Consider the following 72,089-nt stretch of genomic DNA (forward strand, 5'->3'; position numbering starts at 1 on the left):
AAGAAGGGGATGAGTCACATTTGCTGGTTTTATTTTATCACTGGTACACTGAGAAATGAAATAGCCTCCGTTTCCTAAATATGCCAGAATACACGTTTAATTTTGTCCTCTCACCTAGGCCCACCAGGACGGTGAACTTAAATATTTTCCAGAGCATTTTGAGTCATCGTTCAATGGCCTAAACTTTTCTTGGTTTGGATGTTATTTTTAAACGTGAATCCAAATTAAGAGGCTACTGATAAGCCATCTGTCCCTAGAGGATTCTCAGCCCTGGCTACATACGGGGCTTTTAAAGAACTGATGGCTCATTCCCCTCCCTGAGCAGCAGGAATCAGACCTTTCTGATGGGCACCAAGCATGGGGGTTTAAAAACCATCTCCCAAGTGATCCTGCTGCACAGAAAGTCTACCACAACCACAGACCTAAGCCAGTGCTTCTTGCAGAAAATGGGCACACGGGTCATAGGGGGACCTGGTTCCAGGGCACATTCTGGGTCAATAAGTCAGGGTGGGGCTTGAGAGTCTGCATGTCTCCCTAGCCTCCAGGTGATGTCCCTGTGCTCCTCCAGCAAGACGCACTGAGTAGCAAGAGAGGCGTCCGCACTGATGCAGGGTCTCGTCATGCTTCCTGAGGGCACTGGCAGGCCCACATGACCTGCCCTAAGTCCTCCTCTCTCCCCATGGCCCCAGCGTCCTGCAGAGACACCAAGGTTGGGAAGGCGAGGCTCTGACATGCCACAGAGTCCCTGTTTGAGTGTGTGTATTTCAGTGACTTGGGGATCTTGTGTATAACCAGTACACACCAACTGGGAACGCTAAAAGACAGGGTTGAAAAAATATGTAATAATGTTGGTCATGACCCTGTAACATGCTGGACAAGTGAACCCCCCCCCCCCCCCGCCCCACCCCACCGCCCTGGACTTCACCAGGCTCTTCACTGGGACTCTCACACTCTGCACAAAGGACTCCCTCCGGGTAACGAGCAGCTGGATGATCAGTTGAGTACCTGATAAGAAAAATTACATCTTAGAACGCTTCAGCCAACACATAATTACAGGATATTTAACAACTCAGTGGTGCTGATAAAACCAGTAGCCGTGAAGCCAGTTAAACTCTGGTTGCAAGAGCAAGAACGGCTGGATACCATTATATAGAGGAAAACCACGTGTTTTCCAGTCTCACCCCACCCTACAAAGCTTTGCAAACTTCACCAAGTATTTGCAGAAAGCACTTAATTAGATAATCTCGAGAACTTAGCGGCAAAACGGAGGGCAAATAAGATCAGAGCCACTAGCATCTCAGCTGCGTGCTCCAGGGCGGTATGAGTGAGACAGCCCCGGCGTTTCGGCTGAAGACAGACAAGGATGGCGGTTGGAGAGGAGGGGAGGGCACATGTGCCCCGTCCTGGCCCTCCCCTGCGGGTCACACCAGCGGCAGCCATGACCCCATGCTGCTGCGTTGACCTCCGGCTGTCGTAGACATGCAGCCTTCCCATCCAGCTTAAAGGCCACAAAGGGGCTTCCTCCTGCAAGAACCCTCCTCTGATTAGCAACCAACAACCATGTGAGTTTCCAGGGAAGATAGCAATGTCAAAGACAAGGTCTTAAAAAGAGAATCAAGTACTGCAAAAGCTCATTATTTTTTCATAGAAAATGTTCACCTTTTATTTCAACGTTGTCAAGTGATGAATCGCAGCAAAATAAAACAAATAATGATATGAAAATGAAACTCTTACACGCACATCACCAGCATGGCTATCTGGGGAGTGCATCTTCTCCCCTCTGTCTTCTCAGCGAGAAGCCCTGGAGGATGGCGGGGTTGCTGGGTCTCGTCAGGCTTCCCGCAGCCCGGGGCAGGCATGTGGTCTGGGGCAGGCTGAAGCAGGACAGACAGATCTCTGCCTCCTCCTGGAGAGAAGGGAGCTTTCCCAAGGGCAATGGCACAGGAGAGTCGTGGAAGGTAATGAGGATTTCTCCAGGCATAGAGAAGAGTGAAGTCATTTCCAATTTGGAGCTGTCATCCTGAGAAAGAATCTAGAATAGTGTCAGCATAGAGTAGGTCCTCAGTCAGTGTTTAGGGAAAAAGAGAGGAGTCATTATCATCTGGAAAATAATTGGAAGTGTGTATCATGAGCTTTTGATCAAAGAAGTCTATCCAAACGGAGGGGGAATTCCTAAAAGTCAAAGTATTTGATCCATCAAGATGTGGATAAGAGTCTTATTTACGTAGCTAATATTTAAAAATAAATATTTGACAACATATAATGGAAAACACATTCAGTGAAACAGGTATGGTCTTTAATAATGTTGTTTATTGAACATTTCTTATTTTCTGTTGATAAGACTGTAAATTGTGAAAAAATATCAGGAGGGTAATTTGGCAACTGGCATCAAAGAACTTCAAATATGTTCAAAAGCATTTCACTCTTAAGAATCTATCCTAAATATGTGATCAGACAAGGACTTAAGACAATCTGGGCAAGTATGCTGACTACAGAATCATTGATAATTCCAACATTGGTAGAAACTGATGTGCGGGGTGCGTTAGAGAGAGAAGCAGCTTCATAGTGAAATGAGGGGCTCTGGATGCAGGCAGCCCTCTGACAGGTTTGAGACCTGGTTGAGGAATATAATGGCGCTGTGTTTCTTGTTCCTCTTCCATGCAATGGGGTTAATGGCAGTGCCTACTTTGCAGTATTGTTATTAGATTTAATGGGGCCATGCATGGCAAGTGCTTAACAAGTGCCTGCCTTCGGGGGTCCTTATAATAGGCTGTTCCTCATCCATAGGAGACAGACAAGGGGTTGAAATCATGCCCATTCTAAAAGAGAATGTACCTTGCAAGAGAGCCCAGCTAGATGTAGGCCGGTGAATAGCTTCTCCTCTTATTCCAAGGCAGACACCAGGCCTACACTTTGCAAATGGTACCTTGGGTAATCTTCACAAGAATTCCTTTACATAGGACTCCATTTCCAGATGAAGACTCTGAGGTCAGGAGAGGTTAAACAGCTCCCTGCATTCACACAGAAGGTGATGATCAGAGCTGGGATCTGAATCCAGGTCAGGATGCATTCATTCCACAAGTATTTACTGAAAAAATGCTTTGTACCAAAGGCTGCTATAAACCCTTGAGAAGCGTGAATGCACCCAATCCTCTAGAGTGCTTATCTCTATCAGAAGACAGATAATGAACAACAAAAACATTAAATATGCAAATTACAAATTATGTTAGAAGGTGACAAATCCTGGGTGGGGAGAAAAACAGAGCAAGAGAGAGAGGTTAAGTAGCAGCATGAAAGTAGACCTCAGCGAGAAGCTGATATTTGAAAAACACTTGATGGTGATAATGAACTGAGCCAAGAAATGCAAAGAGGAAGGTTATCCCAAGCAGAGGGATGCCCAGAGCAAAGGCCAAAGCTGGAGTGAGCCTGGTCTGTTTGAGAAAAAGCAGGAGGTCAATGTGGCCAGAGCCACGTGAGAAATGAGGACAGCGGTGCAGGGGGCAGCAGGGAAGTAATAGATCGCTGAAGGACCTTGTAGATGTTTGCAGACTTTGACTTTCACTTTGAGTAAAGTGAGTAGCTCTTGTAGGGCTTAAGGCATCTTAGTGACATGATTTGACTTTTGTTCAAAATCTTTCTGGCTCCTGTGTAGAGAATATATGACAGAGGGGCAAGCACTAGCAATTGGTGCAGTAAGAAGTGACAGCTTTGTGATACATTTTGAAGAGAGAGCAAGTATAATTTGCTGATGGGTTAGATGTGGGTGTGGGAGAAAGCAAAGGGTCAAAGATGACTGCTAGGTTTTGTTCAGAGCAAGTGGAAGGGTGATGTGGCTGGGCTGAGTTTGAGCTGTCAGACACCCGAGTAGAAATGTTAAGCTGACCCTTGGATGTATGAGTTGGAAGTAGTGTAGATGGAAGAGAGGTCTGAAGACTATGCCCTAGTGCACTCTGGTCTCAGGAGGTCAGGGACCAGAAGAAAAATCAGCAAAAGACACTGGGAGGAAGGAGCAAGGGGGGACATCCAAGCAGAAAGACAAGGTAGCATTAGCTGGGATGCAAGCCAGGAGCCTTTCTCACACTGTCGTGTCCTTTGCCCACCTCTGCTCAACCATGCTTGAGATTGCAATGCTTCTCTGTCAAACTGGGGAACTGGCTCACCCAGACCCCAAGGGGACCAGGCAAATTGGGGAGGCAGGTGGTAAGTCCTAAGTCTGCTGGAGTAATATGACACTAAGGTTTCCTGAAAAATTGTGAAGTCAGACACCTCAGTTGAGGATAATTTGAAATGTATCAAAACTTCCTTTTTTACAGGGAGAAAAAAAAAAAAGAATCTTTCAATCCCTTAGAAAAAAGTTTTGCCTGTGGCAAAGAACATTATATAAATCTTCACTCTGCCAGACATTTAAATTGTTTTAAATGTGAAATGCAATTTATCAGCTTCAGTGTTTTCGTATCCAAGACAACAACTTCCAATACAGGAGAGGAAAACATCAAGGCAACATTACCAAGAAAATGTGCTCATTAAAGAAAGCTATAAAAATGAATAAGTAAATAACTATATTAGCTACAAGTCTCTCTACCCTTATCCCCAGCATAGGAAATGCACTTAGGTATGGTAAAGAGGTTGAGTCAAAAAAGAGAAAAAATTAGTCAATGTCCATAAAACAACATGCTTGAATTTGTATTGCAATTGCATTGAATCTATAGCTCAAGTTGGAAGAACTGACATCTTGACAATATCAAGTCTTCCCCTCCACGAACACAGAATCTCTTCCATTTAGTTCTTCTTTGATTTTGTTCATCAGTTTTATAATTTTCCTCATAAAAATTTTGTACATGTTTTGTTAGATTCATACGTAAGTATTTCATTTTTTAAAGTGCCAATGTAAATGTTGTGGTTTTAATTTCAAATTTCACGTATTCATTGATGATATATAGGAAAGAAATTGACTCTCGTATGTTAACTTTGTGTCCTGAAAACATGCTATAATTACTTATTAGTTCCAGGAGGGTTTTTGTTGTTGGTGTTAATTCTTTTGGATTATGTATGTGGACGATCATGTCATCTGCAAATAAAGACAATTTTAGGTCTTCGTTCACAATCTGTATGCTTTTTTATTTCCTTTTCTTGCCTTATTGCATTAACAAGACTTCCAGTATAATGTGGAAAAGCAGTGGTGAGAGGGAGTGTTCCTGATCTTAGTGGGAGAACTCTGAGTTCCTCACCATTAAGTATGATGTTAGCTGTAGGTTGTTTTAGATTTTTTTTTTTATCAGGTTTAGAAAATTCCCCTCTATCCCCAGTTCACTGAGAGCTTTAATAATGAATCGGTGTTAGATTACATGAAATACTTTCTCTGCATTTATTGATAGGATCATGAGCTTTTTCTTTTTTTTACATGTTAATGTGATGGATTATATTTAAATGATTTTTCAGTGTTAACCCAGACCATCATACCTCTGATAAATCACACTTGGTCATGGTGTAGAGTTCTTTTTAGGCATTGTTGGATTTGATTTATTAATATTTGTTGAGGTTTTGTGTCTATGTTCATGAGAGATACTGATCTGTAATTTTCTTGTAATGTCTTTGATTTTAGCATAAGAACAGAATGAGTTAGGTAGTATTCCCTCTGTTTCTAACCTCTAAAACACATTGTAAAGAATTGGTGTAATTTCTTCCTTAGATTTTTGGTAGAATTTACTAGTGAACCAATCTGGGCCTGAAGCTTTCTGTTTTGGAAGGTAATTATTGATTCAATTTCTTTGACAGATATAGGCCCATTTAGATCATCTATTCTTCTTGTGTGAATTTTGCCAGATTGTGCCTTTCAAAAAAATTGCTTCACTTCTAGTAGGTTATCAAATTTGTGGGCTAGAATTTTTTATAATATCCCCGCACATCATTTTAATTTCCATGGGCTCTGTAGTGATGCCCTCTCTTTTATTTATTTATTTTTTTAAATTTTTTTAAAAGATTTTATTTATTTATTCATGAGAGACAGAGAGAGAGAGAGAGAGAGAGGCAGAGGGAGAAGCAGGCTCCCAAGGAGCAGGGAGCCCGATGCGGGACTCGATCCCAGGACCCTGGGATCATGACCTGAGCCGAAGGCAGATGCTTAACTATCTTGAGCCACCCAGGCGCCCTCTCTTTTATTTTTGATATTAGTGATTCATGGCCTCTCTTTTTTTCTTAGCCTGGCTAGAGGGTTATTGATTGTATTGATCTCTTCAATAAACCATGTCTGGTTCAGATGCTTGCTCTGACTCTTCAGATTGTGTTTTTGCTTTCTCCTGTGCCTTGTAATTTTTCTTGATAGCAGAGCATGACATACTGGGGGGAAAGGAACTGTTGCAAATGGGCTGTTAGTGGTGTGGTGGTGAGACCAGCGGGAGGGAAGTGTTCCATAGCACCATGATTAGGTCTTAGGCTTTAGTGAGTCTCTGCCTCTGGACGGAGACCTTCACAAGTATTTCTAATTGTTTTCTTCTGGGACAGGTTGGCTAGAGTGGGCTGGACTTGGTGATTTCCCTTCTCTGGGTCAGGAAGGCTCTGGTTAACTAGTTTCTCTTGCGAGCAGGTCTTGTGGAGAACATAGTACTCTCACATTTCAGAATGGTTCCTTTTCTCCTCCTGATGCTGGAAGCCTGAGGGGATTTTCTCTGGTATTTACTGTCAGAATATGGTGGGACTCCTGGAGGTAACTTTCACAATATGCAGGGGCCCTCCTAGGACTGGGTCCCCCCGGAGTTCTTCACTTACAGAGTTGTCTGCACTTTGCCTCCAGCAATTCATCAATTACAGTTGAGTTATTGCAGGTAATTTTAAAGTTCTTTTTCTATAATTACTACAAATTTCTTATCTACTACAACGGAAAAATGCTGCAAGCACAAATAAGGCAAAATGTGTTTCTGCCACATGTGATCAGAATATCCTCAGTGGAGGGCGTGGCAGCATGTTGTTGGGGCCCAGATTCTTTCCAGGGAACTGAAGGCCTTTGTCCAACATTTCAGACCACTCAGGACAGGAGTGGGGCCATGGCTTGGGTCTTGGGATGAAAATACCGTGAGATTTAGGCAGCATGAGCTGGGCTGGGCACAATACAATGCGGCTGCAGGAGGTGTGGCTGCAGCAGCATGTCTGGGGCTGTTTTCAGGACCAGGGGCTGGGCCAATAGCTCTGAGGATTTGGGGGAGATGAAGATGGGGGAAAGAGGGACAGTCCTCCCAGGAGGATTCCCTGAGCACGGCTCACTCCCCCTTGCACTAAAGAAGTCGTAGGCTTTGGGATTTCAAAGTACAATCCAGTTTAAAAAAAAAAAAAAAAAAAACAGTGAGGACCGACGTATTTCCAATGCTTCTGTTAAGTTTCACTGAGAGATGACACTACAAGACAGTGTGCTATTATAGAAAAAATTAGATGCACCATATATGCACAATAAAATATCTCATCACACAAGGCAATTTTATGTATTGGTTTCTTGAAATAACTTTGTCAGGATCTATTTTGGACAGTGAAGCTGGAGTAAAGCTCAAATATCTGATTTCCCTGGCATGTCTGGTCATTAATGTCAAAAACACAGCATCAGGTAGGTTTGTGGAGATGAGTAGAACATCTTTAACCTCATGAGTACTTTTTTCACACACTTTGGAACATACTGATGACCAGGAGATGCTCAGGAACCATAGCTCCCGGGCCTCGGGTAGAAAGTGTAAGGTGCGTTCTACCCCTCTGATCCCCCTGCCCCTTATGGGGCCAGGAACAAGGCCAGGCTTGATCAGCAGGTTGCACATCCAGCTAGAGACAGGAACAACGGACTGGAGAGGAGCCAATGGGACCCACACCCTCTAGACTGTCCCTCTTACTGAGTTGCTCCATGCTGGCCCTGGTCATCCTATATGGAATTGCCAAGACGTATCTGACAAGCACAACCTAGACCAGAGAAACTATGGAAACACTTTTGCCCCTCCGTTGTCAGACACCCCACCCCCAATTCATTTGGGTTTCTTTTATTGTTTTAAACATGCTGATCTTGAATGAACCAACTTTGACGCCCTTGCTGGACGTGAACCTCTGTTACCTATGTGTACATCACCGCACCCAGAAAGATGTTCTGGACATGGACATTGTTCAACAGGAATTTGCGGATTGAATCAAAGAGGTGAGGTTGTTCTTGGCAGCATCAGTCCCTGACCAAACTACCGAGAGGGACATTAACCCAGTATCCTAGCATCAGCACCCACATCTGGTGTCAGAATGTAAAGGAAGAGAAGGCAGATAATACGAAATGGTCTGTAGACCCACCCCAGGGCCATGGAAGTGGGAAACTGCTCAGAGCCCATCCATGTAATGGAAAAGCCCGAGACACCTGCCCAGACAGTAGGTGGCTGTGCCTGCATTGTCCCACGTGGTCGTCAAGACAGCGCCTCTTCCCAGAAGGGACCTCTTAAGCCATTCACTATCCATGCTAAACCCAGGCTGAGTCCCCACCACGCGTCAGAGTGAAGTTCCAGGGAGCTCTCCTGATGCTCCCCAGGCATGCCTCCCTAACTTTTGCAGCTCCCGTCAAAAACAATGAAAGAAAAAAATACTGCCTTATAAATAAATCAGTCAGAAGAATCGCAAGCTCTGTTTCATATTCAAAGAGCTTTCTGCAACTTTTAAAAATAGACTGCTCCCTGTAATAAGAGCAATGACTATTCTACAGAAGGTTAGCAAATCCAGGCCCATAAATCCAGGGACAGCTAACGGCGCCATGGCAAGTCTCCCTCTCAGCGAAAGCTTCCGTTCCCCCATTAGGCCGCTAACTAGGTCCCAAAGTCACCCATCAGCCCCCGCGCCCGCACGCTCGCTGGCTGGATCGGGAGGCCAGGAGCTCGGAATGATCGATAGCAGCCCTGCCAGGGGGCTCATCTTCTTTCCTGGGGTGAGTTCTGGGGATGATATCTGGTGAGCCTGCCTAGGCCCACAATAAATAAGCACTTAGTAATTTTCTTTGGAAAGATGGATGTTGTAGATGCCCTTAGAGTTATGGGGGGGGGGGGGCGCTTACGGTGAGCGGTGCTCCATGAATCAGTCATGCCAGGAGACAGGAACAAAGGACAGAGTGATTGTAGCTGATTCCTAATTAAATTAGAGAAGGAAAAATGCAGTTATCCTAATAGTTATTGAACACTGTTTGATGTATCTAACACAGACACACATACGCACACATGCTTCTTAGGAAGCCAGAGGACTCATGGAACCCACTGTCCCACTTTCCTGAGGATCATGTGACACAGGAAGGCTGCACAGGGAAGCTAGCATGGTGCAGGCAGGGAAGTCTCGCAGGGAAAGGTAAACCATCCGAATCCCTTCCATGCGAGCCAATACGTGGGCACCTGTGCTCGGCCAACCTAGTTCCTGCTGTCTAGAGCAGAGAGTTTGCTGATGGGTTCAGGCCAGACCTTGCTCCTGGGTAGAGCTCCTGACCCCTTCCTGACAGTCCAGCTGATGTGGGAAACAAAGGCAGAAGGAAATGGAGATAAAATTAAATGTCCTTTATAACCCGCAGCCCATCGACAAGTCCTTGAGGCAGACAGAGTATAACCTCCTTCCAGGAAGCTCCCAACCGCCTAATGTTAGCGCCTCGCGAGAGGGAAAAAACGACCTCCTCTGACAACAGCCAGGCTCGGGGGGTCCCGTGGGTCCCCTTTAGCCGATGAAAGTCCTCTCGGAGCTTCCCTTCTCTTACTTCCCCCAACCCCAAAGCATATAATCAGCTGCTCCTCACAGTCCCGGGAGCGGGCAGCAGCTCCTTCTGCCCACGGGTCCTTTCCCCTAGCTTTCATAAAACCACCTTTTTGCAATAAAGATGTCTCAAGAATTCTTTCTTGGCCGTTGGCTCCTGACCCCAACAACCTCACCTACATTCCAAAAACTATGTCACAACAAGCCCCTCAAACCCAACAAGCCTACCACAGAAGGAACCCCCCAGGGCGTGGATTCCTTCCCTTTGCCTTGCCCGTCCCCCCGTTGCCCCCATCAGTGCTGCCGGCTTCCACCGTCTCTCCTCAAAGTGCTCACACCTCCACCCACCATGTTACTCAAGACCCAACGTTGATGTGTCCTTTGGCTCCTCCCTATATCCAACAGTCCTTCAAATGGAATCAGTTGCCATGTTCTGCCAATTCTTAATCCAAACAGAGGTTCATTCCAGTCCCATCCCCAGTGCAGAATGTGGCCCTGTCTTGGGGGTCGTGGAAGTTGCCACTCCGCTAGTTCCCTCACCCACGCCCGCCGTAGCAGCCTGGGCACACTGAACTATCACCATGGTCACGTTGTCTCCCACACAGGATTCTCTTTACATACCATGAGACAAAGCAAAGCTCCGTGGGCTACAGGGCTGTGCTCACCCCAAAGGTCGACATCTTGGTCATGGTGCATCCTGTGTGGCCACACACTGATGACACTGAGATACACCATCTCATCTAATCTGCATGACCGTCTGGTGAGAGAGGTGCCGATGATGTCACTGTTTGCAGATCAGGAGCCTCAGGATCAGGGAGAGCAACACCATACTGCTCTGTCTTTATGGCCATTCTCTGAACCAGAAGGCCCCCCTGACCTGCTTCCTGTTCCAGCCTCATGGCAGACATACCTTGCCGTGACTCACCTCGTGCCCACATCACAGCCATCTCCACGGCTGGCTGTGCTCCCTCTGGCTCCTGCAGCTCTGGTCTTGAACTCTGCCCACAATGTCCCCTTGTGTGTTTGCTTGGAGGACTTGTATCTATCCATTTGCTCCCAGCTCGCCATCACCTCCTCCAGGCAGCTTTCCTGGATCCCTTGGCATGCTTCAGTAGCACTACCTGGCACTTGCTGTCATACGACGGGTCACTGCACAGCAGGATTCTTGTCTGTCTTCTGTAAATGCACAGAAAGCCCCAGCAGGCGAGGACTGTCTCATTTGTGAACGGCTATCTTGGCAGACGAGATGAATGGTACTGACAATAATTGGGTCCTCAGCTCAGTTGGTTATGAAAACTCAGATGCATGTCAGATCAGGGCTGTAGGAGGAGGGGGTGCACTGGAGAGGTGGGCAAATCCAGACACGACCCCGCATCCCATAGCATTTCATTAAAATGTGGAGGTTGCGCCAACCGTTAGGGCCTCAGGTGAGTCTCCTCAGTGGCAGGATTGGGTAGGCCTGGCCACCTGCATATGATCCCCTTCCACCTGGGGAGATGCCAAGGGGAGGGATGGGCAGATGCTGTCCTTTGCACATCAAACCTTCTGTACAGGAATTGAACAAAGGCATTTTGCCTGTGGCCCCAGGATGCTTCCAAGGCTGTTCCTCGGGCTTGGCCCTGAGGTTCTGCCCACAGCCTAAAGCCTTGTGTGGCTGAGTGTGGGGACGGCCGTGGACAGGTACACCAGCTTCTGGGAGGTGTTTAGAGAGCTCACTTATCTTAACTCCCTTTGTGCAGCTCCTGTGTTCTTTCTGGACAGTTCCATCTGACACCAAGCTTCTGCCAAGGTCTAATCTTCCTCCAAAGCCCCCTCCTCTTCTGCAGAATGAGCACCCCCACCGGACTCTCTTCTTTGAGGGCGTTCACAGGGAACGTAGCCTGGGCCCCAAAGGACCCAGTGCTGCCCTTCAGCCTGCCATTTGTACGGAAATGCATGAAGCACCTAATGATCAGGTTTTAAATATTCCTAAAGTTGGGGAGCATTTCAAACTTTCCAATGGACCTGCACAGCTGCTGGCAATGGTACTTTGTTCTATCGTGGGCCTTACAGCTCTTCTCCGTATTGTTCAGCAGATGTGAAGTCAACTCAGCACATCATGTGCCAGATGCTACACTTCTCCCCTAACATCTCACGCTCATCCATGAGGTGGGAAAGTTGAGGTGGGAGAGAAACCAAATGGTACTTGAAAAGGTTGACTCAAATTTTCCGTGTCAGTGTCTGCTGTCTCTCATCTGCCTTCACCCAAGGCTGCTGGATTGCTCAAACATTTTGGATTTTTACTGCTGTTATTCTGGGACGACCAAAGGGCTCCAAGTCCTATCTTGCTTGCCCTGCCTGACTTCATCTTCTAAGGTGGAGACGTTCAAATGGTAGGAAAACGGAGCTGATGGAAGCCCATGTCTGCAAAGCCCCAGCCCGGCACATTGCTCATGATAGAAGCTGGCTTAGTTTTATTTAAATCACATTTAAAACACCATTTTTGAATTAACTAATTTCAGAAGGAAGAGTGTGACTATGTAGACGATGATTCTAAATACTTCAGTTCTTCAGCATTTATGCAAAATGTTCTCAGACGGTTTGGAAGGTACAGAAATGCTCAAACCACCAAATGTTTTCTGCAAGCATTTTGTTTTCTTACTGTCTCTTTTTCTACCAGAGGGAAATGACAGGGGGCCCAAAACACTTCTTAGAGTGAGCTGGCAATTTTGTACAGTCAAGAAAATACACCTCAGCTATCTAAGGCATGAAGAACAACAGAATTAACAGCAATGTGCCCAGCACCTTGCTTATGGAATAGAAATTTGAGGGCAGCCCCTGACTATCCATCCTTGATCACATCCTCCCTGCCCCCCTGCCTCCCTGAATTTTGTGTTCATCATTCTGTCCATGGCCTTACTAAACACACATCTGTAAGTAAACGATTATTATTTTATAAAGATTTTTATTTTTTTTTTATTTGAGAGAGAGAGAGAGAGAGAGAGAGAGAGAGCACAAGCAGGAGCAGAGGCAGAGGGAGAAGCAGACTCCCCATTGAGCAGGGAGCCCGACATGAGGCTCGATCCCAGACCTGTGGGATCATGACCTGAGCTGAAGGCAGACACTTAACCAACTGAGACCCCTAGGCACCCCTCATAAGTAAAAGATATTGATAATTTTATGGTTTTAAGTTATAACATTGAGTAAACATATAGCTAGTTCCCTGTAATGGCTGAGAGTCAATTTCAACTTTTAAAAACTACGTAGAACCATTTGCTCAGGATCATTGAATGAAAATGGCCATCTTCAGGGCGCCTGGGTGGCTCAGTTGGTGAAGCGTCTGCCTTCGCTCAGGTCATGATCTTGGGGTCCCGGGATCCAGCTCTGCAATGGGCTCCCTGCTCGGAGGGGAGTCTGCTTCTCCCTCTGCACACAACCCCCCATCGTGTTCTCTCTCTCTCTCAAATAAATAAATAAAATCTTAAAAAGAAAAAAAAAAGGAAAATGACCATCTTGTCCCCTGTGGGCTGCAGGGTTTCCGAGGATGTGTGGGTGTGCTTCCAGCCACTTCCTCTCGGGAGCGCCGTCCCTCCGGGGATCAGCTTTTCACTGCCCATTCTCACTGTGTGATAAGACTCCTGCTGTGGGGCTGGACGCCCCATGTGCTTGGTTCTTCTTCGGAGTGCCTTAGCTATTCTTTGCTTTCCCATACGAATTTCAGATTCAGTTTGTGAAGCTCCCTGAAAAATTCCAAGATTTTGATTACAATTGTATCAAAAATTAGATCAGTTTGGGGCAATTTCTCAGTTTGCAACACTGAGTTTTATTATCCATGAACTTGTGATCTCTTCTACTTACTTATGTCTTCTTTATGGCCTTCAAAGCATAGTAGTTTTCTTTTAAATGATGGTTCCTTTCCTTGGTTACCTTAATTCAAGGCATTTTATGGATTTAGTGCTAGTGTAAATAGTATTGGTATTGGTCAGGGCAGTTAAGTTATACTGTATAGAAACAAACAACCCCCAAATCTCTGGGTGGTTGAAAAAAAAAAGGCTTAACTCTCATTCAAATGACATGTGCATAAAAGATTACCTAGGGACTCTTTTCTTTAAAAATACAAATACCCCCTTATAGTTAGTTCTTCGAAGACCTCACACCAGTCTTAACACGGAGCCTTCCGTGGCAGGGTGTCCCCTTGTTCATTCTGAATCAAAAGACCAGAGACTTCAATGTTTTTGTGGGTTTGCTAAGGTAATTCCACCTGAAGCACCAAGAAGACAACCATTGCAATGGACATTTGTTCTTTTCAAAAGGATCCTATTTGCTGAAACCAGCCCTCACCAGTGGCGTGGAAATACGCATGAGCAGGAGGCCTTCACACACTTTTTGTTTCTCTGTGACCGGTATGGACATAAGGGTCCAGAGGTGCAAAGGGAAACTGAGGCAGAGGGTAGAGAGAGTTTTGACTGAGGTCCTGACAAACCCCTTTGCTAACGATTTTTTCTGGACCCAGGGACCTGGGGTGGGCTTGCCTCGAAATGCCAGTGAATGTCGTCTAGAGAGGGCCCAGCTCCTGCCAGAGTGCTGTCAGTGTGGACCTCAGGGCCAGAAATCCCGTCTCTTCCAGAAAGCCTGTGACGACTCTGGTCTGTGTGAACATGGCCAGGACTGGCCTCCTGAGTGCTAAATGCACTTTCCCCAGAGACAAAGCACCAGAGAATTAGGACATGTACTCCTGCCACCTAGCCCGGTAGATTGTGGCGGCACCAAAAGGAGTTATTAAGGAAAAGAAATCATACAAGTTAAACACAAGGGTACACACAGCCCAGTCGCTTCGCTCCTTGGAACCTGCTGAAGAGAAATGAAAACAGATGTCCACATAAAGGCTTGTACGTGGGTGTGGACGGCAGCATTATTCATAAGAGCACTGGAAGCAATCCAAATGTCCACCAACTGGTGACAGATTATCGAAATCTTCCTAACCATGGAGCCCTACCCCCCAGCAAAAAGGAAAAAAAAGTTCTGGTAAGTGCCACACATGGATGAATTTCAAAAACACACCACGGGAAGGAAGTCACATGCCAAAGTCACATACGGGATGATGCTCTTTTTAAGGAAGGTCCAGAAAAGGCCCATTACAGACTCAGAGAGCAAAGCCTGTTGCCACGCTCGGGCAGCAGGATCTCACGGGTCGGAGCCCGGACCGTGGGGATGGCGGCATCACCCTCCACCGGCGCGGGCCGCGGCTGCGCGGTCCTCCTGCGCCGGGCGCACTTTACTGTAGGCAAACTCGACCGAAACAAAGCTGTTAAACACGCATACGTACACACAGCCCATCAGTCCACGCCTGTGTAGTTGTCCAGGAGAAATAAAAGGATAGAAAGAAACGTTTATGCAGAGACTCACTTGTGAATGCTTGTAGCAGCTTTATTCACCACAGCCCCGAACTGGGACAACCCAGAGATCCTCGGCGGGGAAACCAGTGACCTGACGGCACAGGGTCTACTCCTCCACACACGAGTGGCTCTTGCCACAGTACGATGACATCCTGAGCACGAGCCAAGTGCAAGAGCTGCCTAGTGGCCCGGTGTGTGATGCCACCAATGAGCCCTTCTGGGTGGGACCCAGCGCCCCCCCCCGAAGCCCCCAGGGAGAGACTCAGTGGGGGTGCAGACAGAGGGGGTCGGGCTGGACGGGCACCTTCTGCGTTTTGTCTGTGCCGGTGGCAGCTCACAGCTGTGTACCTTTGTCCAAACTCCTCTAACTGTGCATTTCAAAGGATGAATTTCAATGTCGATAGCGTGCCCTGAGTAGACCTGACTTTAAAAGCAGAATATGCAGTTATGTTCAAGTGCATCCAAAAGCTTGATGACTGACCCTACAGAGAAAGTTTCCACCCTTGCGGGGAGGGGGGGGGGGGGGAGGTTGTCGGTGCAGAGGCTCCCAGGGATGGTGCACAGCCTGGTGCTGCGGGGCCAGGGGCCTTGGTCCCCAGTCTGCTCCGAGTGCTGGCTGCTCCTATTCCGTCTGTGACCTGGAGGCCATGTGTTCTTGCTGGGCTGATGTTCTGTCACCAGCACCAAGGAGCCTGGCAGGACGTGCGCTGGTGGCTGTCAGTCACATGGCGGGAGCAGGGAAGCCCCTCCAACGGGAAAACTTCTTCCTAAGTCACAGCCTCTAGGAGCACTGCTGGCTCCTTCCTGCAGGTGTGGTCCGCCAAGGCACAAGCCAGAGGACCAACGAGGGGCTAGGCTCCCACCAGATGGGGGCAGATGGGGCAAGTCTTCCCGGCCTGTCTGTCCCACTGCGCGAGTCTCGGGCCCCCAGGATGGGCGTGCTGCCTCCTGGCCGGCCAGAGCACGCAGGCGGCCACACTGATCCCACTGGGCCCCAGGAGACCTGCAGCCTCTGCTCTGTCTCACCCTGCGGCGACGCCTGGCCCACGAGCAAGGCCCACGCCAAGGGAGTGCCTTCGAGGACCCCTGGCTGTCACAGTCACAAAAGCCCCATCTGCAGTCGGGCCCTGCTTGCTTCCTGGCCACAAAACCATGAGTTCTGATAAAATGCCCGGTACTTTCATCCGCTGTGCTTTGAGGGTGGCCTGTGGCCCCAGAACAGGAAGGAATCCCATGTCTTGCCAGCCTGGGGTTCATCCTTCTGCACACACACTGGCTGGTCAGAGCTGGTGCCTCTGAAGGCAGAGGAGGCTGGGCCAGGCCCCTCATGGGCAGGGGAATTGTCAGCCTGGGCAGCCTGGTTGACTCTTGTTTCCCAGTCTAACTATCGAGAGCTCCCTCTTGCACCGTCAGAAGTGCCTGGTGAGTGGTAAGTTACATGATCACCATCCTCGGGGGTCTCAGAGATGTGGGCTATGAGCTTCTGTGTACCTTCCAGATGCACGGTCCAGGGCCACTCTGGGAGGACAGCTTCAGCTGCTGTAAGCTGAGCAGTGGCTTTTCCCCCTGGCCGCACCCGGAGGCCAAGGAGGCAGCTCACCCCGCCCTGCAGCCCACTGGCCAGGCCCCTGTAGTGCTGCCCGGGGCCGCCGCAGCCAGGCTGCCCACCCCTGGGTTCCAGGCTCTGGCTCCTGGGGTACCCCCCGCCCCAGAGACCAGAGCTGGCGAGGACCCAGCCTGCCCCCTGCACTGCCCCGTGCATTTCTGGGTTGCTCCTGAGGAAGCTCAGACGCCATTTGACTGGCGACCATCTGCACAGAAGGCACATCAAATCGCAATTTAGTCAAATTTTTCGAGCAGTACCATGTGTTGGGGGGAGGGAGGCAGATGGGCAAGTTTTATGGATCCTCAGTCTGCAGCTGGACCCGTGCAAATGGCAAAAAAAAAAGGGGGGGCAGAATAAACGTCACCCTATAAAATAATCTATTGAGCCGTATGTATGCAGCTGCTCAGAAAGAGCTATTGAACTAGGGTCTCCACTCGTACTCTTTCCTCCCAGATGCCTTTGGACACAGAGCCAGCGGGATATAGACACAACTTACCCATAAAATGGGTTCTTTACATGACGGAGCCTCCATTCTGCAGCCACCCAGCCCCTGGGCGAGTGTTTTGGGAAGACCCGGGTCCTGTGTTTTATCGTTTTCTAAAATGAGACATGAGGCATATTGCCGGTTTGTATATGGGAAGATGTGCTTCCCATCTTGGACACACAGGGACAGATGGACATAATTCTGATGCACATAGTGTCACAAGATCGCTTTCAGTGTGAGGAGAGGGACCTGCCTCATGGGCCATCTATGTAGCGCTGAGCAGAGGCCGTCAGGGGCACGCGTCCACCATATTTGTCAGGGCTTCAGGGACGCACACGTCTGTGCAGATTCAACCTCAGTAAAACGTTCATCCAAAGATAAAGTGACAGTACTACATTTATATATTTCTGGATAAAATAAAACTGCACAAACAAAGCTGATGTCTTCACCACATGGTGGTAGTTTTCATCAGGGAAATAAGACATGTTTGGGGTGTTCTTGGAAAATCACACACTAAGCTGTCTCAAACAAGGAGCCAAAAGAATAATTACTTTTCATCCCAAATAAAATACATATCTAACCCTTACTGGTTCAAGTTCTGTTTAACAAACATTTATTTCACAATCACTCACTCAGTTCAAGGGACTCAGAACCTTAAGTTCTTTTTTTTTTTTTTTTTTAATTCAGAAGCTTAAGTTCTTGACATAGACATCCATACTGGTGAATTCTGCCCAACGTCCCAGGAATGAATAATTTGCATCCTGCTTAAAGTTATCCGGAATAGGAATACCATAGAATATTATCTTATCTCTTCTTATGGTTTCAAATTTTATTTATCATCTTACATGTATTTATTGGGAACCTATCATGTGCCAGATAGTCTTCTATGCAAGGGATAAAACACAGAACGAGAAGCACAAATCAATGTCCCCATGGAGACTGGTTTCCAGGGGATGGTGGGGGACAGCATCAAATATGTAAATCTGTGTGTCAAATGGTAAGAACTAGGGAGACAAATATGCCGGAAGGATAGCCATGGATGTGGGGGAGTGGGAGCTCTGACTCTGAATCGGAAGATGAAAGAAACATGGAAGTACATGAGAGTCACTGCCATGGATGACTATCAAGGTTAACACGTGTCAGTGTTCAATTTCATTAAGAAAGAAATAGACTGAGTTAAAGCTATTGCCTTCCCCAACCTCTGCCCTCATATTACTTACCTCTCTCCCCTTGGGGTTGGACACTCTGAATTCCTGTGATCTTTTAATACTCTTATTATGGAGGTAGGTATTCATGAAATATGTATAGTCTCTTGCTGAGCATTTAAAACTTTCAGTGTGTTGTTTGATTGCTAAATCATCATTGTATTTTCTATAAACATTTATTAGGATTTAATTTGCATAACATATAGTTCACTCTGAAAGTGTACACTTGGATGCCTTTGTAAAGCATATTCAAAGTTATATAACCATCAACCTCAACTACTTCTACAGTTTCATCACCCCAATGAGAAACCCAGTGCCTATCAACCATCACTCCCTAGCCTTTGACAACCATTGACCTAATTTTCATCACAATTCTGAATATTTTGCATAAATAAAATCATACAATATGTGGTCTTCTGTGACTCTTCCTTTACTTAGTATGTTTTCCAAGCTTCTTCCATGTTGCAGCACATGTCAAAACTTCATCCCTTTGCCCTGCTGAATAATATTCCATTGTCTGATGTACTGTACTTGTTTACCCATTCATCAGTTCATGGACATTTGTGCTATTTCCACCTTTGGCTTTTGTAAATCGTGCTGCTGTATATATTCATAGAGTTGACCTTGAACAACGTGGGTTTGAACTGTGTGGGTCCACTTATACCTGGATTTTTTATTGTATGCTACTGTCGGCGTATTTTGTTTTCCTTATGGTTCTCTTTTCTCTAGCTGACTTTGTTGTAAGAATATGGTAAATAATACATGCAACATACAACATATGTGTATGTTAATCACCTGTTTATGTTTTTGGTGAGGCTTCTGGTCAACAGTAGGCTGCTAGTAGTTAAGTTTTCGGGGAGTCAAATGTTTTACATGGATCTTTTACTGCCTGGGGATCTATGACCCTAACTCTTGCATTGTTCAAGGATCAACTGTATACAGATTTTTGTGTGGACATGTTTTCATTTCTCTTGGAGAGGTTGCTGGGTCATACTGTAACTCTATGTTTAACATTTTGAGGGGATGCCAGACTGTTTTCCATAGCAGGGGCAACATTTTATATTCCCACCAACAATGCACGAGGGTTCCAGTTTCTCCACACTCTCACCAGTGCTGATTATTGTTTGTCTTTCAGATGGTAGCCATCCTAGTGCCTATGTAGGGGCACCTCCCTGTGGTTTTGGTTTGGATGTTGGGCAATTTGTATGTGATTTTTGGTCATTTCTGTGTCTTATTTGGAGAGAAGTTTACTCAGATTCTGTGATCAATTGTTAATTGTGTTATTTATCTCTTGATTATTGAGTTGTATGAGTTCATTATGTGTTGTGTATATAAATCCTTATCAGAGATATGATTTACTAATTATCTCCCTTTCCATAGGCTGTCTTTTCACTTTCTTGATGATATAATTTTCAGCACACAACTCTTTAATTTTGATGAAGTCCAGTTTGTTTTACCTTCAGGTGCTTCTGGTTTGCTGGCATATTTAAGAGGGTAGGCCTTGGTCCCTTGCAACTCCACAGAAATCAGTTTTTCAATTGCTGCCAAAACATAACAAAAGAAAACAAACAAAGCAAAACAAACCCAGCTAGTATTTTGATAGATATGGTGTTGAATCTATAGTTTAATTTAGAGAATATTGCCTTCTTAACAATATTAAATCTTCCGATCCATGAACATGGGACATCTCTTCATTCATTTAGATAAACTTTAATTTATTTCAAGCATAGTTTTCAGAGTTCATCTTATGCTTAGTTTATTAAGTTAATTCCTACTAATATTTTATTCTTTTTCATACTATTATAAATGGAATTGTTTTATTAAAGTCATTTTTAATTGCCTGTTGTTAGTGACTAGAAATACAAATAGATCTTGTATATTGCTTTCGTATCCTGCAATGTTGCTAAACTTGTTTATTAGTTTTAATGAGTTTTATTATTAGACCCCTTGGAATTTTTAATATAAATTATCTTATATGAAAATAGTTAGTTTTACAACTTCATTTCCAATATGGATGGCTTTTATTTCATTTTCTTGCATGATTGTCCTGGATAGAACTTGCAATAAAATAGAATAGAACAGAACAAGAGAGGAGAAGCAAGGACAGACTCCCTTGTCTTGTTGAAGGCCTTACAGGAAAAGCATTCTGTCTTTCACCATAAAATACTATGTTAGATGTAGATTTATTATAGATGTCTTTTATCAGCTGAGGAATTTCCTTTTATTCTTATTTTATCATGTTTTTTTAATCATAGGAAGGTGTGGAATTTTGTCAAATGCTTTTTATGCAATATTGACATGATCATATAGATGTTGTCCTTCATTCTTTTGATATGGGATATCATAGTGATTGATTTTCAGATGTTAAACAAATCTCGAATTCCAGGGACAAATCCCCCTTAGTCATAGTATCTAATTCCTTTTATATGTTGCTAGATTTAGTTTGCTATTACCTTATTACAGATATTTGTATCATTAGTCATAAGGCATATTCAGTATTTTTTGTTCCTTGTCACATGTTTGTCTGGTTTTGGAATGAAGGTCATATTAGCCTTATTGAATGACTTGAGAAGGAGTCCCCTCTTTCCTATTTTTTGGAAGAGTTCATGAGGATTGATGATAATTCTTTAATTATTTGATAAAACTCATTAGTGAGGTCATCTAGGTTGAGGATTTTTCTTTGTGCAAATGTCTCAGTTGCTCATTCAATAATTTAACTGTTACAGGTCTGATCAGATTTTCTCTTCTTCAGTCTGTCTCAGTTTGTATCTTTTTTTAAGTTCCTTCTTATTTTTATTTTTATTTGTTTTAAAGATTTTATTTATTTATTTGACAGAGAGATAGAGAGCACAAATAGGCAGAGCAGTAGGCAGAGGGAGAGGGAGAAGCAGGCTCTCCGCTGAGCAGGGAGTCTGATGCAGGGCTTGATCCCAGGACCCTGGGATCATGACCTGAGCTGAAGGCAGACGCTTAACTGACTGAGCCACCCAGGCACCCCAAAGTTGCTTCTTATTTTTAAATAGAGGATATCAGCCTCCTTGATCACTTTAGGAAGTGCATTTTATGTTGAGCTTACTTTTTAAAGATTTTTTTTTCATTTTTAAGTAATCTCTACTATATCTTTATAGGAATGCATTTTATCTGAGTTATCTGACTTATTGACATGCAACTTTTCAAAGTCTTTACTTATAATCTTTGTTAGTATTGTGAGGTCACTAATGGAGTTCCTTCTTTCATTCCTGTCTTCTGGACTGCACTCACTCAAGGTAGAGCTTTAATCACACAGGAGGTGAAGTGGATGTGAGTGTGGTTCGAATGCCCTAAACTCACTGTTCACACTGAACCTAGCAGATTTCCTCAAAGAGATGTTCCTCCATTTGCTATATGTTCTTGGGAAATTTCCAGAAACTTTAAATGTTTTTTTTGTTGCTGTTTTTGTTTGGTTTGATTTTTGATTTTTAATATTTTGTAGTCAAGTGGCTGTTTCATGGAGAAGGAAGACACTGCATGTCTTCTTGCCATTCTGAAAGTCAAACTTCAGACAACATTTTATTTAGAGTTTATTCATTTTGACACATGCAGTTCATTCATTTCAATACTATATAGTATTGGAAAAATATGAAGAAATATTTTTGCCTTGCTGATAAACACTGAAATTGTGCCCCTTTTTCTCTGTATAGTAGTGCTATAAATACTCATATGAGTGTCTGGTATATGTCTGAATTTTTCTTAAATACAGACTTAAAGATGAAATTGCTGGAAGTGGAGGATTTGTGTCTTTAACTTGATTAGATATTGCCTGTTTGGTTACACCACTTTAGCCCATGACTACATTTATTGCTTTACACTTTTATTAACACTTGATAGAGCGAGACCTTAGAGTTTGACAATCTGAGGCCAGTTTTTGTTTTCTTTCTGATTGTAATTGATTGCTAGTGAGATTATGAATCATTTTATATTTTGGGTCTTTGGATTTCCTTTCACATTAATTTCGTGTACATATTATTTGCCTATTTTTCTTTTGTGTTGGTTTTCTTTAAAAAAAACTTTTGGAAGTTATTTACTTTGGATTCTGTTATCCTATATTTATATATATATTTTCTCAGTCTGTGACATGCCTCTTTGTACACCATTTCTTCCAGATTTTTAAAGATTTTAATGGAATTAAATTAATCCTTTTCAAAGTTTCTGTTCTTTGTGCCTTATTTTTAAAAATTCTTCCCTATTTTTAAATCATAATGGAATTCTACATTTTCTAGCAAAAGTTTTAGTTTCATTTTTCACATTTAGTCTTTAATTTACCTGGAATTTATTTGACCAATTGTCCCTGAATCATTAACTAAACAGTGCATTCTACTCTCACTAATTTTCAAAGTCTTCTTGGCCGAACATGAAAGAATTTGCATTTGGACCTCAGAGATGTCCATGTGATCTATTTGTCTATTTCTGTACCAATATCACATGATTTTAATTATATAAGGTCTCGGTAGCTCCTGGATGGATGTTCTAATCCTTCCTTTATTGTTTGAACTTGTTTTGGCAATTTTTCCCCTTTAAACCTGCATATGAATTTTAGCATTAGTTTGTCTAGATCTGTATCTCTGCCTATTTAAGCTGGCTTTTATATTATTTAAAGAGAGCTTTAATTTTTTTTTCACACGATCTTTTTTGTTAGATTTATTATTAGCTACTTTATTTTCTGTGTTGTTATGTGGCAAGATCATCTTTGAAACTTTTCTTTCTAATTCATGTTGCTGTATCTAGGATAACTTTAGATCTTCGTGTTTTATCTTGTATCTAGTAACCTCAGTGAACTCTCCTATTCATTTGAAAACTTTGTCTACAGAATCTCTTAAATCTACTTTACTGAGAAATGTATTTCATCCTTTATCAAAAGGATAAAAGGCCTTGAAACTTATTTTTCTTACTTCCCTTTCCTCTCTAGAAACTCCAATATAATGCTGAATAGCATTGGGTGATGACAACTATTCTTGTCTTATTCTTGGCTTAAAAAAAGAGAGTATTTTAAGTTTTTAAATGTAATATTTAGTATTTAGTAGATGCTATGTATCATGCATAGCGTCATAGGTTAGAACGATGCTAAGATGGAGTTTTGGTGAGGGATGATTATGAAAGATCATAACCTGTAAAGGGAAGAGAGTAATGACTGGGCAGAGGGAGAAACTGAACTATGATCAGACCCAACAAAGCTTTGTCAGCCTCGTGGGTGAACTCCAGCGTAGGAGATGTTTCTTGTCGGGCCCAGATGGCGAATATGTGAACTGTCCTCCCAGCTCAGTTACCCGATGAGATTTGCCCCAAATTGGTGTAATCTCAGGGAGAGACACCTCTGCTGTCAAGGCTAAATGTGAAGGGCCAGATAGTAGGAGGCTCCAATGCTGACTACTCTTGCAGCCTGGAAGGAATTCTTCCCTTGTAGGAGAGGGACAGGGACACTTCCTACATAGGCACCTCTCCTTCCACCACAATTAGGATGTGTCCTCTTAAACACTTTTCCTGCAGCTATTGAAAAATATCCCCCTGATTTCGTCGGTTGTAACAAATTACATTTCAAAAAATTCAGTGGTACATCATCTCTAAATATGTTGGATAAATTCTACTTGGTTAGGGTGCACCATTTTTTGACATGTATCTTAATGGATTGGGTTTATAATATATTACATATATTTTATAGAAATTCTGACTCCATTCTCACAAATGAAACTGGACTGAATGTTCTCTTTTTTCCTCTTTCTTTTTCTAACTTGATATCTTGGCTCTACCAACATAAAAACAAAACAAAACAAAACCAAAAAACAACAATAACAAAAACTGAGTCAAGTATGTTTCCCTATTTTATTTATTTGTTTTGTAGACTATGAGTCAATTTATATGAGATAAGGATTATTTTGTTTCTGAAGGTTGGATAGAGCGTTTAAGTAATACCACATGGACCTACCAAAGTTTTCTTTGGTGATAAAGTCATAGTGAAAAACAGAAGAGACCTTTGTTGTATGTTTGACTTAAGATTTCATTTTGTGGTTTTCATTTTGTGGTTCATTTAGTAGTTTTAGGTCTAACTAATGCATCCACCAAACCCCATTCATTCCCTGCACCCTTACCTATTATGTTTGTTGTATATAATTTATCACTGTGCTAAAATTTTATTCATTTGCCTGTTTATTCTCTGAGTTCCCCAACCAGAATATAAGTTAATTAGGGAATTTTCCCATTTGCTACTATATTTCTAAATAATAGAAAAGTCCTACCACATAATGGGCACTCAATGAAAATTTGAATGATTGCATGACACCATGTATTTAGAATATTGAGCTTCTCCTAAGAAAACTGATATCAGTTAATATCCTCCTTTATTGCATAACATTTTTATAACAATAGGAAACATAAGGTCATCTCTATAGAAAACAAAATATATTCAGGTACTAAATATTATTTTCTTAAAATGAACAAAAAATGTTATAAGGGTAGATGCTACCAAGGAATGCAGTGTTGCAAATACAGGCATGGGTATGTTTGTCTTGGATACATAAATATTCTTATAGTGTGAAATTGCTCCAATTCACAAGCTCGCAGCTAGAAGGTGAACATGACCCAATATCTTTGCTTGTGGACTTACAATTAGACACCCACAGCAACCTAAATGAAAACTTTACACTGCAGTATGGCTAGTTCTCTTAAATAAGATGGGACTTGCGGGCCAAGAAAGGTTTTCCTTATTAGGTATCTAAATTCTTAATTAAAGTGTATATCAAATAAAAAATAAAGTATACTTAAGATGATCACTTTTCTATACTGATTTCACAGAGTTATCACACATGAAGATTGAATAAAAGTATAGAGAATGCACTTCCCCTGAATTTATTTGGCTGTGTGACTCCTTTTTATGCAGAATGCCTAGAAAAAATATGTTGCAAAAATGAAGAAGAAATAAATACATTTTCAGACATACAAAAGCTGAAATAATTCAGCACCATAGACCTGAACTCTCAACATAAATCATGCATCACTTCCCTGTTTTAAAGCCATCAGTGGGTTCCCATGACACTAAAAAAAGCAATGGTAAGATAGATGATAGATAGATAGATAGATAGATAGATAGATAGATAGATAGATAGATAGGCAGATGGATTGATAGACAGACCCAAACCTTTAGCATCTGGCCATAATTTTACTGGGTATGGAATTCTAGATTGACAGGTTTTCCTCAACACTACCCCTTTACAGTCCTTTAAAGACGTTGCCCTACTGCTTTCCAGCCTACATTTTTCCAACAGGAAAGCTTCCATCATTGTTATTTTTGTGTTATTTCATTTTATTTTATTCTGGTGCACAGGATGTCTTTTCTTCCATTTCTAGAATCTTCTCTTTATGATTGAATTTGAGCAATTTGATCATGCTGCATTTTGGTGTAGTTCTTGTCACATTTATTGTGCTTGGTGTTTGTTCAGCTTCTTAGATCTATGGGTTTGTAGTTTGTGAAGTTTGGGGCCATTATTTCCTTAAGTATTATTTCTGCCTCACTCCCTCTACTCCCCTTCTGGGCATCCAATTACATGTATATTAAGTTATTGGAAGTTGTCCTATGCCTACTAATGCTCTTTTCATTTTTTTTTCTGTGTGTGCCTTATTTTTCGTTAATGCTTTCATTATGTCTTCAAGTTAACTGTTCTTTCCTTCTGCAATGTCTAATCTGCCATTAATCCCATCCAGTATATTTTGAACCTCAGACATTGCTGTTTTCATCTCTAGAAGTTTGATTGGAATTTTTTTCTATTATAATGCTTCCACTTAACATGTTCAGTCTTTCCTCTAGCTTTCCAGACATGCAGAACACAGTTACAATAGCTATTTAAAATTTTTACCTATTCAATATTCTGTATCAGTTGTGAGTTAGTTTTGGTTGATTAATTTTTTTTTGTCTATTATGAGCAGGTTGTATTTTCTCGTTTCTTTGTATGCCTTGTAATTTTTGATTGGATGTAGCTATTGCAAAACTGACTGTATTAGGTGTTGATATTTTTGAACTTGGTTCCAGGATGCAGCTAGTTTATTGGAAACGGTGTTTCTCTTGCAGGTCTTGCTCTTTGGCTTTCTTGGTTAAGGTCAGAGCTCCCTGTCATCTAAGGCTAATTATTCCCCATTCCTGAGGCATGAATCTTTTGAATATTCTACCTGTTGCCCGAGGAATTTAAAGTTTTTCCATTCTGGTTGGTTGGGACAGGAACTGAAAATAAAAATTGGGTAAATTTAATGTTCCAGAATTCAAGAGAAGAAAGTGTTTCAAGGAAGAAGAGTTCAACTAGGAAGACTATTGTTGAGATGCTGAGCAAGATGGTGAATGTTCACTGTATTTGTAACCTCCAGTTAGCTGGTGACCCCAGCACATTCACGTCACGGATAAGGCAAGTATCTGGATTACGGTCAGTTGAGAAGAGAATGTGGGAGAAAGAAGTAGAGCTTGTGGCCATCTGTGGCCCTTTCCGAAGCCTTGCTATTGTGGGGGGTCAGACAGATAGAGCAACGGCCCCCTTTGGTGTGGGTGAGAATGAGGGCCAATGTGAATCAAAGAAAAGTGGATGGAGAATATGACAGTTAACTGGGTCTCCAAGAGCAATATGGAGCTTCCTAGACAGAAAGAGCCAGGAGAGGTGACTCTTTCAGGAGGATGGGAGTATGGAGGTGTCTGCAGGATAGGGGTAAAGCAGGGCTGGGTGACGAGCCCATCTGCAGCACTGCATACAAGTCTAACAGCACAAACTCTATCAGGGACTCTACCATTTTATCCTGTCATTTTCTCTAAGCTAAGTAAAGACCCTGGAGTCTCATTGGGCTCCTTGGGGCCCCCCTTCTGAGCCTTCGTGCCCTACGCACCTGCTCCCCAAACATTTCTAAATGTTCCCCCACAGAAGATTGCCCAGTGTCCTGGAACACGTGGCCACCCCAGCTTCCCTGCTCTGCTCCTGCCTGATGAGGAACGCCCCCAACAAGGAGGCTGTGACAGAGTTCAGGTCCCTTGAGAGAAGATGCTCTGGCTGGCCCTCTCACTCACTGCAGTGCTTTTGCTCACTTCCCAAGCTACTCTCCTCTCTGCCTATCTCTCCCACTGCTGAGGTTTCCACAGGGGTACCTTTCCTGACCACCCTCCAGCCCTGCTCCCTCCCTCCTCTGGATTCTGCTGCTATCCTGAGAAAGCTTTATCCTGCTGCCATGCCTCTTTGACCACAAAACAAAGAGATAAAGACTTCTGGTTTTACTTACGGTGAGATCTCTGTTTCTAGCACAGCCCTTGGCCAATGATAGGCGTTCAGAACACCTGCCTATAAGGCCTGCATTATTGGGAAGCAGAACCCAGCTCTCACCATGCCTTTTTAGAGGTTCAGCACCCAATTATGGGGGCCATGGGATCAAGAAGAGTGGCTGGGTGTTCATCCCATGCACAGGGAGACACACCTGGGGCCTAGTGGAGGCTGAGCTCGTGGTAGTGATATTGTAAAAGGACCCACGGGCACTCTTCACTTATCCTCCTGGGAAGCCCCTCCTTCCTGCCCTGGGGACAGTGAAGGGCTGGTAAATTACAGGTGGGATGCCACCTGTGCCCTTTAGGATGTCCATGCCATGGTTGTGCTAGGGGAAGGCAAACCATTGGCCTGCTCCCAGACGGGAGCTCCATACTCATCTCTTTTCATGCCTGTTAATTCTGGAGCTTTTAATTGCATTTCAAGTGGCCGAGTCTGGCACTTGATAAATATGTCTTGAAGAATCTTAGAGAAGCCAGAGTGAATAAAACTGATGGGGCATGTGGGGCTTTGGGGTGTTTTTCCAGAGAAGCATTTATCCCGTCAACACAGAGCTCTCATCCTTCCTCCGGACTAGTTGTGTTTAGGGAGCACTGTGCAGCCCCTCTCATTAGCTTCCCACCAAGAAACCACTTGCAATTACTCTGCGTGAGCATGGGAGCCAGCCCCAGCTTCTGTTTTCTTTCATGTGCCTTGAAATCAGGATCTGCCTTCTTACTTGCATGTCAGAGTACACTGCACCATGGCATCTAGATTAAAAGTGAAGACAGCAATCACCTGACTGGTTTGATCTCTCTCTCATGAAATGATGGATTGGCTGTAAGCATTCTTAGCTGAATTATCTCATTTTAGAGAGGGTCTTCCCAGCTGTTCTGGTGTTGTGGCCTGGCAGAGTGGTGCCGGAGATGGGTTTATAATCCTGTTCCAGCCTTCATCCCCGTGACAAATGGGCTGTGTTAGCAGTCCACTGGGGGAAAAAAGGTGATCATATTTCGTCATTTATAGGATACCTGGAGAAAATATGATTCACAGTGGTATGGAATCAAGGAGGATAAAAAAATCAATTTATTATTTCAGTTGTTCCTGAACATCACTTTTTAGCTGTCTTCAGGCCTGTGATATTCTGAGAAGCAGAAGATTGCTCAATAAAAAATCTTAAGACATGCTTTTGCAAAGCGAGGCTTCTCCTCTCCCTCCCCTGGCAAATGATTAGGCCGAACAGCACAGGTGAGGTGGTGAGTGATGGTGTATGAAGCATGCCTCTAATTCAGGCCGGTCTTCCTGGGCACATGCCAGCCTTGCATGTTTATAACCAACGTGCTCCGCCCTCCATGGCGGGCCCTCATGCAGGCGGGGATGTCTGATCCAGCAGGACCCCACAAGAGTTAGGATGCCCGGCCTGGTCTGGCCACAAGCTCAGTCTTCAGAGGGCTCCTAACTGGACTGTGATCAGGAGCTGAGACCAGCCCCTGCCTCACCAGCAAGTTTGGACCAATCAATTCCTCAGAACTGCAGGGTCTCCACAAGCCCTCATGAAGGCAAAACATCACCCTCCCTCCGAGGACCGGGAGCACCAACCTCTGAGTCCAAGACAAGAAAGTCACCTGAACCTCCCAAGCCTTAGGGTAAGGAAGAATCCCAGGACTACTCCCCTGGTCTGGAAAAGCCTTTCCCATTTTGAATTAATGCCCCATCTTCTGTCCCGAAGGATCTGCTCTTTGGCATAGACTTTGCATGCCTCCTTTGTGTCCTTTATAAGTCAAGAAAGCATTTTGTGACTTTGTGGCTACTTTCATCTTCTCACAAATGAGATACAGTGCTCTACCCCAGAGCTGCTAGGGAGGGCAGGTGGTTGGAACCAGGTCTGAGAACACCTGAAAAAGACATTTATAGCAGGGAGTTGAGGGCACCCCACACAAGAGCCTCTTGGGGGGACAGTGCCAAGGTCCAAGTGTGCCTGAATGCCCGACCCGCTCCCTCTGGCCACGTTCCTCTGCCCTTCCCTGCCCTGCTGACCCCATTTTCCTTGGAAATCTGCTCTGCCACACGCTGTGCGTTCTCCCTCCTTGTTTCCTTCCCTGCTTCTCTGGCTCTCTGGACTCATGCTCACCGTGAGAGCACCGATAAGCGTTCCTTGTAAAACGCACCTGTATAATCTCGGAGTTCTCAGTGCTGCCCCCTGGGCTCTTCGGCGGCGGCAGTCAGGTCATCCCAAGAGGGCTCAGGAGCAGGTTCCCAGGAGCCTGGGTGGCTCCCGGGGCCGGGGCTGGGGCAGGGCTGGAGCCGAGCCAGCCAAGTGATGCCGATGCCTGAGCGTGGGAGGGGGCCAGAGTTAGGCCACACAGGAACGCCCACAGTGGCCACTTCTGTGGTTTTGTTCATCTATCTCTCCAGCCTTTCTTGTTTCCATGTGGAAGTCGTCTGGTTGCTATGGAAATGATGGGATCCTATGGACTCCCTTAAGGTTACCCACAAAGGGGGACCGATCTCTCTCCAGGGCGGAAGGCGCAGCCCGGCATTCGTGGTAGGAAATGCACGGGACCACCTGCTCTCTTCTGCTTCACTCTATGTGGCAGGGATGCTGGCCCCCGCGTGGCCAGGAGCTCAGACACTGCACCATGCTGCCCCCCGACTCACAGGCAAGCTTAGAATTGAGGACCCACCTGCACGGTGTTGCAGCTGCAGAGAAACTTTGGCTTTGATTTGTGTCCCCTGTTCCTTGGCCCTCCTGGTGCCCAGTGGGGTATAGCAGCTCTGCTTTGCCCGTTGATGTCACTGGGCCCTTCTTCCCACCTGTGGGCACCTCTGATCCCCTGGCTGGGGAGGCACCATCAGACTCACCTCCATGGCCTCAAACTCTGGCACACTGGGGGCCCTGCCCTTCCGGGGGCCCTCTTTCCCCGGCCCTCGGTTCCCTTGGGTGGCCTAACCCCGTGGCCCCTTGTGTCCCTGCTCTGAGTCCCCAGGCTGGCTCAGCCACCCCAGGAAAATGTCTTCTTCGGGGAAGTTTCCAAAAGGCTGGTCTGGAGCAGACTTGTCTTCGCAGACACCAGAGAACATGGAGCCACGACCGCCTGGGGCCCCTGCCACCTCTCGGGATTAGGTGAGTCAGTCAGTGTTTTGTCTCCAAAACAGGCTCCGGGGGCGGGTGAGGGAGCAGGCAGAGACCCACATCCTTCTTGGATCACCCCCCACGGATACTAGAGCAACCCTGCTTCCCCAGGGCCTGGGGCTCTTTCTGGCCCCAGCATCTGGATTCTTCGAGCCCCTTCCTGCCACATCTGGCCCTGGCCATCATGGCTCTTCTGGACTCTCCGGGCTCCTGGGCCACAGAAACGCTGGGTGGCCATCAGACACCGACCGGGGATCCTTGCTCTGGCACAAAGAGTGCTGCCTCCCTCCTGCAACCTCCCATCCCCCTCACCAGTGGGCATCCGCCACCCTCAAGATCCAGGCAGCACCCCCATGCCCATCCACTCTCCTGCCCTGGAGAGGCTGACATTTCATCCCAGGGGGTTCCTTTCCTTGAACCCTTACCGTGACACTGGATAACCACGCACAGCGGACTTCTATGACCTGGGGCCTCCAAGCAAGGTGAGCAGAGAGCACACAGAACACAGGCCAGCCTCACCCACATAGATGGGAGGGGCCTGAGCTCCGGGGACGGGGCCCCCACATCTCCCAGGGCAGCTAGAGACTCTTCCGGAAGGATGCAGACCCATCACATGCAGTCTTTTATGATGAAGTGCATAGCAAACTGCAGAGGGCTATATGGGATGACCGTGTGTGTGCACGTGTGTGCGTGCATGTGTGTGTACATGCACGTGTGCGTGTGTGTGCGCGGGTGTGTGCACGCTCATGTACACACACGCATGTGTGGAGAGAGAGAGCACATGCACCAAAATGATGATTTGGGGAAGGGCTTTCCATACTCTATAGTCCTTTTCATATATTTCCGTAACGCCTGAAGTTTATATAAGACGCATGGACTATATCTGAAGTCAGGGGAGAACAGCCAGTATACCCCACTTGCAGAAGGGTCTGAGATGGCGAGGCCTGCGTGGAGCGGAGATGCTCACCGCTGCTCTATCTTTCTCCCTCTGTGTGCACACCGTCGGTGCATTCTTGTCCACTCCCAGAAACGACCCCGGCTTGCTGCCTTCGCTGAGCCCCACAGTGTCCCCAGGGTCGCAGGTGCTGAAGGCACACGGGAGGTCCCCGGGCTCCTGGAAAGCTGCTAATGTGGGAAGGGGGGATTGCACACCCAGCCTAATCCAAGAATATGAGTTGTGCATGCTTCCCTGATGGGTTGATGGGTGTGCTCGAGCAAGATAAGGGAAGAGTGTCCAGAGACCCAGGAGCTTGCTGAGTGACTGGCAAGGGCAGGACAGACATGCTGACGAAGGCCCTCGGGGAGCTCCCCGCACAGCCCTGCCCGTGCTGCCGCTTCTCAGCTGCCCTCTGGTCACGTGAGCCCGGCGTTCTGCAAAGTTCCGGTCCTCCTCCTTCCCTTTAAAGCCAGACAGTAGAGCCAGAATTCAGTCTACCTGGGAGTACTGTTCTGTGAAATCGTTAGCTGCCTCTGAAGCCAAACAAGTGATACTTCAATCACCCACTGGCCCTGCATTCATGCAGAGAACCTACTGACCGAGTGCTGAGCAGACAGGACTAACAGGTTGGTGGACAGAGGGGTCCGTGGGCAAGGCTCCATACATGGGAAGGGTGGATTCCAGACACGGGGACCTCCTTGTCCACAGCCCTGGCCGAGCCAAGAGTCAATTCAACTTGCCAATTGGGACCCTGCCCTCAGGGGCCCTGGTGCTGCCGACGTGTCTGCCGCCTCCTTGTTCCAGAATTTCCCTTCACAGTCTGGGCTCTGGACCAGCCAAACCCAGAGCAAGCTGTTTACCAGGCAGAGAAGCTGGTAAACATCCTCCCCCGGCTCACTTAGTGATTTGGGGAGACATTTGCATGAGGTTGTGCATTTGGATGGAATCACAAGCTGCCACTTTGCCAACACGTGGGGCTGTGTTTGTGTGGTCTCGGTGGGCGGGGGAATGCTGGCCCCGAGGGGAGCTGCAGCAGAGCTCAGAGGGGCCTGCCAGCCCATAGAGAGCGGCCCCGGAGGCTCGCCTCACCTCACGGGGGCTTCCTTTCTCCCCTCCCCCGCCACACCCCCGTCACCCCCCCACCCGCAGGACAGATTTTACCAAAAATTTCCTGGCCTGTCAAGCCCTGGGGAATGCCTTTTAAAATGGCAAGCTGTTTATCCAAAGACCCGATCCCCAGCTTCTCCCAGCTTTAATTAAAAACATTTGTAAACAAGCTGATGATTGTCACCCAAGTCCCATCTATGAAACAATAAGAACGAGAACAGTCCGCTCAACATATAATTGGGATATCGTTTTCTTTTGAACTTTCCAGATGGGATTGGGACATGCAGTTTAATGGGAGACTATGGGCTGCGTTACCCACTGAATACACAAATATTTGCCTTCTGTATTCAGAAGGCGCTGTGGGGAGTCATTTTTCAATACTGTCCTACAGCAACTAGTCAGGATCCAGCGCCAACAGATATATAAGCCAATTAATTCTGGACACATTTAAAAAACAAATACCAGCTGACCCCCTGTTTTCTGGTGACAGCTTTATACCACTTCACTGGTTTATAAATAGGCCAGCAAAGCATCTCCAAGATCCTGCACAGAGCAAGGCCAGCTCATTATCCTTCTGGTCCAGCGTCGTCCCCAGGCAAGCGGCCCACACAGGGCTATCAACATAAAGCAATGGCTACCTTTTAAAGCTTTGCCAATTCGGGAGAAACTTCCAGAATGACTTGCTTTCGGTGAACAGAAAGTTTCAGGAAACAAAATCAAAATCAAAAGCTTTTTAAGGAGGGAAAAAAAAAATCCCAATACACCAAGAGCCATCCACAGTGGAAGTCATGGTGAAGTTGAAGTTCAAGTCTTTAGAAACAGCACTTGGTTCATGCGGTCCCGCTTGTGACGTTCACAAAGCAGATCTTTCTATTCAAGGTTTACCCAGAAAGGTAAAGACTTCTGTCATCTCAATACAGATGAATACTCGGAACATCAATAGCAGTTGCTACGAAGTCAATTATGTCTGCAAGAAGACAAAGGGATATTCTAGCGCAGATCAGAGTGACCCAGAATGGCTCATCAAACTCGGTCAGAAAATATCCGAGCTCGCATAAAGGGAATGATTCTGTTGATATAAACAGAGAAGAACTGAAATCCCAGGATTGTCTAGTACTTCATGGGACACCTCGGCAGAACCATAAAAGCTAAAATTACGGATATGTTAAACACTTCTCCACGCACCTGCTACGCAATATGCCTCGAGTGGAAATGAGCACACTCCCGGAGGGTCAGATCCCATGGGGCAGGTATCGATGTGTGAGTTAGAAGTGGCTCAAGCCACGTTTCGGCAGGACAATTCCTGTTCCTTATTGTATGTTTAGATGAAATACTGCACGATTGTATGTTTTCTGCCTGTGCATATGTAACTGCATACCCGTATATTTGTGCGTGGATGTTTGTATGCGCATATATGTATCTATATACAACTCTGTGTATATATATGCTAATAAATATTAATGCCGTGTATTTGATGCACAGAGAGAGGGGACGCCCTGGGAAATATCACACACATGATTCCCCTGGCCCCAGGAAAGCTGGAGAGCCTACAGCACAGTCCAGTCTGTGTCCTTCACCTTTTACGGGAACCTGTTTCCAATCCTTTATGAACGAGCAAACTGAGGGACGCGTCCAGGTTGAGCACAGCATAGGCAGGCGGGGAGAGGCGGGGCTCACCTGGGACACCTTCCCCTTGGTTAGCTGGCGGACACTGACCCAGGGGCTAACAGGCAGCCCGTGTGATCCCTTTCCTCTGATCTTAAATCGTCTTTCTTTCTAATGAACCTGATGGCATTTGGGGTGGAGGGCACAGGGTGAATTTGGAGGGTATTTTACGCTTAAACAAGATGCCGAAGACATTTTATATTTAGTACTTTTCTGGTCAAGAAACAGGCAAATAATACCTTCCCTGCCCATTGCCCCATCTCGGGGACGCTGCTCCACAGTAATGTAGCTGATGGTTTAAAAAATGATGTTTGTTCAGATGACCCGAGCCAACAGTTTTATTATTTTGTCAATTCTATTCCTAGATTTAATGGCCTTGTAAATAGGGGGCGTTCAAGTTCAGCTGCTCACCAAATTATTCTACGCCGTAAAGGGGATTCTTTCCCTTTACATACGACTGTCTGCAAGAAGCTCAAAAGGGAGAGTGGCCCACACTTTACAGAATTCCAGAAGGTGTTTCTTCATTCTAATTTCAGTTAGTATTGGGAAATACATTTTATTCCTTCTAAATGCCCATTAATCACGCTCTTAAACTTCAAGCTTGCTCTCACTTAGAGACTCATCGGATACTTCACACCAGCTCGACCAGTCTTGACGAAGTTACTGGCTCTTACACCCCCGTGGGAGAGCACTTCAAGAACTGGCATTTGCTACTGCATCTGTCATGTGTGGTAAGTGATGCTGTCACCCAAGGCCATCTTCAGATCCTATTGGCTCAAAAGAGCACCTGTGGCTCCCTGTCACCCACATCCATGAGCGATCCGATGGGGCCTCTGCTTGGTGTTGTCTCTACTTAAATACCCCGGCTGACGAAGGTCCTACCTTCCTGTTTCCCAGGTGTTGAGACAGGAAAAGGGGAAGATGGCAAATTGGCTGCTGGTCCTTAACATTGCTGCCCAGAGATGACATATGTCACTGCTGATCCACCTCATTGGCCAAAGCAAGCTTGAGGTCATGCTTCATGTCTTCAAGGCCAGCAGCCTGGAAGGTAGAGAGCTAGGGGTGTTTGCTGAACTGCGGGTAATGCTGGAGGTTAAAATAGACCCTGCAGATGTGTTTAACCAAGGCCGAGCCCTCCGAAGAGTGAGTCTTCCTCATTCTAGAAGCCAGGCTTCCCCAGATGTTCCTCATTGCCGCCGGAAGTGGACTGCATGGGAGGAAGTCCAGAGCAGGTCACAGCTCCCCCCCCAGATGTCCTCCTCCTCTGGGAGCCACCGGAAATGTCCTGCTCACCACTGTCTGCTTCCCTTGAACCCCCCAGTGCGGGCATTCTGCCAGTCATGGCCTTTGAACCCCCCATTAGACAATACTGGGATGAGTACCCTCTCTGCTGCAGGAGAGGGGCCCCAGAGGTCAGGCTATGCCCCTGATGGCAGAGTTCCTGGCGGAGCTGAGCCTAGTCTCACAAGCTGGGTGGACGCTGCGTCCGAGTCCATTCGGGCCGTGCCAGCATCTGCCGGCCTATGGTGCCCCCAGGCCCATTCTCCTTCCTGGTTCTCCAAGCAACATGGCACACGCATCACCCACTCCCAACTCCTCTCTCTCAAGGAGGACCAACTTGTGTTGGATGAACACTTTCTGGTTGTTGGGTTCTAGAAATGCGTTCCACAACATTTGTCCTGATGGGACCTACCCGGGCCCCTGAGGAAGGACTATTTCAGAGACCTCTTCCCTGAAACTCAAGGAAACGAATGACCTGGACAGCCACAGAACCAGGACTGGCGCCGAGGGCCAGGAAGCCCAGGCCGGCCATCACCCTGGGTGAGTCAGCAAAGGTGTTTGCAGGAGTCCAGTGACATGTCCATGTGGTCTAAGGTCCTCTCGGCCTTCATCCTGCCCCTCCAGCAGGGCAGCCAGCCTGAACAGCTGTGCTGGGGGAGACGACAGAGAGGGACAGCTGGGTGGGCCTGTCCGCTGGTCTTCAGTTTGCTTGAGGCGATGGGCGTCCATTGGACAAGGAAGCGGGCAGAGCATGGAATGTGCGGGCTGAGCAGGAATGAGAGCTGTGACGGACGGCCCCGTGGTGGGAGGGCAGCTGCCCAGGAGCTGTCCTAGGCAGGGCCTCGGCTGGAGCCCCTGGAGTCCCAGTCTCCTGGGGCTGCCATAACAAAGTGCTGCCCATCGGGGGCCTTGACTCCACACAGATGCATCGTCCCACAGCTCTGGAGGGCAGAAGTCTGAAACCAAGGCGTCAGCATGGTCGGTTTCTTCTGGATGCGCTGAGCAAACCCGTTCCATGTCTGTCCCCGGCTCCCCCTGGTGGCTCCGGCCATCCTTGGCGTCCCTTGGGTTGTGGACACATCCCTGTAGTCAGTGCCTCTGTCTTCACCCTCCCACCCCACCTCCCTACCTTGGCTTTCTCTCTCCTATCTCTTGTGGGGACCCCAGTCTTTGGGTTAAGGGGCTGTCCTAATGCAGGCTGATCTCATCTCGTGACCCTTAATTTCATCTGCAAAGACCCTATTTCCAAATAAAGCCACGTTCACGGGCTTGGGGGTTATGAGGCAGGCGTATCTTCTGGGGTCAATGTTCAGCCCAGTCAACACCCATGCCCTCGAACTGCAGAAGGTGGCTGGGACATGAGGGCTAAGGCCGCCCGTGGCCCCGAGCCTTCGTGAGAGAAGGCAGAAGAGAACTCGCCGAGTCTAGATCCTGGTTAGAGATGGGGAGTTTACCCCCCCGTGGCTGGAGTGAGCCCTGGGCCAGCAGAGAGTCCGCCTTGGCAGTGGGGCAGGGGGAGGGGGGGATTGGGCTGCAGGAAGGGAGGGCCCTCCTCTGAGAGCCCAAGTCAGCGCAGGCGGCTAGGGGCCAGGCGACCGGGAGAAGGGCCGCCCCTGGAAGATGCCCTGTGTGGACACAGCCTGTTGAGGACACACTCTCCCTGAATCCCTCAGTGCTCGCCGGGCTCTAGGATGCCAACAACATGCCTCCCACAAAGGGATGAGCCGCTAAATGAATGCATGAAATCAATAATTTATACTCTGCGGATTTGAGTATTCCACTCAACATCACTTTTGTTAAATTTTTAAGTGAGAACAGAACAGCAGAAACGAAACAATTTCCCTGTTCTAACCACAAATAGATGCTCCTCTGTATACCACCTGGTAGAAGGATGGAGCGCGTGTTTTACTGAGGAATCAGGCAATGCTGTTCAGGTGATCAAGCTCACAATTAAGGCACCTGGGAAGGGAAGTAACCTGGGATATGGAAAGCCGGGGGTCATTTCTAGTTAGAACTCTTCCACAGCCTGGCCAAGCGGCAGTGTGAGTCGGGGACATTTGCGGTCCCAGCCCCGAGTGGCCAGAGGGCTGCGTCAGCCACGAGTCTCACCGGGGAGACTCCAGACACAGCACTCAGGAGAGATTTAAGGTGCCCGGTGGAAAATGTCTCTAATGAGGTACCAGAGAAGAAACAGGATAAATATTGACAGAGAGCCTACTCTGTATCAGTCATTGTAATGGAGGCTGTTGTAGGCGTTTCAGCACCTAAAACCACTTTCACCTGTGTTGTCAGCCGGCCGTGGGTTGTGATTGGTCTGGTTCTCTCCTGAGCTCTGCCAATTTTCGTGGCGTGCATTTTGGAGTCCGTCACGAGGCACACGCATTTATAATTGTTAAGTCTTCCTGATGCATTAATCTTTTTATCATGAAATGTTATTTGACCTTCAGTTGTTCTTGTTCTAAGATCTAATTTGCATGATACTGATAATATAGCCCCTTCCACTTTCTTATGATTAGTGTTTGCATTATATATAATGTATAATGTACACATATATAATTTACATGTATAAATTATACATAAACACACATATATGTTTACTTTTTTATTGTGGTAAAATATATATAATATAAAATTCTCCATTTTAACCATTTTCAAGCATACAATTCTGTACTATTAATTACATTTACAAGGTTTTATAGCCATCACCACTACTTCCAAAATTTTTCATCACCCCAAACAAAAAGTGTGTACCCATTAAGCAATAACTCCCCTCCCCCTGGCCGCTGGTAGCCTCTCATCTACTTTCTGACTCTATATTTGCCTAGTTCAGATATTTCATATAAGTGAAATACTAGATATATACCTAAAAGAATTGCAAACCGATTCGAGCAGATACTTGGGCACCCAAGTTCACAGCAGCCAAAAGGTGGAAACAACCCAGGTGTCCACCAACAGGGGATGGATAAACCAAACGTGGTCTCTCCATCCAGTGCAATATGATTCGGTTACAGAAAGGAATGCGTGCTACATATTCTTCCTTCATTTGTTTTTATCCTAATGTTGCCTTTGTTTTTAACATGTATTTTTCCCCCGGGGCCATCTGGTTGGCTCTTTCTTTTAAAACTGAGTCTGACAATCTGCCTTTTAGGCCAAATGTTTATTTACACTTGATATAATGATTGATATGTTAGACTTAGGCGTGCCAACTTGCTACTTGTTTGCTAATTTTCTTATCTATTTCTGTTCCTCTACTTCTCATTTCCTGCCTGCTTTTGGATTCATGGAATATATTTCGGTATTTCATTTTGATTTCTCTGGTGACTTGGTAGCTTGATCACTATTGTGCGCTATCGTTCAGTGGCTGATCTTCAGATTATAATACGTCTTTAATTTTCCCAGTAGTTAAAATGTACTGCTTCCTAACACCCAAGAACTGCGAAACAATGGGGCTCTGTTCACCTGCCGCTATCCTCATACACGAACCTGCACCACAATGTGCTCCTGCTTTGTGTGCTGTGAGTCACGTGCATCTGTATAATCGCCGTATCCGGTGCTCTTTGTCATGGTTTCTACTCATATTCCTTTATCCTAAAGACTTTCTTTAGCAGTCTGTTGCTGACAAATTCTTAGTTTTTATTTACCTAAAGTGTCTTCGTTTTACCAGTATGTTTGAAGGGTCATTTCACCGGATATGGAATTCTGGTTTTTTACTCCTTTCAGCATCTGATTGTCCTTCTCACCTTCATTAAGTGCGGTGAGAAGTCTGCCTCCATCTGTATAATTGTTTCCCTTATTCCTGGTGTGCTGTGTTTCTTTGGAGACTTCTACCGATTTTCTCTTTATCTTTGGATTGGAGCAATTTGCTATGATGTGCCTGGGTACAGTGATTGATTGATTGATTGACTGTATTTACCCTGCTTAGCATTTATTGATCTTCATGGATCTATAAATCAGTGTTTTTCCCTAACTTTTGGGAGATTTTTGGCTATTATTTCCTCATTTTTTCTACCCCATTCTCTTTCTTCTTTTTTTAGAACTTCAATAATATATATGCTAGTATGCTTGATATTTCCATACATGCTTTTGAGAATCTTTTTTATACTTTGTTTTGTTTTGTCTTTATTTCATATTTTTATCTCTTTTGTTTTATTCTTCAGATTGGGCTGTTTCTGCCCATCTAGCTTTAAGTCTGCCCTGTTTTACTCTCCAATCTTATGCCTTCCTTGTAAATTTTTCATTTAATTTCTGTACCTCTTCAGCTCTCACTTTTCCACTTTTTAAAACACTGTCTATACGTCTGCTGAGATTCTCTGTTTATACATTGTGTATATATTTTCCTTCAAGTCTTTGAACATGTCACCATGTTCAAAGTTATTGTCTGCTAATCGCAACATGGGAGCATCTCCATGTCAATTTCTATGGGATCTTTTCTCTCTTGAGGTTGGGTCACAGTTTTTATGTAGTTATTATTATGGTTAGATGCTGGGCATTCATTATTTTGTAGGGACACTGACCTTTATAATGTTACTCTGAAGAGTCAGTCACTTTGTTTTAGTAGATAATTAAACTTACTTGGGATCAAACCACAATCTCTGTTCCCCTATGGTGGGAAAGAGCTGAAATCTCAACCCCATTATCTCAGTTCTTAATCTTTCTTTTCTGCCAATCCCTGCCCCTCCACATGCAGAGGAGTGGTTAGCTTGGTGGTAAGCCAGGGCTTTGGAGGCAGGGGTCCACACTTACCTATGACTCCTTCCCTGCCTGTATTTTCCCAGCACATGTTCTGTTCATAGTCACTGTCTTCTGGGTTTCGTGGTCCCTCTGCCACCCCAGCTGCCACGAATGGTAGCGTTTCCTCAGTCAAAAACCTACAAACTCACAAACCTCACCCATTGCAGTTCAGCATTCAATCATAGATTTCCCTCCACGTTATGCTTGCTTTACCTCTTTCCCCATTGCTTCAAAGAGTTAGATTCTTTAAAGAGTATTTTTAGTCCAAATTTTGTGATTATCATCTGTGAGTGAGTGAGTTTGGGTAATCTAAAATCTCATTAACCTCTAATAGATTTTTGCTCAAGATCTGATTAAGTAACACTGATTCTGGATTCTTAAGAAAGAAGGCTTAACATGTTATATTTTGGATCTAGGAAAAAGCTAGAAACTCAGTGTGATGGATATGATAGACTTAATCATTTCCTCTACTTGTCAGCTTAAAAATCACTTTGTGACTAAATTATGAGCTCTAAAATTGGACTATAATTATTTTACCCACAAAAGATTAAGGTTTTTGTACAGTTCCGTGGGGTTTCAATTAAACTGTGTCAGAGACCATTCAATCCATTATTTTGGTACTTGGGCTCCTTGATATAAGTTACCTAGTGAGCTAGTCAATTGCTCTTAGGGGTCCAGATACTGCCTTCATGAATCACAGGGTGATCCCAAACTGTGCGTGCCTGGGAGCTCCTTCCCAGGACAGCAGAGAACTCTGGGCAACAAGCACCCTCTGTTGGGGTGGCCAACAGCACGCAATGGCGGGAGGGGCCGCTGTCTGACTTCAGCCAGCTGAGAAGGTGAGCAAACTGCCTACCTAGCTGAGGAGGTGGGATTTCATCCTGATGCTGAGAAACCTCCACCACAGTCAGTGGTAAGGAACAATTGGTGGATGGAAAGATTTGTGTTTTTGTTTGTTTCTTTACTCTCTGTGTCTATCCTTCCAAAGATGGGAAAGATGTTACTTTATATGCTGAGCAGGATGACATGAAAGGAGCATTTAGTGATAAAGGAGGAAACATTGAGACAGGCTCAGGGAAGGGGTTTGGGAGGATGGGATTCAGAACTTGGACAGCACTGACCCCGTAAGCAGGATGAGGGCTTTGCTCCATTTCAACAGAGGTGGAAGACGGAGGGAGGGATGCAACTGGACACGCTAACAGGTGAGAAGAGGGTCCCTGCTTCGTGTGTGTTTGGCAGCAGCAGGTTCTCAACACGGGCTATTGGGAAGGTCGAGAAGATGTCTGCCCTTGGGCTTTGTGGCTAGAGGTTAGAACAGACCATGAGAAAGGTCCAGAGCAGGTCCCCAAGCTAGAATTAAGGGGTGTAGGAATGCAGTGAGATGTGGTGCAAGGTGATTCAAGGTGCAAGGTAAGTGAACTTAAAGGAAAGAGGGAGACAACCAGACTCTCACAGAACTAGGTCTCTCCCATATTCGGTGGGTGAATGGCATTGTGCCCTATTTGGGCGGGGTTGCCCAAGGTGCACAGTGGTAGTGGGTGCCTGTCTCTGACTGCCAGGGAGCTCAGACCCTGCTCGGTTTGGGCAAAGCTGCACACGGTTCCTTGGAACTGGACTGGGCTTCCAGGCAAGGAGAACTGAACTGAGACAGTAGACGGTCTGTTATGCCGCTGACCCTTTGTTCATGACTCACCTAGAATTCCTTTCCCCTCCAGCAGGCACTTCCTCCGGGCAAGGCTACGCAAGGCTCTGGGGGATTTATCTCAAACAGCTCTGTCACCATGACTCACTTGTAGGCTGTCCCAGGCTCATTCCCAACTGTGTGTGATGCGCCGGACTCTGTCCAGCTGTCCAGCTGTCCATCTGGGAGCCCTTCACCACCCTCCCTAAATCAGCCCCTCTCTCCACTCAGAGGAAAGCCTGCTGGCCTGCTAGTTCAGGTTTTCTTCCTTCTGGTTGTTCCAATGTCAGCACCAGAACCTAAGGTTATCTTTATTCACACCTGACGCGTGTTACCTTTCCCCACCACTGCTCACCCCCCTTCTCAACGGCAGTCTTCAGTCTCTCCCCTCTCTAAAACCAATGTTCCAAGTCTTTTTCCAGATTCTTTAAAGGAGCACTGTCATTGTCATAGGGACACAAATAAACATTTTCTCTTTTTCCTCTTCCTGAGAGAAGTCTTACAAGAGGTGAGATTCATTTTCAAGGAGACCATGGAAGACATTGTGAAGAGGAACAGGGCTTTGGGGCCAGACAGACAGTGGCAGCGTGATGCTGGGGAGAGTTCTAGAGAAACTGACTCTTGTGCAACGCAGTTCTGCCTTCAAGGTGGGCACTGAAGGTGCCCAGGGGCCTGTGAACGGAAACATGTTTGCCAGGGACGGGATGTGGTTTCTGAGTGAGGACCATGCCCTCTCTCTGTGCCTCGAATTCATCTTTGGTCTGGGCATGGTTGGTGGGATCCTCCCTTTGAAGAGTGGGCAGGTCTGGGCTCCCCCTTTCCCTTCCGTCTCCCTCTCCATGTCTTCTCACTGATGTATTTGAGCAGGTGAAGTCCAGCCTTGGGCCCTGGGTCTCTGGCTCTTATTCTCCCGCCTCATGTCCATGCATCATCCTTTGTTCCAATGCTCTGAGCCTTGCCAGTCTCTAGGTCTCCAGATTCCTCTGCTTTCCCCCATTTCAGATGCAGTCCTCACTGGGTCCAAACTTGTTTTCACTTCCTGCCAGGTGGACCTATGGACTCAGACTCATGTTGTGCCAAGCATCCCCACCTGGCAAGACAACCACCTGGGTGGCATTCTCTCTGGTTCAGAGCCATGGTCAGATGCATGGGCAGGCTTCCCTGGTACCCACTGTGAAAGGCGAGGTGCAGGGCAGAACAGGAGTTCTGCTGAGGTGCACCCCCCACCTGGGAACGTGCACACAGGTTTGCTGACTATCCTTTTACTCAGTAATGTTGCACCCTCCTCTCCCAGATTCCTCACCCTGTGGGAGAACCCATATGCCACGTGACTTAGTACTACCTTAAATTGTAGCGCATTGTTCCATAGGTCACTGATAACCAGAATGTCTTCCTAATGAAGCTTTGCCAAGTGTCTAGACCAGTTCAGATGTCGAAGAAGTCAAGTCTTCTGGCCAGTAGTGACATGCTCACCTACACCTTAATTAAAAAACAGAGCTGCCTGCTGGTTTTAGATTGTACATGACCATCAATTCTGACCATGTAAGAAAAATGCTAGAAGCCGTGACATGCCTGTTGCTAAAATATTGAATGCATCTTCATTAACTGGGGAATTAATAGGACCTACCTCTCTCAGCCTCCTGATCCCAAAAGCTAAGGGCTAAGCCAGTGAGACACTTGGCGTGTGTAGGGGGTCCATGTCTAGCTGGTGCATCTCCTGAGTTTCTCTTTCCCCTCACCCTCTGATCATCTCCATGTCTATGTTGACTTGGTAAGAAGTTGCAACATGCAGAAAAGAGGGGCGGGGTGATGGGTTGGGAGGGAGCCTTGTACCTGCAGATAATGTCCCCATGGAGATAAGATGATGTCCAGTGACATGCTGGATGGCTTCATTAATGGGTTCTGTAGGGCTGCATAGTCAGAGAGCCAGGAGGCAGAATGGGAGGAGATAATGCTTTTCCCCCAGGAAGATACCCCCGCCAATGAATAACTGTTGAGATGGGGATTGGGTGGAAATTGTGCACACCTCTCACCATCCAGGTGCAATCTGAAAGGGCAGCTTTAATCAGTGAACAGACGAGCAGAGAACAAAGGCAGAGTGAGCTCCTTCTTCCTCTCTGTTGACTCGAGTGCCCCTAACGGGCCCCGTGTGAGAGTGACGGGCACAAGCAGTGCTGGGTAAATGGGCAGCAGTCACCCACACAAGACAGCCCTAGACAAAAGGGAAATTACATCCTGAGAGCTTAGGCAACAATCCAGCCCTTAAAATTGTTTGACCACCTCCATTAGACACACACATGCACACGTATGCACATACACACATGTACTCACACAAGCACACACAAAATAGGGATCTTTGAAACAAAAACAGAAGGGAAAAAAACCCTGAGAGACTGCTACTAAATTGAAGAGAAGAGAAAAAAGAGCCAGAGGAAGCATCAGTTTCACACTGAGCAGCAAGATTTACACCCGTGTTGGTGGGACGAGAGCAGCTACCTTGAGAAGCATGAATCACAGTGGCGTGTGTCTGAGACTCTGCTGACAGAGAAGTCATCAGAATCACAAACAAGGGACACGTTCTCAGTGCAAAACACCAGTGTTTGCATGAAGAACTTCATGTGCAAAGCAAATGCAGGAAAGGAGAACTTGATCTAGAAATACTCTGGCTTTTGTGTGTGAGATAAAAAAGACAAAATCCACAGGTTTCTAGATGGGAGTTAAGATGTAAAATCTCAAGAAGCACACTTTGGAGCAGTCTTCAGTCTTCTACTTCTCTCTACTCTGCCTGAAGTGAATTCAGATTTTCTACCCAAGTCCATCGGGGAAAAACTCTGTGTCCCACAACCTTGATTTCTAGCTCAGACGTCCTATACACATGAAACAAAGACAGTGCTCAGAAAATAACCCACCAACATCCTTTGCTTGTAGAGTTTACTTGAAAATGTACCCTGGGCAGCTGACAGATGAATCAAGTGTGATGGGCTGATGTGGGTCCAGTTGGGCAAAAGAGCCCACAGGCTCCCCACAACGCCCCTGGCCTCAGCCTCCAGGGCTCAGCTAGATCCTGGGGGTGGACTTTGGGTTCCCTCCTGGGAGCACCTTCCCTCAGTCAGTCCTGTTTGCCTCTGTTTCTTTTTCAGATCCAGGACACCTCCTTCGTAAGGAGCATCGTAGTCCTCGCTTTTATGGGTTCAACTCTCTGCTCATTGGTTTCCCTGTGTAAGTGAGATCCTACAGTATCTGTCTTTGTCTAACATCCTTCATTCCACACAATGCCCTTGGGGTCCATCCATGTCATTGCAAATGGCAAGATTTCCTTCTTTTTTATGGCTGAATAATATTCCATTGTACATAATTACCACTTCTTCTTTATCCGTTCAACCATCGATGGACACTTGGGTTGCTTCCACGTCTTTGCTGTTGTCAGTATGCGGTAGTGAACACGGAAGTACAGATATCTCTTCCAGATACGGAATTTGTTTCCTTTGGATGTATACCCAGGTGTGAAATTACTGGATCATAGAGTAGATCAATTTTTATTTTTGGCAACTCCATGCTGTTTTGCATATGGTTCTTCCAGGAAATCGGCTTCTAGAGGCTCCTTGTCTATGCCATGACTCAGGTGGACTCCCTCATCTGGCTGGCTGGCTGCTGAAAACAAGAGCTCAGCATATGACCTCGTGTTTCTCAGTCTAGGCTACACATTGTCCCCCCTGCCCTGGGACTTTACAAAATTGTGATACCTGGGGCCCTCCAGAGTTTGCCATGCAATTGGTTTGGGGTGCAGTCTTTGGGACATGGCGCACTTTTCAAGGTCCCAGCAGATGTGACCTATTGCCATCCCCTTCTCCTGACTCTAGCTGCAGAACTTCTAGATGCACAAGTTTGATCATTAATCACCGGAGCCCTGTGCACCATCAAAAGGAATCCTGACTTCTGTTGTCCCTTGGCCTTCTGGGGTAGTTCTCATCTCCTCTGTCTTGTGCATAGCAACAAAAGGCTCCCCCTCCTAGAAACTCCTACTTCCCAAAGCATCATAGCAGGGTGTGGTGTCCTCCCCAATAAAGACATGTTTCCCTCCCCTGAAATTACTGTGGCTGGAAAGGTTTTGATGCATCAGTCAAGGCTTTGAAACCTCTCATTTCTGGCTGCCTACAGCGGCCCCTCTGCTTGAATCTTCACATCCTTCCTGGGGCTGCAGGACCCAGCAGCTCAGAACCAGCTGGAGGTGCTTGTGTGGGTGGATGGTGGGGGAGGGCGTCCCTCCCCTACCTCCCAGCCCTGCACTGCCCTGCATGGTGTTGCACAGAGCCCCCTGCGCACAACGCACCTCCATGGGACCCGCAGGGCCCGGTGTGGTGGGGAGAGCACCTCTGTACTCCTCTGAGGGCTCTGGTCCGCGTGGCCCTGGAGTAAACGCCACGCCCCACATGAAGCTTTACTCAGTATTCAGAATATAAAGCCGTATCCTCACTGGCTCTGCAAGAAAAAAAAAAAAAAGGATGATACAAGCGTTTTTGTTTTCACTTCCTGATAAACATTGGCAGGGAGTGAATTCTGGAGAAGCATTTGATGGAAGCACCTATTCCACAGGTGAAGCTATTTGAATACAAGAGATTGACAGCAGTGACTTTTTTCTCTGTCACGAAAGCCTCCAGAAACCCTTTGGGGTGGCCTGGCCACACCACGGCCATTGCCATCCTGGCTTTGCAAACTAACGCAATCTGGTGTCACAGTCAAGTTTGAAGGAAGTTCATTCAATGGAAAATCTTTTTAGTCTGAGTAGCCCAGCCAATGGTCACTTAGCTCAGGTGTCCTCATGGTAAAGTGGTGCTGTGGGTACCAGCCCGAGGAAGGGCACATCTCTGCTGCCCCCCACGCCAGGCCCTCCTCCTGGGCTATCTGGTTGTCTCCAGGCCCTATTTGCTGCTAGTTAAGACCTATTAGGAACTTAGAGAGACCCATGCGTGGTGATGGGAAGAAGCTTGAGCACAAAGTGTCAGGACACCCATCACCAAGCCCCTCTCTCTTGCCTGTTCCGTGTGGTCCCAGAAGGTTGACTTTCAGACTGTGTCACTCTGGAGGTGGCCTAAGAGAGTTTCCTAGAGCAACCATCTCGGTTCTTAAGTGGTTCTGCATCTTAGCACATCAGCTGGGCCCTGGTTTTGAGGACAATGAGGTCAAGACCAGAGACCCAGGGCTGACAGAAGCCCCTGGATCCTCTGCACTTCCTGTATCCATCATCCATCTCAGAGGATTCTCGCCTAGGGAATTTGTGGTAAAAGATCTTTTTGTTAATACCCTTCTCCTCCTGCTGGGGCCCCATTCTCTGCCAGCCTAACAGGAAATCCCATGCACACGGGCCATCTATCCCAATGAAATAAGAACCTGTTCTGAGAAAGATTGTTTTCTTTGCATTAATCAATATGTTATTTGGTTATGAAGTTAAATTACCTGTACATTGACCTTGAGGTGCTAAAATATGGATAGTTTATATATACTGGAAATCAAACACATACAGACTCACAGAGTAACACGTCTAAATCAAAAGTTTTGTGATAAATGAATAGAACAAAACTAATTCGATATTTATGGCTATTAAGGGTCTGTCTTGTGCTGTCAGTCACGAGGAGGGAAATCAGATTTATGCTCCAGAGAAAGAGCACTGAGCCCCCACCAAGGCCTCAAAGACGTCACGTTCCATTCTTACTGAATGAGGGACTTGCGCAGGTCCAGCGAACAGATATTTCCTGGGGCCCCACGCTCCACCTCCGGAGGAGGGTCTGCCCCAGACCCACAGGGCGCTGGGTGTCAGGGCAAGAGGGCAACAGCAGCTTCATCCAGCCCATGCTCACGCCACGGACCCAAACCTGGTCTTACAAAGTGCCGTGCAAAGCACTGGTTAACTGCACCCTGCACACCGTTCTGTTCCTGTTGACATCAAAGAAGGAAAGGTGTTGGGGGAGGGAGTTACCGTTCACAAAGCACATTGTCCTCCATGACCTCATCTGGTTCTCTTAGCAGCAGGAAGAGCAGAGACGACATGTAGAGAGGGGAAACCGAGGCTGGGAGGTGTTCATAGTTGTGCTCACGCTCACAGAGTGAGCAGAATCACCAGATCATGCAGATCATGCAGACACAGCCTGAGGGTTTGAGGATCTGTCTTAAATCCTGGGAACAACTTCAGAGCTTCGATGCATGGAGAGAATTTGAACTAGATTGTGATGCTGTGGGGGGCGGGGGGAACATTAGGCCTTCACACAGGGCTTAGTGCAAAATTTCATGCACTCTCCATTTTGGGGGTTGCTCAGAACCACTTTAAAAGCCCTTTTTGTTTGCACTGTTGTGCTGCCTCCCAGTGTGCCCGATGGTCATCAGGGCAGTTTTGCCTCCAGAGAGATGCAGAGAGCATGGTCCCTGCCCGCCCTCCGGGATGGGAAAGGCTCCCCAGCTGATAGACAGACAGGATGATGCTCCACACCAGGGAAATGCAATAGCAGGTGTGGAAGGAGTTGGGGCCACAGGATTTCCTGTCTTTTGCTGGCAGAGTATTAATTAGTATAATTATTTTGGAAAAAACTTTGGCATTATCTCTTAAAGTCAAACATTCATATGCTCTCCTCCGCAGACACTTTCCTCCTAGATAAATACCCATGGAGAAGTCTGCCTGTGAACACCTGGACACACACATTAGTATGCTCTCAGCAGCACTGTTGACAATCGCAAAAGCCTGCAAATGAGCCACATGCCCATCAGTGGCAAAACGATGAGTAAAGCTGCGGTACAAGCACACAGCAAGACGTTTCCGAGCAGCTGAGGGGAATATGTGCAATGGTACCACCCAGCATGGCTGGGTCTTAGCAGTGCGGTAGTTAGGGAACCATTAAGTCCCAGAAAGTTACATGCAGGAAAATACCGTTTTTATAAAGTTAAAAATAATGAAAACAAGACACATAATTTTGGGGAGAATATATAAATTGGAAAACGAAAGAGTGATGAATTTGGGATTGATGTTTACTTTGGGTGGATGAAGGAAAGGAGGGAATAAAGATGCTTTAGGTCAAACGTGGACTTTTTTGTCAAGATCTTATTTTTTTGTTTGTTTTGAATAGTGGATTTATAGGTGTTTAAAATGCTATAAAACTAAATAAAAATATAACTGAAGGAAAGGGCTATGTGTTCTAATAAAAGCTAACTGTTGTGGAGCCTTGCTTGTACTATGTAAATATGTCTAAGACATTAGTTTAGAAATAATGTATTTAATACCACAATTTTCTTAAATGGTGAAAACTCTAAATTCCAGTGAGGAAACAGGACACTGTCTGAACGCAGGCTACCCAGAACACAGAACCTAAGACACAAGGTATGTGCTCCTCCATAGTTGGAGCATCATCCCAGGACAGCAAGAGGGGGAAACTAGCAAACAAGGAAAAGCAACCGACAGAAGGTTCACCACGGCGCTGGCCTTGACGCGGGTGGGTTTTGCGAGCAGGTCCAGCTTAGCTGGTCTCTCCACGGAGAAGGCAGAAAGAACGTGGGGCGGCACTGGGGGTGGACTTAACGCAGGTGGGGAGTTCACAGAGTTAGTAAAGTGGCAGAAGCGGGACTTGAACCCAGACTGTCTATCTCAAGAGCCCACAGCTTTCCTGCTCCACCACTTTGCCTCTGGCATGAGATAGGATCTTCATCTCCTGTCAAGTCCATGACTCCATGGGGGTGGGGGGGGGAGCTGATGGTGTGGCCAGAGAGGTGTAAGGGCCTCTCTGAGGGAGAGTCGTGCCCCTTTCCCTGATTCCTTGGCATGACGGTGTGATAGAGCTCTCCTTGCCAGTGTGATCCTAGCTTTGCTTTGTTTTGCTTTGTTTTCCCAGCACTCGTACACCTTTTTAGCAATCCCAACATAGTACTACAAGGATCTGTTTTTCTGTTTTCTCCAGCAGACCAGACTCCACGGCTCCACTTTACGTGCATGGTGGTGTGTTCATGGGCGAAGAAGAAATGCATGCGAAGTGTCTGGATGAGATCCCGAATAGCAGCAGATCGCAGGGGACAGCGAAGCTTCCAGACACAAGCACTCCAGACACGAGCCACCAAGGAGGCTCGCCGTCCAGCTGCCCAAGAGGTGACGTCTCAGGCTCCTTAAGTCCACACTGAAGAGGACAGGAACACACGGGAGCGCTCACAGGTCCACACGGAATGAGGACCAGCGCGTATGGACGCATCTGGCTGCAGTGGGTAGTCTGGCGATTCTGAACACCTCTTCGATACCACTAACCATGTGGGGCAACAGATAAATCAACAGCTGTTCCCATGCACGTCGCTGGGTTGGCAAAGAAGTAAAGAAAATCCTCAGAGGCAGACACCAAAGGAAGCAGGAAATCAGAGAAACAAGTCAACTTTGAGGTGACAGCTGCCGGGCAACATCGGCCAGCCCTGGTGACCTTGAGCACAGGAGAGGACAGAACGCAGGGCCCAACCCACAGGACCAGTTGGATGGGAGCCTCCTTCAGAAAGCAGGAACTACAAAGGCTATGCACTTCGTGGAAGAATTCACTAGGAAAAAACCATTCACTCTTACAGGAAAGAATACGAGAACTCTGCAGTGGCCACATTACTTGCACATAAGTTACTGGCCTGAATTTACACTATTAGAGATGGTCCAAAAGATCTCAAGCTAAAAATCTGCTTAAAAGTAATTTCAGGTTAGTGGTGCTCCCAAGTGCCTGTCAGTAACAGACGTGAACTGTCTGGGGCAACGTGCCTTCGATCCCGGCCTCTGGGGATTCTCACTGTAGCCTCCATCAAACACGAATTTATACTAACAAAACAGAAATGATAAACTACACGAAGAAACAAGACGTCAGGAGTGGGAACTCATAAATGAAAAAGATCAGAGAAGTGCATTTGCAAAGCTTGCAGGTGTTGGAATTATCGAAAATGAGGTGAAACTTGATGTGTTTTATTTGTTTAAAATAGTAAAAATAAAGAGAGCAAGTACTGAATATACGAACAAGAAATTGTAAAAAATTAAGAATGACGAGGCAAGTTTGAAAACCAGCTAAACAGGACTTCAGGTGATTTTTTAAAATGCTAAATATTGAAAACTCAGCAAGGGAATTAAACAGTAAAAAGGAAATGACTACAGAGAAAATTTAGTAACCTGGGAAAAGGATCCAAGAAGTTATATGATTGTACATGGGAGACATGGGGCTGGAAAGTATGGAAAGAGGAGACTTGGCATGGGAATTTGGGGTCACCCGAATGCGCTCAGAGATCCAGAAAGCAGGGATTGACAGAATGTGGAAGAGCATTAGGGGAGATAATAGTAATATATCTGTACTGATTAGATAGCAGATAGCAGTTTCTTCAAAGTATTATGAAATCTGGGACTCGCGTATTTTCAAAGCAGGGTAAATGGAAAATTATACATATAGAATAGAATAAATATAATATAGTATACTATAATATAATGTAATATACTGTAATATAATGTAATGTAATGTAATGTAATATAATGTAATGTAATGTAATGTAATGTAATGTAATGTAATGTAATATATGTGTCTCCCCATCTGGTCACAGCTGAGCGAAGCCACAGCACAGTAATCAAAGAGCACATCTGAAAAGCAGTCAGAGAAATACTACAAAGGAGAAACAGTAATATTGACATTGCTATTTTCACAATAGCAAAAAATGGAATCCAGAAGACAGTGGGAAATGTCCTCAAAGTGTTGAGGAAAAAAAAAAACCCCAGTCAATTAAAAATTGTAGACACAGCGCGCCTGGGTGGCTCAGTTGGTTAAGCGACTGCCTTCGGCTCGGGTCATGATCCTGGAGTCCCGGGATCGAGTCCCGCATCGGGCTCCCCGCTCAGCAGGGAGTCTGCTTCTCCCTCTGACCCTCTTCCCTCTCGTGCTCTCTCTCATTCTCTCTCTCTAATAAATAAATAAATAAATAATCTTTAAAAAATTAAAAAAATAAAAATTGTAGACACAGCAAATTCATTGTTTTGAAAAACCACACTGAAATAACAAGTGTTTTCAGAGGAACAGGACCAGGAAACTCTGCCCCTGCGAGCGGCGCGGTAGGGAATTCTGGGAGAGGTGCTTCAAGGGTGAGGACCGCGTGGCCTCAGAAGGAGGGTCCGGGAAGGAGCAAGCCATGCTGTGCACTAGACCCGTGAATGTGGTTAGAGCTAAATCAACATGAACTGTGTAAAAATCACAGAAGTGCTTGGTTTCTGGCCTGGAGAACTGCAGCAGCATATAAATGGGGCAGTGATCAGAGTTCAAGTGTTTTAAGGACTCTGCGTGGTTCGGGCAGAAGATAAAACCATTGATTAACTCACGTCCTTGTTCAGTGTGTAAGGTGAGATTTCCTGGACAGCCATGAAGGGACAGCGGTGGAGTGTTGGTGAGGCTGGGGATCAGTGGGGTGGCCCGAGAGCGGGGACCGGGGGGCTGTGCACGCGCAGGTGCCCTGCTCTTCTGAGGACCCCTGCAGAGTGTAGCCGCCGATGGACTGAAGACCCCAGATCAGCCCGGGGTTCTGCATCTTTCAAGCTGTTGGATGAGCAGCTCCCGCACCTGCGAGTGGAGAGCAAGGAGGCCTCAGTGTGTGCCCCGGAGGAAGCCTATGCCCTGGGCACAGGAAGCACGCACCACTCCAGCCAGACACACTTTTGGCATCTCTAAAAGAATGTTTTCTTCACCTTAAGCATACAGCTGGATCTTCTTTTCTCACAGAAGGGTGACGGTGACAGGTGATTCTGTAGCACATCACCAGTCCCTAAGCTCGAAGACAAAGTGCTCCAAAGTCGCAAGTTCTGCTCTCTCACCCCCAAATATACGCAGTGCAGAGCCTCAGTTTCACTTCTGTGTTGGTCATGGACACTGCAGGGAACAGAGTAGGCTTTATATTCTCAGGGCTTGTACACGCCACGGACAGTCTGTCTGTCCTTCGAACCCTTAGCACCGTCAGCGATGAGGAAGAAGAGGGAAGAATTGACACAATGATTATCTCTCCCAGACCATCGATAGCAACGCCGAACAGGGCTTATTTCTGTGGTTGGGTTTTTATTTCTGTCATTGGGATGAGTCTTCTTCAGTGTTTTGGACCCTGAAGCGGTAGGTCAGACCCTTACGATGACGTTCTGGGGAAAGTGAACCTCTCTTTCACATCAAACAGGAGATAATCCTCTTTAATAATTGTCAAAATTAATTCCCCCCCCCAGGAATATGATTTATTTCTTCATATATCGAGCTGTCAATACAGGCGATTTGGAAACTGGAGGACTCGAGGAGTCTCAGCTTTGAGGGGAGAGAAATGGAGTATTGTGACGGTGGGGTGACTTGTGTGTGTGCGTCAGTGCGTGCATCGAGACGGCAAACAAAATGCGGACGGGTTCCTGAGAAATGCTTTCTATGGTCAGAAATGGTGTTTTTACCTTTGCCTGCTGAGATGCTATCTACAACCACTTACATGTTTGAGAGCAGACTTTTGTGGGTAACAAAAGGGGAGTGCTAGTAACACCCGAGCATGTTGTCCTCGACATGGAACAGCTCAGGTGGAAACGGTGTGGATCCTCACGGGTGAGACTTAGAATCAGTTTGTTCGGAAAATCTTCAACACAGTTATTTTCAGGATCCAAACTCAAGCCTAGTAAGTCTTTGATTTTAACCAGTCGTATGGATCAAGCCATCATTTAGTTCTGAGCAGGGCTTCCTTTGCTCTAGGAGCAAAATCCGTGTGGGTGAACCCTGCTCCTGGGGTCACAGTGGTTGAACTCGACCTGCTGGGCCCTCATGTTTGTGTCCCCTCAAAATCCCTGTGCTGAACCCCTGCCCCCAAAGTGAGGGTGTCAGGAGGTGGGGCCTCTGGGGGTGATTCAGTCATGAGTGAGCGTGGATCCCGAGCGATAGGATAGTGTCATATTTATAAGAGAGGCCCCAGAGGGCTCCCTCAGCTCTCCCTCCACGGCAGGGCTCCGCAAGGAGGGGCCAGCCAGGAATCAGGAAGGGGGTCCTCCCCCGACCATGCCGGTGCCGTGGTCTTTTGCTTCCAGCCTCTGGAACTGGGAACAGTACATTTACGTTGTGTGTAAGGCCCCCAGTCTGTGGTACTTTGCTGTAGCAGCCAGAACAGACTGAGCTCCTGCACCTGCTGAAGCTCCCGAGCCTCGTCTCTGTACTGACCCATGTCCGTCTGCTGGCCTGGCCTCCAGAGGCTCCTTCCATCTGGATGCACCACCCCTGGGCTGCCAGCACCTCTCACTTCCACGTCTTGGGACCACAGGGCCGTGCACTCACCCCGATGCTGTTAGCAGGGTGCCTGTCGGTGGCTGTCCCCAAGCAGCTCCGCTCCTGCATCTCATGTTCCTCGGGATCCAGGACAGGATGGATCCAGCGTCTCGGGCCCACACAGGGGCCCCATCAAGGGAGTGGCCGCCACTACGGGGCAGCGTGGGTCAGTGGCTGTCCTCAGCTCGTCAGCAGGAGATTAATTCAGTCCACTTTATTCTAAAAGCAAATGATACAATTCAATTTTCTTTTCATTTACGAGTTTTATGTCTTTAAACCACATAATCACTTAAATTCTATTAATTGATTCTACAGGCAATTTTATTTTATAAATGTAGCAATTACTTTATACAGAAAAGTCAGGAAGTTTTCTAAAATGATATACATTTAGGAATTACTTACATGGTAAAAGCGAGCCTTTTTAAAGTTCATACTTTACAAATGTTAAAGGGTATGGCCTGTCACGTTTTTCTTATTTTAAGGTTTTTTTTCTGCCCAAGATTTAACAAATGAGTATTTCAAAAAGGGACTCATTTGGCCGTGGTTCAAGATAATGCAGATGATGGAGAAAGCTCGACAGTGGGGTGAGCTTTTTTTGCTTGGAAGCTTTGGAAACTTCCTCTGGATCACCGAAGAGAAAAGGAAATGTGTAGAGTAGATCCCAGCGGCTCACTGCACGGGCAAAGGACTGACAAAGGCACACAGCCAATTCAGACAAACCATCAGGAACAGGTTGGGATGTAGTAAATGATTCATTCTTCCACAAATTTCAAATATAATTACAAGGTATTATGTGAAAATATGTATATTATAAAATGCGTGCTTTTGGCATAATTATGAAAATCGTTCGGAGTGATGCAATTTTCTTAGTTGTCTGATAATTTTCTTACCTTGGATTGTCATATTCTTCCGTAAATTGTCACCTGGATAATATGGCATTTTGTGAGATTAGAAGACAAATTGCAAATAATTCAACACGATGTTTAGAAGTTGGGAGATAAATTTTGTGAGGACGTCCCTAGAATGAGCACCATTCTTCTGGCATCAAACTATTCAGTTTGTTCAATTGATAGGCGTTTCCTTGGGTGTCCCACCTGCATAGGGGGAGGCAAAGTTTCAATATATTTAGATTCATTTATATGTCCATTCATCTACCTACCTGCCGGCGGTCAACCTCCCTGACTTCTGGGTGACCACCTGTGGGCACCAGACACATACTTGTCAATCCCAAAGCAAGGTGCGCCGAGCAGGTCTCAGGGGCAGAGAAACCTGGCGAACCCGACAGAAGCTGGCAGAAAGCTGGGAGTCCTCTCCTGCGCATGGGCTGGAGCCGATGGAGAGAAGACCTGGGGCCGAAGGACAAAGCATTTGGCCGCGCAGAAGGGAGAAGAGGAAGCAGAGTGTGGGCACCGCGCAACTGTGGCTTTGATGCGCGTGGAAGACAGAGGAGGCCTGTCTGGCTGGAGTCCTGTTTCTAGGTTGACCTCTGATGGGACCCAATCACTTATCTGAAGAGTCCCAGTGGCTCCAACAGGCACACCCCAAAGAGCGTGGAAACTTGCCCAGCTGAGGAGTGTCTGAAAGAGCTTTTGTTTCAGAGATTGGGGCCTAGAAGGAGGGGAAATCAAGGCAAGCACAGCCGTAGTTAGAGCCCCAGAGGCCCAGAGCCATGGTGACATGAAGGCCATGTGGTCCAGCGGCCTCCCTGCCAGAAGGAGGCATTTACGATCCCCTACGATTATTTCTGTGTGTAATCGTACATTTATGAGATTTCTCCAGTGAGAAGTCCGTGTTTACATGATGCGTTCTTTCTCAAAGGTTTCTTTTCCTTAAGTGAGTAACTGCTTCCCCTAAGAAAACATATATGAATGTCCTGACTTTCTATTTGTCGTCCGGTCACAAAACAGTTTCCCACCAGCAGGGACCGGTCAGTCCACCTTCCCCAGTGATGCTCACTGCTCTTTTCCTTCCCCAGTGTTCTTGGGGACGTTTTCTCCCGGGTCTGGTTTTAAGCAAGGGCCCGAGTGAATCTTGGCGGCTGCACCACCACGGCAGCTGCTGTGGGGTGGGAGGGACCGAGGACTGACGCGGCGGTCACGGCAAAGCGCGCCCCGTGACCCAGCGCGAACGGCTCGGCGCAGCGAGTCTACATGCAAACAGCAGACACGACACACCGGAACGAATGTCCTTTGGTAAACTAGCTACAGACAGTAATGTTTCACACTCCTCCTTCTTTTAAAACTAGAGGTCATTCATCAAACGGTGCCCGGAAATTGCTTCGAGGTGTGTGTCTGTACACAGAGGCGCATCTTCTGCAAACATGAAGACATACAGAGAGTTACAAGGTAATGGGCCCCGTCTAAGTTCAAAACGTTGAAGCTGGGAGAATTCATGGAAAGCATCTGTCCACCTGTGGCCCCGGCCGGACTGACAGCAAGCAGAGCTCCCCTCACTGCAAGCAAGGAAGCAAGCTCTCCTTTCGCTGAAGCCCCACTATTTCCGACCCTGGAGCCAATATCCCTGTTTTCACGGGATTGTGCATTGCCAATCCCATGGAAGTGCCCACAGCCCATGGGCTCGGTGGCATCCCCCTCACCATGCCCAGATGTTCTCAGGGGCAAGCCTGATGTCCAGTACAGAGCTGAGCTCAGACCACTCTGAGCAACAGGACACTTCCGAGCAGGAAATGAGGGAGCCCACAGCATCTGCCGCAGACTGGGGGAGTGGGTTTAGACCCCCGGGGTGGCCCCGAGGGCAGTCTGCAGGCCAGGAGTGGGATGCAGCGATGCTCTCCTGGCAGGAAGGGGTGGAGGAGCACCCCACCAACTGATGATAGATGACAGTTCCCTCGTCCCTATTGGCGGCGGCTTAGGCCCGCGGCGGCTCAGGGGCACAGAGTCCAGCGGCCCGAGGGAGGTGGGGGGCGGGAGGCAGCCGATGCTACGGCCCTTTTGGCTACCAGCTTTGCTGGTGGCAGAAACCGCCAAGCAGGGACACCGCCCTTCCAGCAAGATGGTTCACAGTGGAAGGGCTTCCAGAACACTGTGGGGGTGTTGTGAGAAAGGGACAACCCTCTTGGACAGCCAGAAAGGGACAATGTCCAAACTTCTCAAACTGCCACCGTGAACCTAAATGCCTTCAGGGGTTTGTAGGTGCTCATGAACACACCAGATTCTGGACTACCTCTCGAGCCAGTGTCCCCTTTCTGGAGCAGATGGTGTGGCAGGCAGACCCTAGCATGGCCCCGGGACCCTGTCTCCTGCTGCTCCCCCTTGTGTGATCCTTGCCCTGGGGCGTGGGCAGGACAGGCGACCTGCTGCTAACCACAGAGTACGGCAAAGGCAGCAGGGATGTGCGTGGGTGACTGGCTGTAGTACCCCTTCCTCCGGGCTCTCTCCCTCGCCGGCTTCAGGCAGACAAGGTGGAGCCACCTGCGGAGTGGGCCATCAGCCAGGAAAGCACTGAGGGCCCGTGGCCACATGGGGACTGAACCCTGCTGACCCACGAAGAGCTCAGAAGCATGTCCTTCCCCAGGCAAGGCGCAGATGAGACCCCAGCCCCCCTGGAGGACCCAGCTGAGCTGCCCTCAGATTCCTGGCGCACCGAAACTGGGAGACGATAGTGGGTCCGATCTTCAGCACTGAGGGCATGCAAATGGTAGTGCACGGCAGCAGATCACATACAGTTGGCCGCTCATTTTTCTGTGCTTCAAGTGGAATAACAACATCATAGAACCAGTGGGGTCTCCTGCGTCCCCTTACATTAGCCAGGACTGACTGCTCGGGGCCATCCTTGTCAGGAGGACGTGAAGGTCAGATGAAGCCAGCCGCATGGGGCCCCCACAGGACCCGCCGCGCCGTGCCGTGTGAACATCCAGTCATCCGTGAGGGTGGCTGGAAGCCAAGGGCTCTCAGGCTTAGGGCAGACCGCATGGTTACCTCACTCGTGGTGGGGTTAGCCAGCCTCCTGTTTGTCAACCCCGTCTGAAGACCAGTGTCTGTGGAAGAAACAGTTACAGACTTAATGGCAGCAAAAACACCCCAAGCACCCTCCAAATTAAGTATTTATGTGTTATCATGTGCCATAAAATCTCTTACACTTTCAGAGTTCTGCAGGATCTCTCCGGGAAGCCAGTGTGTAGTCGATAAACGGGTCATTTCCGAAATGAGGTGAAGAGTAAGAACCGGCTTTGAAATCGAAGTGACAGAGCAGGTGGGTCATCTGCGGTCCTCGGTCTGCTGCCCCCACCTCCCGGGCGAGGCCTCCTGGCCCAGGCCTGGAGCCTGGCGTGGCTTCAGGCCCAGCACGAAGGCCGTGAAGGTCACAAAGGCCACAGCTCAGAATCCTGCTTCCTGGTTTACAGTTGGTTCTTATTCTAAGTTTTTTTTCTGGGTTGTGAATTTTGGTGAGTTTGTAAGAAGATCCCAACAGTTGAAATGAACAAACAAGCAGGAGCTCACAGCTTTTGGGGATAAGAGCCCCCCAAGGTGGAGAGTGGGGTCCCAGGCCCCTGGCGGTCCTGGCCTAACTGCTGCTGTTCCTTCCACACGGTCCCTTCAGCACTGACCCGGGCCGGCGCTGCAGGCTGCAGGCGTGTCCCCCTCACCTGACTGTGGTCCCAGGCAGTTAGCGGGATGGAGAAGGCGCTCCTGGGGGAAGGGGGGCAGAATTCTCCCCTCCTTTCCCACCGAAAGCTGAACGCCGCTGCGGCGGCCGCCCACAGCCCCAACTCCGTGACGGGTCCACCCCGTGCTTGCTGCTCAGCAAAAAGGCCCCAAATTGTTGCTTTGTCACTTCTCAGACCACAATAGGTTCCTATTTATTGTCCGAGAGATAATGCACATTCCCACTGCCTCCTTTGCGAGGAGTCCCTGAGAGCCCGGGAGCCAGGGCTCAGAAGCGAATGTTTAATTTGCCTCGACAGTGACACTTAGCAAACTGGCACTTATCCTGTGTCCTGGGAGTGGGCCCATGTCTGACCTCCTCTGCCCAGCCAGGCGCTATGTCCCTTCGGTCCCCACGCACACACCGGTCTGCTGAGACTCTGAGGTGCGGCGGCCCAGCAGCCTCAGGCAGGACATTTGAAGATATGTGGTTCTGTGCAGTCAGCTGGGGCGTGGTGGCCCCGATGGGGACCCAAGACATGCAGGAGAGGCCAAGAGTGTCTGTCCCCATTCTGGAGCTGGTCCAGAGTCGGGGTGGCACACCTGGGTGGGGCGTGGGACGTGGGACGTGGGTCCTGAGGTGGTCCCTGAAGGAAAGGCAGCTCCCTGCCTCGCCTGGATTCCTATTTATGCCTGTAGGGCTTAGGTTGGAACACCCCGCACACTCAGGCCCCCGTTCCCGACCCCGAGAGGCCCAAAGGGTGTGGCGGTCCTTCAGGAAGGAGCCCCCAGAGCCGGGCTGGCCTCCGAGGGGACGCTGGGTTTATTTGGGTTACTAGAGGAGCACGTGGGGGTCTTTGGGGAAGAGCACAGAGCCCTTGCGACAGTTCACGCTGTTCAGTGATCTTGAATTGGATGATTCTGTCCTCCTGGCTGTTGTGTTACAGAAATAATGGATATATTGCACAATGGCCATTGTCCTCCCATCAGGAAACCCAAGCACCTCCCCTGCATCAGGCTTCCGCTCCCGGGCACACTGTCCACGGCCGCCGCCACGCCTCCCCACGCTGCGTGCTCCCTGTTCTCTCTGCTGTTTCTCCTGGGTCAGGGCAGCTCCTGCGCTTCTGTGGCTGCAGGAATTCGGGTCCCCCCGGGCACTGCCCCCCAGTCCTTGTCCTTGGTCTAGGACCTACGTGCCACTGTCCTGCCCTGACCGGCTCCACCGCTCAGATGCCCTGCTGCGCTGTCCCGTGAGGTCCTTCACTTTGCCTGTCACTGTTCAAGGACACACTTCAAGTCCCGGAGTGTCTTTGCTTTGCCGTCATGTAACCCTGACGTTGGTCAGCAGGTCCTTGTGTGCCTGAGAATCTCTCCAATTCAGTCTCCTCCCAGCCAAGTAACCATAGGTTTCTCCATCCCTTGTTCATCGTCAGCCCTAGGGAGACGTCTTGGACATTTCCCTGACGGAGCCCCAGAGACGTGATGACAGCACACATGTGGCGCATCTGCACGTGCTCTGGCTGTCTGTGCCACGTGGAAAGAGAGAAGACTTTTCTTCCCCTCAAGACCCTGCCGCCCCCATTGGGAAGGCAGAGTGGGACCAAAGATGGTTTTGGCAACGGGCTGTGTTGATGTGGGCAGATAGGGCTGGTGAGGCCCTGGGAGGTCGTTGGGGCCCTGAGCCCCCTCAGCACGAAGGTACCAGAGGATGTGCCAGGTGACACTGGCCAGGAGAGTGCATCACAGGGATGTGGAGGCCGTCCCCAAACTGGCCACCATGAGAACGGCGGCTCAGCAGCCTGACCCCGGACACACAGCCAGCTCCCTCCTCTCCCAGCCGGTCCTCTGTCTCCGTTGGACAGGCTGGCCTCCTGCGACTGGAGCCCCACGAGGACAATGGGGGGTGGGCAGGAGGCTCTGCTCCCCGTCATCAGCCAGTTGTGCCCTGCCAGCCCCATTCAGGCCGCCCCGACAAGACAGTCCCTTCTGGTTCCCCATCAGCCACAGTCCATTCATGCCAGTCGGTCGGGGCCACCAGGCCCGTCTGTGCAGGCTCCTGCCACCCGCTCTGGACCTGCCAGAGCCCACTCGCTGTGAACACGGCACAGGGAAGCCTCCCTAGTCCCGTCCCTGCTGCATGAGCGCCCTCACCCCCTCTGGGAGTACGCCTTCCTGCAAAGCTCAGCTCCATCTCTGAGTCTGCCTCAGGGGCCGGTTCACAGTGGACCCACTTCACCCTGGTGCTCTGGAATGTTCCTCTTACTGCCCTGCACGTGCTGGGATCTGTGCCCGTCTGGCACCCTGCTCTGTGCTCCCTGCGGTGGGCCGGGGGCTAGGGTGGCCAAACGGAGAGTGTGCACCAGCCTGAGGTGTGGGTGGTGGGATGATAGGGTGGCCCCCACGACCTGTCCCCTGGCAGAGCGCTACTTGCTGCTTTAGGAGACAAACAAGGTACAAGGGGCCCCAGGCAAGAATTACTTGAGTCTACACACAGCACAAATGGTGTGACTTTTGCTCCTCGGCAGCCCAGGGAGCTCAGGCACAGAGGCCTCGGATCTGGGACCCGACCCCGGCCAGGTGTGTCCCCCTGCATCCCACGCGTGTCTGTCATCTCCGGCTCTGGTGGCGCGAGGTGGGCACATCAGAGGTTTGTTTGCAGAGTGAGTGCTTGGTGCCAACACCGTGCAGACATGGAATTCCCCGGATTCCTCAGGAGCCATCCCATTCTCTTTCTGGACCATGAAGGCTCCATCCTTGACTCTCCGGAGCCTGCATGGGGCAGCCCGAGGGCAACACTTTCCCCTGAGCTGTCCCCTCTGTCAGAGCCAACCCTCAGGGCCTCCCTGTGCTGGAGACACTTGCTTTAGGAGGGTCCTTCTGAAACCAGCACAAACGGCTAGAGCAAAACCATCCAGTTACCAATTGCCTGGATGAGCCCATCTCCCCGCTCCCAAGGAAGAGAAGGAGAGTCTCTGCCGAGCACAGGGTGCTTGCTCGGGGGTTCACCGAGGATGAAGTTGGACATCCCCATGAGACAGAAGGAAGTAGGTGTCATGCAAATCAGTGCACGCATTCACACAGTGGCCCGTGTGGGAGGACCACCCAGGACAGCACAGCCCGGGCCCCAAGGAGCCACGTGCTTTCAGGGACCTGCAGGTGGGACCCTCGGAGCAGCTCCCCAGGGCAGCTGCAGCGGGCAGTTCTGTCCTGGAGCCCCAGCTGCCCTCCGCCCCGGAGCTGGGGAGCGATTTGCAAAGAATGAGAACGTGTTCCCCAGAAGGTAGATGTCAGTGACCAGGGACCCTGAAACACACTCCGGAGGGCCAGACTGCTGGGAGTCGCACAGGGGCACCGGATAGAGAAGGTGCGGCCATGATTCTTGCCCCCGCATCGCTGTCCCCACAGCTGGATGAGGGCACAGCCCCAGGGCCCGGGGCCACCCTCTGACCATAGGGTTCCGGCCACAGGACGGCCCCTTCCTTGTGCTCAGCTTCATGCTGCTCACCTTCCCTGGGCCCTGGGGGTACAGCAGCCCCAGCCACTGCCCTACGACTCAGAACACTGTATGCAGCACCTGTCAGATCCAACAATTCCTAAGACTCCTTGGATGACACTAATCCCCAAAATGTCATTTTTTAAAACTTGGCACAAAATGCCGTCAATGTCACTGCTTGCGTTCCTCCCCTGCCCACGGCCGATCATTTACCGAGCGTTTCAGGGGAAGGATGGGATTCAGACACCCTTGCCTTGCATTAGCGTGATGTTAAAACATGCGCCTTAGTAGCACATAATGGAATACATCCGCCCACGGCGAGGAGACAGAAGCTGAGTGTGCAGCCATCCCCCTGGAAGTGTGCCTGCCCCCCCACGAGCGCGGGTGCTGGGGGGCGGTCACTGGGGGTGGGGGGCTGAGGGGCTGGCCTCACTGCAAGGTGTGGCCTGGCTCCCACCTCGTCGCCTGGGGGTATCTGGAGGACAGTCCAGGTGATCCAGAAGGGATGCGAGACCAGGAGCCACTTGTCCAGGGAGGGCCTGTGACGCCCCTGAGGCGGAACTGACCCCACAGCCACACGGAGAATTTCTCCAACGCCCACCAGCTCAGAACCTCCCAGGAGGGCCGCGGGTGCTCCACGCGGAGCGGACCCCCGTGAACATGGCGTGTGGTGCTCTATCGACTGCTCTTTGGGAACACTGGGGCCGAGGCCGTGCCTGGCCGTTGGGGCAGCCTCGGTTGGGTGGACAGAGAAATCAGCCACACTCTGAATGTTTTCCTCCTGGAGAGACACATTCTATAAACTGATCTGAGAGTCCAGTGCATCAAAATTGGGAAGGCAAATTCAAGCTATCTATAGATTTCTTGTAAGGACGATGGGCTGTAAAGAAAGTGATTTTGGCGGTCGCGATTCAGAGCTGCGTGTCCTGGTCCCGGTCTGCCACAGCCCACCCCACAGGGCCCCCTGCCCCCTGCACCACACACAGGTTCTATGGGCTGGCAGGGCAAAGCAGGGGCCTGGGACCGATCCCGGGGCCAGCTTGGTGTCCACAGCCCTTCGGGATTTTCCACACAGGCTGACTTATGGGAAGCTGTGTGGCAGCAGCCTTTTGGATTTCATTCCCAAACTTTAGAGCTGCCATCTGCCTTGTCTCCAGGCCCCCCGCCCCCAGGATGCTGGAGGGCAGGAGCCACACGTGGGTGGCTGCCCCACCCACCCCAAACCCCAGGCCCCCGCAGCCAGGGCGCAGGCGGGGCTTTACGACAGGCCTGCCACACAGGCTGGCTGAAGGGATGCTCCACCCTCACACCCAGCGTGCAGTCAAATGTTTAGTGTTCCTCTCCCCATGGGGTAGCAACGATGCTCACCTTCTACTCCATTCTGGTCAGGCTCCATGTTCGGGCCTGACATCAAACTGAGTCGGGAGCTGGTGTGGCTGAAAAGGCGAGGTGAGGCGCGAGGGCAGAGGCCACCTGTCCGGACTCCTTCCCACCCCCTCGCGGCTGCTTCACAAGGACAGTTTGTTCTACGCGCATTTACCTTCCCCCGGCGCTCCCACAGTCTGAAGCGATCAGAGCTGTGACCCCTCAGAAGCAGCTTGCCCTTTGTAAGACACCAGTTTCTCCCTTGTGGGTGCTGGCCCGTCGGGCACTCTGACGGGTCACCAGGGGGTCTCTGGCGAGTCTCAGGGACATCTGCGGCCAGGCCGGGGGCGCCACGTGGCTTCTGAGGTTGAGGGGTTTCTCCTGGGAAACAGAAGTGTTACACACGGGAATCCCAGGATGGCCTGGGAACACGGTGGGCCGGCCGGGACCTGGGCTCACCGTCAGGCGTGAAGAGAGCTGACAGTCTTGACTTACTGTTGCCTCAATGACTTCGCAAAGCAGCCCCTGGGGGTGGGTATCCCTACCCCCTTCGCAGGGGCACAGAGACAAGTGACCTCCCGAGGACACAGAGCTGGCGTGACCCCAGCCCACCCTGTTCCTCTTCATGGCACAACCGTGGGACCTGAGGTCGCAGGGCGTGCCCACACCCCTCCTGGGACAAGTCTAACAGTCAGAGCCGGAGCTGACCGAGGGGGCTTCCCCATGCCTGCCAGGCAGGTGCGGGGCCGGGAGGAGGCCTGGGAGCAGACCAGCCGGGGAGGTCCCTGGCAGGGGCAGGGAGGAGGGGCTGGGCATGGGGAGCAGATGGCCATGAAATACTCCTCCCAAAACACCGAATGTCCGTGCAGCTGGGGCGCAGAAGTGTAAGGGAGGTTTGCAGGTGACAGGTTTTCTCTGCTCCCCCAGATACACCCAGCCACAAAGGACATGGTCAGGATGGGGCAGAACTGTCACTGCCCCACAGTTGCTGGTCACTGAGGTGAGGGGGCCCAGGTAGAGGGGGCCAGCAGCAAGCTACGGCATCGCCCTCCAGGCAGCCCCTCAGGACATGGGTGACAGGGAGGCAGGCTCCTGGGGGAGATGAGCCAGGGTCCTGGGGCTGGGATCCGTCTCCACGGCCGGAGAGGCAACTGAACCTGCGCCCCAGGGCCCTGGGCAGGCGAGAGGCACTGATGGTGGACAGCGCCCGGAGGCTCGGGTCAGACAGAGGCCGGCCCGCGGAAGAGTGCCCAACTGCTTGGTCACAGCGCTTAGGCTTGGATGCTTTTATTCAGCTATGAGGTATCTTTAAAATGAATTCAGGAGCGTGGAGACCGTCAACTGGAGACATAGGGCCCCATTCCCAGCTCTAACAAATCCTAACCCTTTGGCATCATTTGTTCAGATTTTCTTAAATGTGGGTATCATTGAGGCCCCCGGTCCCCTCCCCACAGCCTCCTTCTACTGTTCCCCTCCCAGGGGCACTGAGGGTCCTGGGTGGTTTCAGACAGGTGTCATCTGAGGTGTGGACAAGGGGCCCACCAGGGCTGAGCAGGGGCCACACGGAGCCTGTGCCTGGGAGCCCAGCACGTCCCCCCAGGTCCAGTGCCACCGGGGGAGCCGCTCCCCGTGGTGGAGGCGCCTTGCTCTATTATCCCAAGTGGTGTTTACCTGGGAACCTTGAGATTTACCCATAAATCCAGAAGAACGTTTACATCCTAAAATTTTATGCAAGTATCAGCCAGCACCTCGGCAGCTTTCTTGGCTCTGGGGAGTCAGCCGGCTGACGTCTGCGGTTCCAGGTCGCTTATGGGCACTGCCGTGTGGTGGGGCATCCTAAGAACCGACCGTGATTTATCGACCTGTTTTCTCATTCATGGAAATTCAATTATTCTCAGTTTTTCACATCACAACACGCGTCCTGATATGTGTCCCCATGTGCATGTGGAAGGGGTTCTTTCTAACAGATATTTGCTCAGAAATACAATTTCGGGGCATCTTCAACTTTCTCAGTTTTTGCTAAGTTGCTCCAAGAGGAGGCTGCACCATCACGCCCCCATCAGCATGTGATGGCTTCTGTCACAGTGCCTTCCTGTCAAAGGTAAATTAGGACTGGCTCAGTCTGGTGGCTTCTTAACTGAGTGTGCACTTCCCTGGTACCTGGGAGGCTCAGAAACTCGTCGGGCTTTTGGCCGCTCATGGTTCCTCATCTGTACATTATCTGTTTGTCCATCAAGATTTGCCCTTTTTTCACACTAAACTGTTGGGCTTTATTTATCTTGGGCATTGATTGCTTGTGTGACAGATACACTCGTGGCTCCTTGCGCTTGAATTTGTTTATGGATTTGTCGATTGTTGGAAACGTATCACTGTGATGCTCCTGCAGCGAACCTTCCCTTCTCTGATTTTTGTTTGGTGTGTCAGATGTAAGAAATCTTTCCCCACCCCAGGTCCAGGATACTCTCCAAAAATCCTTCTATTGCCTTTATAAATCTGTCTGTTTCCGTTCTATCTCCGACACAGAGAAACATTATTAACATCATTTCTGAGCCTTGCTGTGTTTCTCCAGCTTCCTTTCTCCAGGTTGTATGGATCGCCGACGTGCGCGGCAGGAATGCGTGCCCTCGGGACCCGGCAGCCCCTGCCTGTTCAGAAGTTTGATGGAGCCTCCGGAGACTTCAAGGGAGGTGGCGGTGGGGGACCCCCCTGCCTCAGACAGGGAGCCTTAAACCTACATGCTTCCCTGACCTCTATTCTCATTCTGAAGGTCAGCAGGAGCAGCTGGGTGGCTGCCAAGTGGCCTCTTTCCTCTGCGTGTGGCAATGCAGTGCGTGACCTTTCTCTTGCTGGGGAACCGGCCTCTGTCAGGACGCAGGATTCACAGTGCTGATTTCTCGGCACCCCTTCTTTTAAAGGAAGCTCCAGGGCCCGAAGGCAGGCTGGAGGGGCCCCAAGCAGATGGCCTGTGCTCACTGAGCCTCCCCTGCAGCTTCTGCTGTTCGGGCCTTCGCCGGGTTGATCCCTACCTCCCAAGGTCACTGGCAACACCACGCTCAAAGTCCTGGATCATGTCTTTCAGACACACCCTCGTGTCTGTGCCTGGAGCCCACGGACGTCACACTGGCGATGGCCCTGGCGCTCCGTGCTTGTCCCCAGGAGCGGCCCGCGTTCACTGTGTGTGCCAGGCACGGCCGGGCTGTGGGCGCGGGGTCCTCTTTGACAAGCACTGCACCCAGTGCGCCACGGTTTCTCTAAACTCCTCTCCTCAAAGTGGACTGGCATTATATCCTGCTGGGAAGCCCTGTTCCTATCACACCTGAGCTCAGGAAGCCGAGAATGGGGCAAGACAGGGGCATAACTCAGAGCTCACCATGGCCTGGTCTTCAAAGGTGAAGGCAGATGCAGTGACAGTCCTGGCCCCGGATATTTCTGGGTTACCCTGCCCGGCGCTGGTCGACGACCCGGCCTTTCGCACCAGTGCCGAGCGGACTAGGGGCTTATGATGGTGGTGTCTCCGTAAGTCTATCTGCTTCCCTTCCATCGGGGACCCTCCTTGGTGATGCGTCCTTCAGGTGTCACTGCCCGGTGACGCCCCCATTCCCCCACTCCTAACACGTCAGTCCCATAGCACACTCACCCCCACCTTCCTGTGTGCAGCTCCTCGACCTCTGTCGGTCCTGGTCACACCATCACGGTGGTTATGTGTCTCGCTTGTGGCCCATCTCCACACTAGCACGCGGACTTCATGAAGTCATGCCTCCTTCATGCCTCCGCTTGTCTGTCTCGTTCGCTACACAGTCGCCAACACCTAGCTCAGTGGCTGCCCGTGGAGACAATGCTCAGTAAATCCTGAATGATGCACGGATGTGTGCAGGTGGGTCCTCGAAGGGCCCAGCACATGACTTCGGTCTGTGCGGTGGACGCAAACCAGGCCCTTCGGAGCTCGTGCCGGGGAGTGCAGGGACGCACCCTCTGCCTTGTGGGTCACAGTCCGTAAGGATGCAGACTTTGGGCTGCCAGCAACCACCTTTCCCTCCACGTGGAGAAAGCCCAGCAGTGGCAGAAGCGCTCAGAGATAGCTTGAGGAGAGAAGCAGAACTGAGGATGAAGAGTAGGGAGGAGGAAGAAAGAGACAGAGAGACAGAGACTGTGAGAGAGACAGAGACACACAGAGAGAACATCGTTTGAGCCCCTGAATCCAGCTGTGCCTGAAGCTGCCCTTAGAATTTCGAGTTCCCTGGTTTCCCCCTTGGCTGGGGATTTGGTGTAATGGAGGTCACGGTGGCCTGGCCCCGGGCTGGCTCTAGAGAGCCAACAGAACCCCACTCCAATGGTGGACAAATGCAGAGCTGCACACAATGACCACATTTGTGCTAAAGGAACGACGCCGTTTCAGGCAGACCTCTGCCCCTCCAGAAGGACAGTTAGACCACTGTGGGCTGCCTCTGTGCCTGGTCCCCAGCCAGCCTTCCCCTTCCATCCACAGAGCTCTGTCTCAGTGTTCCTGCAGCTAAACAACGTGAAGCCCCTGGGCCCCTCTCTCTTGTCACATAACCCTGATGGGGTTCGGACAGCAGCATGCCAGCTTGGAGATCAAACTGGGGTCTGTTCATGTTGATCTGTGGTCTGGTTCCTCTAGCCCTGAGATGGGTCTGAGACAGCATATGACCCAGTTCCAGCAAATGAGAAGCAGAAGTCTGTGGAATGCTATTTTTAAATGTACAGAATTAAATTTTCGAAATAGCTTCAGACTGACACGAAGTTACCACAGTCACACAGTGAGCTCCTGAATACCCTTCCCCAGCCCGTCCCGATGGTGCATCTTACACAGTCATGGTGCATTGGTCAAAACCAGGCAATTGGCATAGGTTTAACACAGTTGACTCAAATACAGTTCTTACATGGGTTTATCGGCTTTTGCCCAGACTCTCCCTTTTTTTAAGTGTTTAGCATATCGTCCTCTGAAGACTTCTCACAGATACAGATTCAAGTCACCATCGGCACAGCCCAGATGCGGAGCTCTTTCCACCACTCCATGGAAGCTCCCCTGAACGGCCACGCTGACCCTGGGCTGCCGCTGTCTGTTCTCTGCCCCTGTACCTCGGTCACCTCTGGAATATTGTAGAAATGGAATTGTATAGTATGCAAGCACTTGAGAAGCCCTTGAGCCCGTCCGTGTTGTTGTGTGTGCGCCATAGTTCGCTCATTCACCTTCATATCGCTGGGTAGCATTCCACTGCGCGGATCTACCAGTTTAGTTATCCATTCGCTTCTTGGAGAACGTTTGGGTTGTTTCAAATTTGGGACAACTACTCTACAATGAAGTTTCAGTTCTGAATTCCTCGCCAATTCCTCGACAACTACAAATAAAACTGCTATGAACACGAGCTTTCAATTTTCCAAGGTAAAAACCCAGGCGTGTGATTGCTGGGTCACAAAGCAATGTTGGTCTCCCTTCACGGGAAACCACCAGACAATTTCCAGAACAGAGGCACCATTTGCTCCCCCACCAGCAGCATACGGGAATTCTAGTTTTCCACATCCGTGTCAGCGGGTGCTGTCCTCAGTAGCAGTTGATTTTGTCCGTCCTAGGAGGTGGGAGAGCTCGTTCGTCCTAGAGGTAATTTGCAGATCGCTCATGATTAATCATGTGAAACATGATTAATGTTGAAGGGGTGTCTGTGAGTTTTTGGTCAAGTGTCTGCTCAAGTCTTTTGCCCAATTTCTAATTGGATTGCTTAATTTCTCATTATTGTGTTCAGAGAATTCTTTATATATTCTAGATACAGACTTGTCAGATATGCAACTTGAAAGTGTTTTCTCCCAGCTGTGGCTTCTGTTTTTACTCTCTTATTAATCTCTCACAGAGCAAACATTTGTGATGAAGTTCCATTTATCAGTTTCTCTATGGATTGTGCCTTCAGGGTCATGCCTAGCGCTGGGTCAAGAAGAATTTCTTTTATATTTTCTTCCAAAAGTGTTACAGTTTTCCATTCTCCATTTAGATCTATGATCGATCTTGAGTGTATTTTTGTATAAGGTGTTTGTTACTGGCTGCTTTTCAGATTTGTCTCCCTGATATATTCAAGAACGACCATTCGATGGCCAGTTCCCACTCTCCTTTCTTTACCAGTTTTGGATATTACTATGAAGATGTGATGGCAGGAGATGTGGCAGCTGTTTGGGGATCATGAGGTGAAACGCTTCATGGAGCAATACTGTGGCAAGAGTGGTGGAGGAAAAAAACAGGAAAAGCCACCAAATTCAAACTGGGACCTGGTACCTCCAGATTTCTTGTTAAAGTAAATGTCCTCATAATTTAAGACATTGTTTGAGTTTTCTCCCACTTCCATTTTGACCGATGCCCCATCCTGGCCAGTGAGAGGCTTGGTGCCTGTCGATTAGTCGTCACTTTTCAGTCCAAAAGTTCACATTCATAAGCCCAATGGAAAATGCCTGTCCTAACTAAACCCAGAAGGCGAAAGAATAAAGGAAGGGGTTCGAAGGCTGCAGCAATCAAATGTGAACCTGATACTAGCCAACATTTCACAGATACGCCAAGGGTTGGAGGTAAGATGCTGGAGCTGTGCTTCCAGAGGGACACACAGAGTCCCCTCTAAATGACAAAGCAGAAGCCTGGGACGGTCCCCTGGGCGGGGCTCCTTCTGTGTACAGCTGAGTTTGACCCTGCCCAGCTGGGCTCTATGATGAAGTTTCAGTTCTGAATTCCTCGCCAGCTCTTCTTGGGAGCAGGATTGTGGTCAACCCTGGGTCACTTTGGTGTGCCCCCAGGGACAAAGCCCACAAACCGAGGTAGATTTTCCTGAGGCGCTGCTGCTGGAATCCCCACCCACATCTTTCAGGAGTGTATGTATAATAGATTTCAAAGGATCCAGGGTGAGTGCAGTCTTTGTAAACCAGACCGCAGGTCCAGAAATGCTGATCCGAGTTCACCGTGTGGTTAATTGTGTCTAACAGGAGAGTGGTGGACAGATGCCAGTACTTATGCAAATAGCAAAGCTGCTGGGGGGGTGTGCCCTGGAGACGTTAGCTCAGCATGGCTCTCTTCCAAAAACACAGGCCCTGCTTTCACAGGGCAATTTAGATTACTTTGCAGATTGGATGGAAATGCATTTTGAGTATTAATGCTAATGGTGTCAAAGGCTCATAATCAGACTCCTGGGTCCTAATTTTAGACCCACAGTGTATCCGTGTGAGAGAACAGGTTGGGAGTGTCTCCAGCCACCGTCACGGTGAGGGGGCTAATAGCTCAGCTGTTCGCCTTTCTGGCACCAGGAGAGCTTTGCACGGATCATCGAGATGTGAGAATCTCAAACGCTTACGAGGCAATCGAAGAAATCCTCTAAGTACCCAGAGTCTGTAAACGCCACGTAGCTGCTGACCAGGCCCAGCTCTGGCTCCCGAGAAGCAGCCCTGGAGACGAGATCAGGGTTCAACTGATCTACTGCGCACGTCCCTCTTGAGACATGGGGGTGGGGGTCGGAGGAGAGGGCAGGAGGGACAGTGAGCAAGGCCGGTCTCTGTTGGAGAGCAGCTTCACTGCAGTGAGCCCTAGCAGCAACCAGGGGAGCGTGCCCCTGCCCGGCCTGGCGCCTGGAGCCTGCACTGCGGGCCATGCCCCGCCCTCCCCTCCTCTCACGCCCCCCGTTCCCGCACTGCGGACGCAGCTTCTGCAGGATTCCTGCCGGTCACCTTTCAGGGGCTTATTCGGAAGAGCGCTTGAACCAAGGCCGTCATGGGCCCCCCTCATCGCCTGCCCCCACCATCGGGCTCCTCGTTTTCTTGGCTCGCACTCTTCCTGGGGGTTGGCTCGGTGGGGTCACTGGCCGTCATCCCTGAGGGGTCTGAGCCCAGGGTTACCAGGCCTTTCTCAGGCCACTGATGCCGCATTGCCCGTGTAGAGCTCAAAGGGGGCATAGGGTGGGTACGTGCTCCAGGGCTCACCCGCGTGCCAGTGCTTCTCTCTGTTCCCATTGTGGGCTCGGGGGGTGTCTCCAGGATGGCCGGGAAGCGGCTGTCCATGCTGGCTGAAGCCGGCCGTGCCGGAGTGTCTCCTTATTTTAGTGGATTTGCT

Source organism: Zalophus californianus, chromosome 15 (genome assembly GCF_009762305.2).
Source record: "Zalophus californianus isolate mZalCal1 chromosome 15, mZalCal1.pri.v2, whole genome shotgun sequence".
Classification (NCBI taxonomy): Eukaryota; Metazoa; Chordata; class Mammalia; order Carnivora; family Otariidae; genus Zalophus; species Zalophus californianus.